At 35.7% G+C, this 72089-nt stretch overlaps 1 protein-coding gene across 2 annotated transcripts; it reads left to right on the forward strand.

Moving 5' to 3' along the window:
- Window positions 1-17718: 17718 nt before the first annotated feature.
- Ptgfr (prostaglandin F receptor) lies at window positions 17719-52422 on the forward strand. 2 transcript variants are annotated; one of them, XM_026410179.2, is made up of 2 exons: window positions 17719-18516; window positions 52123-52422. In XM_026410179.2, the coding sequence occupies exons 1-2, from the start codon at window positions 17719-17721 to the stop codon at window positions 52420-52422; spliced, it is 1098 nt and encodes a 365-aa protein (XP_026265964.1). The 2 variants fall into 2 exon arrangements, with proteins under 2 accessions (XP_026265964.1, XP_026265971.1); XM_026410186.1 differs by lacking the exon at window positions 52123-52422 and adding an exon at window positions 22160-22195.
- The last annotated feature ends 19667 nt before the right edge of the window (window positions 52423-72089 follow it).

A 72089-nucleotide genomic window follows, 5' to 3' on the forward strand; every position in this document is an offset into this window, starting at 1 on the left:
GTTGGGCTGTTAGCCATCCCTTGAGGGAGTACTTTCCATTCATATCTCTGATCAGGACCTTCATGATTCAGTGCAGGGATAGTAAATGCAAAACGTGGACTATCCTCAGGATGAATTGGAATTGAAAAAAAAACAATCTTTAATATCTATAACTAAAACATACCAGGTTTTTGGCAAAGCAGACAATTGAGGAATCCCCGATTGAGCAGGTCCCATAATAACCATCTCATTATTAATGGCTCTTAAATCTTGCAGTAATCTCCACTTACCAGATTTCTTTTTGATGACAAAAATGGGAGTATTATGGGGAGATACAGAAGGTTGTATATGTTCTTCTGCTAATTGTTGTTTGACCAGGTCATGGGCTCCTTGTATCTTTTCTTTAGTCAGGGGCCATTGAGGAACCCACACTGGTCTTTCTGATTTCCATGTAATTTTTATTGTCTCAGTGGCCCTTTCTGAAAATCCAACCCATGTCTGTCTGTTCCTTGATCTATTTGTATTGGTGCTGCTATACCTTGTTCTTGTTTTTCTAATCTTTTTCCTTTCCTAAAACCTTGTCTAGCCATAATAGTGGGTGCATTTTGATTGATGTTATTTGTTAATGTCAAACCTAATTGATCTAGGACATCTCGTCCCCATAAATTTACGGGAAGATGATCCAATACATATGGATGTATAGTTCCCTCACATCCTTCAGGATCCTTCCAATCTAACACCATTGCACTTCTATGGGGATTAGTTGCCACTCATAGGCCTCGAAGCATTTGAGTGGCTTGTTGTAATGGCCAATGTTTTGGCCATTCTTGACAAGAGATGATGCTAAGGTCTGCACCTGTATCCAGTAGCCCATTAAATTCATGTCCTTGAATATTTAGTTTTAGCATGGGGTGAGAATCTAAATTTAAAGAAAGCATAGCCTAATCTACACCTGTGGAGCCTAATCCCTTGGAACGTCTTTCTACAGCACGACTGGAAAATTTATCATGTAGGCTTGGTATTATTAGTAACTGTGCTATTCTATTTCCTGGTGAAATTACTGATATACCCTTTGGAGAACTGGCTATAATTTTTATTTCACCTTCATAATCATGATCAATTACCCCAGGACTTATCATAAGTCCTTTTAGAGTAGAAGAGGTTCGTCCCAATAATAAGCCTATTGTTCCTTTGGGAAGAGGTCCTTTTACCCCTGTGGGAATGATTTGAACTCCCATCTCTGGAGTTAGTACTGCTCTGGCGGAGGCGTAGATGTTCAACCCTGCGCTCCCTCTGGTTTGTCTGATGAGGGATCTGATGGACAATGTGTCCTGGGCACTACCCTGATGGGGTTGCTGGGTTCCTCCAGTGCTCCGTATATTTGTGGTTTTGGGCCCTGGAGCATTGGGCTCCCCTGTCCATTTTTTGGCAATGGAGCCCGATGCCTTTCTCCACGATATCGTGGATAAACACCTGGTCCTTGTTTGTTTTTTGATAATGGAGTACCCTCTATGGTGGTTTGAGAACAGCATTCATTAGCCCAATGTCTCCCTCTACAGCATCGTGGGCAAATACCCGGTATTCTACTCCTTTGATACCTAGTTTTGTTAAACCCTCCTCCTATGGGGCAATTCCTTTTAAAATTCCTGTTTGTTCACAATTGTAGCATGTTCTTGGCCTGGCATCTAAAGCCTGTTTTACTGCAGCTGCCACGACTTGCTCTTGTTCATTAATGTCTCTACATAATTTAATATATGTGTTTAAATCTTCATGTTTCCATGGTCTAATGACTTCTCTGCACCAACGATTCACTTGCTCATAAGCCAGTTGTTTTATTAATGGCATTGCTTGTTCTGCATTCCCAAAAACTCTGGTAGCTGTTTGAATAAGCCTATCTACAAATTCAGCATAAGGTTCATTAGCTCCTTGTATTACCTTAGATAATTGACCTTGTAAACCTCCATGTCCTTGTAAAGTCTTCCATGCCTTAACTGCATCTACAGCAATTTGTGCGTATACACCAGGATCATATGCAATTTGTTGTTGCTGATCCTCATAAGGTCCCTTTCCTAACAACATATCTAGATTTCTCTGAGGATAACCAGCTGCTGCATTTCGCCTAGCTGTCTCCTTGCAAAATTCCTCATTGGCAACCTTCCATAACAGGTATTGTCCTCCATTTAGCATAGCTTTACACATATTAGCCCAATCTGCTGGCGTCATGTTCAAGTTGTTAATGGATTCGACCAAGCTTACAGTGAAGGGTGCTTGAGGACCATAGGTTGTTACAGCCTCTTTTAGCTGCTTCACTGTTTTGAAATTTAAATATGGTGAACTCGCTGCCCTCCTGCCTCAAATACAGGGCATGTTAATATTTGAGATCTTGTCTCAGGATCCCAACTATCAACTGCAGGGGTTGGGGGCCTCCCAGCATATGGAGGTGGCCTTGTTAGTTGGACACTTATGTCCTCTGGTGATAAAAAGGTGTTAGTAGCAGTCTCCTGTAGAGGTGGTGCTGTTGGTTGGACACTTACACCCTCTGGTGATAGAAAGGTGTTAGTAGCAGTGTTGTAACTTTCCCCCTGATGGCTTTTTCTGCTTTACACTTTCTTTCTCTGTCTGACTAGCTTGAGAGGTCTTCTCTTTTAATTGAATTTTTTCCTCTGACTAGTTCCAGAGGCCTTCTCTTTTAATTGAATTTTTTCCTCTGTCTGACTAGCTCAAGAGACCTTCTCTTTTACTTGAATATTTCTACTATAACTATAATACAACCCAACAAGATAACGCCAAACAAAACTGAAACAGAGTGAAACAAAATTGGAACAACAGAAAATCATTATAGCCTTTCTGTCCTCCTGAAATGTCCATCCGTCCTTTCTCTCTCTCTGTTCCTCAGACGTGAGCGGTTTTTCTTCCATCTTACACATCTCCAGGGACAGGCAACTTAAAACCAAAGTGAAGCAAAACAAAAGAGGAATCTTAAAATGGCTACCCATCCTCTTGCCCTGCCCTCAGGGGTGAGCAGTTTACCTTATCACTTACCCTCAGTTGCTCCTCGTGCAGCCCACCAAATGCCGCAGTCTGGCTGGGCGTAATTCAGGAGCCACTTGTCAAAAGAAACGAACTTTATTTTTATTTTTAGAACCACACACGCCAAACAAAACAGCTCCTCTCATATGGTTTCTTATTCGTTGTGTGACTGGTGCTCTGTGTGAAATGCTATTCCATTTAGCTGGTTCCCTGACCACCTTCATGGTATAGAAGGATGAATTTAATTTAGCAGGCTAAGTAATAGGGTTGGGGGTTTCTTCTTAAGGTTCTCTGGAGAAATATATTCCCCACCCAAACATGTACATGCACTCACATAGAGGTAAGATTTATTATTTTTCAGTATTTATGTATTTATTTTGTTGAGACATGGTATTTATACATTTATATGTAGTACAGGCCATAATTTGATACGGGTATACAAATCACAATGATCCAATGAGGATAATAGACATTTTCATCTTCTCAAACATCAAGCATTTTTTTGTGTGTGTTGTAATTTTTTTTTTTTGTATTAGGGATGGAACCCAAGATACTTCAGCATTGAGCTATATCCTCAACCCTTTTAGCTTTTTATATTGAGATGGGGTCTCAATAAATTGTTTAGGGACTAAATTTATGAGGCTGACCTTGAACTTGTCATCCTCCTGCTTCAAAAAAATTAGTCACTGAGGCTACAGGCATGCACTGTCATGCCCAACTGTGTTGAAAACTTTTGTACTCTTCTAGTTATTTTAAAATGTATCATCCTACTGTGCTATAGAAAACCAGAACCAATTCTTCCTTTCTATGTTTTGATGTCCCTTGTCTAACTTATTTATCTCCCCTACTCTTCTCAGTCTCTATTGACACTGTTCTAGTTTGTTCTTTTATGATATTGCCTTTTTTGTTTCCACATGTTATCTTTCTGTGTCTGACTTATTACACTTAATAAATGAGGTTTCCATTCTATCCATGTGACTGCAAATGATGAATTTTATTCTTCTTTATGACTGAATAATATTTTGTTGTATATATATATACAATTTTTCATTATCCACTCATCCACTAATAGACTCCTTGGTTGATCCTATATCTTGGTTATTGTGAATAATGCCACCATAACATGAGAGCGCAGGTAACTCTTTGATGTGATTATTTTATTTTATTTAGATATATACCTTGTAGTGGGATTGTCAGATCACATGATAGTTCTACTTTTAGTTTTTAAAGGAATTGTTTATGTTACTATGAAGGTTGGCAGTTCTAAAATTTTCCACCCAGGGCCAACAGATAAAGATGCAGGGAAAAACAGATGTAGTTCAAGTTCAAAGACCACCTACTGGCACAATGGATCTCTTATTAATTTTATGTACCATTTCACTTCTGTATTGCATTATGTAGAAATTATCATTGCAATAGAAATACTTGGGTTTAACATTCTACTGAATTTGTTTGATTTTCAAAAATTCCATTGCATATCTACTTACAAAGATGCATGTATGCATTCATTAAGACATTTGATTGATATTCACACCGTCAAGTAATTAATAATAAATAGGGATAATGGGATAAGAACACATACATCATAATGCATGATAGAGTAATAATTCAGAAGAAAAAAATTATTTGTTTTAGACTTCAGAGAAAGAAAATTTCAGCTTGAAACAAGGGACATCTATGGATGGATGGTCTGATGGAGGACATAATGGTTGAATGGGGTTTTTAAAATATGGGCAGGATTTACATGAATCTAATTGAGGTAAGGACATTTTGGGAAGAAAAAATAGTTGGAGCATGGGTTCTAAGGTTAGAAAGTGTGGGGTGTATTTGGAAAATGAGTTAAAGTACAGGTCAAGTGAAGGGAATCAATATAAGACAGGATAAAACCGAAGAGATCTTGGTTGTTTGAATACAGAGACTGAATTTTTTACTTGATGACTAATTGGAAATTACTGAAGGATTTTAAGCCCTTCTATTTTAGGAGGATTTTGTATTGCTTAAAACAATAATGTTATTATTATACATAACTAATAGTCAGTCATTCTTTCTACCATGTAAATTCGTTCAAACTAAGTTCCCAAAGTCCAACTGATTCTATAAATGTTAGTTAGGTTTCCATTAGTATAAAAAATACCTAAAATAATCAACTTAAAAAGAGGAAAGGTTTATTTTGGTTTCCACCAGCAAGAAGGAATTCTCCAGAAGATATTTTCCTCAGATAGAAAGTGGAACATTGCCTTGGTCTCTACTTGCTGGCCATTGGACTAGCATTGCACTGTTGGCTCTTCTAGGACTCCAGCCTACTGGACTTGCCATCCTCCATAGATATGTGAGGCAATTCTTTATACTACGTCTCCCAGTTGCCCCCCACCCTCCCGCCATCCTGTTGATTCTGTTTCTTTGAAGAGCCCTGATTAATAGAGGAGCTTAAAGACCATTCTAGCCTATCCATTTATCCTCTTTTTCTCTATTTTCCCTGTTGATCTCTAGGGCATAGGTGAGACATGTAAAACTCACAGTGGTCAAGTTACTTGTCTAAGATAATCATCTAATTATTGACATAATTTTCATATTGAGGTATTGGTGGGTCGGGGAGAAAAGGGCTGTCAATGATGACAAATACATTGATCTGCTGGATCACTAACCTTGTTTAAAGGAAGAGAGATTGTCAGGAAAATCTACATATTTTAAGATAAAGTTTTATCCTCACTTAATTGTGTTTAAGGCATCAACTGTGACAGATATGCAGACTGTATCAGATGTGCAGGGGAGGCATTCTAGAAGTGGAGACATTTCTGTCTAATGATTATCCTATTGAGAATAAAGATTTAACTATATGAAAGAACAAACTTCTCCATGTGTCTGACAAAGGAAACTTTGTTTGGACAGCAGTTTTGCCCCCTCTGGTTAGTAATGACTGGCCCTGAATGACATTTTCACAAGGTAATGTCTTCTTATGGTCAAAGAAAGCACAGTCAGAAACTGAAGATTTTTCTTTTTGACATTTAAAACACTAATAATAATGCAGTACTTTTTTGGTTTTCAATTTGATTTTTTTAAAAAAAATTTCACAATAGAAAAAATAATAGCATTCATATTAGAATAAGTAATCACTGACTTTTAGAAAATAAAGTGTGATGCTCCAATTATACTTAGATATGAAGCAAGGGGAGGGGGGATGCAAGTAATTAGTTGCAAAATTCAAGCTTGAAATGACTTTTCGTTCAATTTTTAAATTTCTGCCTCCTGCTTTGGATAATTCAAAAGTAACTTTCTTTGGTTTTTATTTATTCTGTCCATGCTATAGTTTGGATCTTCAATGTCACCTATGTGTTGAAGGCTTGGTCCCCAGCCTGTGGTGAGACCTTTAGGAGGGAGGCTTGGTGAAAGGAAACCGGTTCATCAGGAGTGTGCCCTTCAAGTGGACACTGGAAGCCTGCCTCTCTTTGCCATCTAACTACCACGAGGTGAGCCATCTCCTCTGCCATGCTACCGGAGGCTTTCCATCATGGCGACAAATACCTACAATAATCAACTTACATGGAGGAAAGATTTGTTTTGGTTCATGGTTTTTGAAGTCTCAATCCATAGGTAGAACAAAGGTGCACACTTCATGGCAGGTGGGAAGCAAAGAAAGAAAAAGGAACTGTCTGGGGTTCCAGTATTCCCTTTGAGAGTACATTCCTGGTGACCTAACTTCCTTCCACTAGGCTCTGCACCTACTAATGGTACCACCACCTTCCAATAGCACCGCAGGCTAGATACCCAGCCTTTAACACATCAGCCTTTTGGGGACATTTCAGACATAAATTATAGCCCATGCACTCTAACCATGTTGTTCTGCCTCATCACAGGCCCTAAAACAACAGAACCAACTGACCATGGACCAAGCCTCTGAAACCATGAGCCCAAATAAACTTTTCCTCCTTATAAGTTGTTTATCTCAGGTATATTTTCACAGTGATGGAAAGATGACTAACACAGTATATAATTTTTATGCTCCACTTCATATTGTTTAGAGAGATACAATCACTGACATAAGGAAGAAGCACAATGATAAATAGTTATTTAACACACATTAATGAGCACCAACAAAAGAATTGTGCTAATTAATGGGAGACCAGATATATAGAGGATACAACCTCTTGATTATTGATCATATGTGATAGCCCACACACAATGATAAGGGATATGTAAATGTTGAAGACCCACTTGCTTGCTGCATTCAGTGTGTAAAAGGTGAAAGACAAATGCAAAAAAAACCAACAACAACAACAACAAAAAAAAACAGGATAAAGTGCTGTCAAGGGTACTAAAATATTTTTAGTGGTCTCTCTCTTGACTAGTTATGGTGATTTTTTTTATTTGCTCTTTACTTACATTCTAAGAAAATGAAATTAAAGTGTTAAATTATTATCATGGCTTTTATTATTCATCTTTATGTTGTGCAATGCCAATGTAAATGCAAATAGAACATTTCATTTGGTTGCAGAATCACCAAAATTATGCAATTTGCATTCTGTGGCTTGTCCTCTGAGGGTTCCTCTAACTAGTCAGAAGAGAACATTCTCAGGACAGAATCAGGAGGGTGAGAAGGAAGAATAGAGGACCCCTCTAGGCATAGAGCTGGCTGAGGGAGCACTTGGGTCTAGGATACTCCTGGGCCAGTGCAGATCCTCCAGATAGCCAGGGATCCTGCTCAGTGATTTGGGGTGCATTGTGCTTTGTTGGGCCTGATAGTTGCTGAGTTTCTCTCCTCAACATCCAGGGGACCTGTGTGCTGTATTGAGGCATGGAGCTGGATGTAGGCAAGGGATGGGTCAAGCCAGGTGTTTCCCAGTTCCATGCATTCAATACTCTAACCCATGGTAGATGGGTGTATCCTAAATATCTTTAAAACTCTGTGTCAGTACTCATGTGAAGGAGGATGAGAGCTTTTCCCCAAAACTCCATGTCTCATCTAGAGTGGGAATGGCAACTGGCATGCTTATCTTGAGATGCTACAGTGTCTGTGCCTGAGCCCAACACTATACAAGCCTGAGGGCAAGCTCCTTTCCTGGTGAAGGGTGGAAGCAATCTCCAGGTGTGGTAGAAATGGGAGCCTGAGAGGTGGTGTTTGGGATGGGGAATGGGTGGCTGAGAACCTGCTCTAGGGAGGCAATGCTATACACGAGATGGAGGTTGCAAGCCCCTGGTTCATTCTAAGGCACCATTGGACTTCCCTTATGAAACACAAATTCAGAGATGAAGTTATTAAGAATGTCAAGATGGTGGCTGCAGAGCACTTACCCTACATGTGGAGTCTTTCTGATCTGAAGACCCAGTGGGTCAATATCCAAGAAGCCAATTCTATTGTCAAGTTCAGCTCTTTTGATTTCATTGCTCCCATGGCTGTGATGGATCCATCTTTCAGAGAAATCAGTTTTTTTCTCCTTGCTGTGCTAGAGGAACAGTAACCGGATCATTATTTCCCTCTTCAAGTTTTCTTTACTTGAATTGCAATCCAAGACCATTTTTTAAATCTTTTTTAAAGGGGTGATTTTCTGTGCTTTTTCAGGGATGGGCTTGTCATTTTTCATGCTAGTTTCAGATTTGCTTTAGATTTAGATGCTGGCATCTTGAAGTTTTACTAAAGTGAAATTCACGTGAAAATTGCAGTCAAGTCTTGATTGCATGCAGCCAGGGAGTCAAGATGACCCCTGATAATCACTCAGCCACAAAAGGGCATGCCCTGAGAGCTGCTTGTACTTGAACAACCCTCTGTGTCCAGATAGAATGTGCAGGGGAGCCTTGGCTGCTTCTTATCTTCAGTGACATGGGCCAGCATGGGTCAAGGTTTAAGGTCAGAGGCTCGGGAACTGAGCAGACCTAGGACTGAGTTCCTTCTCCATGATTCTGTGACTTAGCCCAGAGAATTTTCTGTTTCTCACTTGCCCCATGTGCACAATAAGGATTATGGTTTTTCCTTTTCTCATCAAGTTCTTGTGAGAGCTAATTGAATAATACATGCAAGTATTTATCATGGTACTTGACAAATATTCAGTGTTCAATAGATGTAAACTTTATATCTTTTAATATGTAAACATGAACACAAAGAGTAAAAGAGGCAGTCTGTTCCCTAGCACTGTTCCATTTTTGGCACACTGCTTTTGGGGTATCTGTGCCTGCAGGCATTTCTGTGATGCTACATCTGATCCACTCCTTTCCATATAACAAACTCTTGTTACTTTCACCTTTGCCAAACACTCTCCTATGTCTCACCTCCTGAAGACCATTAAAAAAAAAAAAAGCTAACTGGGTCGATTCAATTTGTGATTTGTGTCTTAGTTGGATCTAGGTATCTCTGCCAAATATTGAAGTGAGATAAAATTCTAAAGGAGCAAACAGAAGTATGGTCAAGGATGAAGGTAAAATAAAAAAGAAGTAAGAAGTGGAAAGGGTTAAGGACAACTGGCAAAAAGTGGGACTTAATCATCTCTGCGTCTTCAATATCTTTTGCATAACGCCTTGTTCCCCTTATGAGTTAAATCAATTTGTAGAATGGAAATAGGGTATCTAGGGCTATGGAAGGGGTGAAGAAGGGGAGACAGGAATAGGTAAGAGGTTGAAGAGGGTCAGCACTGTCCTCTTGTCCCCAGAATGAATCAGAAAGAGCCGAGAACGTCACAGTTTGTGCCCTATCACTCTTTCCCCATAGCTGTGTGATCTTGGGCAAATCAAATATGCTTTCTGAGCTTCAATTTTCTCACTTCTTTTCTCTATAATGAGCATAAACATAATTACGTGGTGCCATTCATGTGCACATTAAAAGAGCCTGTCACAGTGTTGGGCACAGAATAGGAGAACACTAAGTATGTTCTTTCTATTGAGCTGCCTCCCAACCTTTCTTTTCTTTCTTCCAGAAGAAAGAAGAGTTAACAAAAAAAAAGTGCCACTGCTGGTCTGGAATATTGTGAAACAGTGTTGATGGGTTATTGCAAAACCTTCTGCACTGAAAGCAAAACAATATGGACATCTGTCCTTCTGGTGGTAGAGTTAGCAGCAACAACCTTGTACCTAAAGGACAGTACTTCATGTTTAATTAAACCCAGAGGCAGTGTAAAGACTTGGTAAGAGTGGGGGTTTTGTGGTCAGACAGACTTGGCTTTGTCACATGTGCTTGCCATTCTACCTAGCTGAGTTACTTCTTTGTGCTTGTGGTTCCACACTGGTAATACATGTACTTCCTTTATTTATTCATTAATTGTTGAACATCTACCATAGTATGTGAAAGTGTTGGAAATACAATGATAACAGCAGACATGTAGTTCAGCAAAGGGTACTTGTGGGTGCTAACTTGTGGGTGCTGAGCCCTGTAGACTAAACAGGAGTTAGTGGATGCCTGCTGGGTTGTAGGAAGATTGCTGAAGACAGAGGGCACCATGTGTATGAAGACATGCATATTTCAGGAGCTGAGGATGTCAGCTAAGACTGAGTCTAAGGGTAAGGGATGAAGGTTAAGCCTTGGAAGGAAGTAGCTGGGACAGATTAGGAAGGACCCTGAGGCCACATTAAATGGTTCAGAGTTTATCCTAAGAATGGCAAAAGAGCTTCCCAAAAGATATTTTCCTAGGGACTACAGTTCAGGGAGACCCAATGAACATCTTCTCCTTTCCAGAAGATTCATAGTGTACATTAGTATCTGCTAATTTCCTACAGTAAATTGTGTTTAAAAATTTGTTTACCAGCATCCACCAAATTTAACTAATGTTAAATATCTATATCTGCATCTATATGTATTATGAACTGAAGCTCCTAAGAATCTACCTGGGGGAAATAATGAGAAACAGGAAGCCATTTCAGAGCAGTAATTTGAGGGCCAATGTAATCACACTTGCATTTTAAAAATATACGATATTATCTGCCACATATGGAGCTCTGAATAATCTTCAAACTATTTAATTCAATGAATTCTCATAACTAGTTTATGTAGTGGATATTACCATTATTATTATTATTATTATTATTACTATTTTTGTATTGATAAAATCAGGAAATCAAGGCATAAAGAGGCTTGGTATAATTTTCTAAGGTCACAGAACTGGTTATAAGCGGAAGAGCTTGAGTATGAATGGGTTCAATCTACTTTAGTGCCTGCTAAAGTAAAGAATGATTGAACTGCATAAGAACATCAAATTGGAGTCAAGTAGATTGGACACTTTTGGGGGGAGGGGTTGTTGCTACAATTTGAGTAAGGGATGATGTCCACTTGGACTTCATACAATTTTATAGAGGATTAAATATTTAAAGCATATAGTGTAGTTTTATTGTTGGGTATACAGTCAACAAATGGTGATTTTCCATGTACATATGGGAATTTCATACATGAAAGTTATGTGTTCTAGATTAGTGGGGAAGGCAGGGTATGTAGGTTTGCCAGGGCTGTAATAATAAAGTGTCCCAGAAGGGTGGATTCAACAACAGAAATTTATAGTCTTACAGTCCAGATTCTAGAAGTCTGAAATTAAGGGGTTGGCAGTTTAGTGCCTTCTGTGGACTGTGAGAGAAGGATGTGTTCCAGATCTCTCTTGGTTTCTAGATGGCCACATTCTTGTTCACTTTTTGTTTTCCCTTTTTGCATAATCTGCCTCCAAATATCTTCTTTTTGTAAGGATACCAATTTTGGATTAGGACCCACATAACAACCTCATTTTAACTTGATTACCTCTAAGGATTCTGTCTTTGCTACTGAGGTACTGGGTATTAGCAGTTTGACATATACATGTTTGAGGACAAAATTAGAACCATAATAGAGAGATTATTTTATAATAGCACCACAAAAATTAGTTATCCATTTGGAGGAAAAAAACCTCACAGCATATTCAAAAAACATTTTTTGAAAGTTTAAGGATTAAATATAAACGGAAAAAAATGATAAAATATTTTGAAAACATGTAGTAGAACATCTTTATACTTTAGGGTATGGAAGCATTTTCAAAATGCAGCACTAAAAAGGCTAAAATACAAGAGGTGTTATTTAAAATATCTAAATTGGTTGCATTAAAATTGACTTGTTATAAAAAGCAAAACTGATTTAGACAAAGACATTTGCAAAACATGTAACTTTTAGAAGGTTAGTATATAGAACAAAGAATAATCAATAATAATAAAACCCAATAAAAATTAGACAAAAGAGATGAACAGACATCTCATAGGAGAAGAAACATGAATACAAAGGGAAATGTAGTTTAAGTCCACAATGGGATGTTATTTTGCAACCATCTGGTTAAAATTAAAAGCTAGACAAAAGCAAAGCTTTTCATGAATGTGGATGAAGGCGAACTCAAACAGACATTCTCATGCCTCATGACTCAGTAATTTCACGTTAGGTACATATCCAAGAGAAAGTCCTATTCAAGGTGATGTGTGCAAGACTATTCATAGTAGGATATTTCATAAAATTGGAGAAAATAAACCCAATGGCTATGGAAAGATAATATTTCAAAAATTTGAATATCCAAATGTTGAGGTGTTACATAACTTTATATAAGGATAATTTGTTACTGCATATATCAATATGCATAACTTTAAAAAAGTCTTGCCTGAAAAAGCAAGTTGCAGAAGGTTACATTACAAAACAAGGAAAATTAAATAATACATTTGCTCATCTCTTTATGTGATTAAACTACATAAAACCACAAGAGAAGGATGACAAAAATTTGGGACAGTGGTTAGCTAGGGGAGGGACACAGAGAAGTGGAAAAGAGGGAGAATCATATAGATAGATATAACATTATCAATATTCTATCATAGTCTTTGTTATGGGTTAAACTGTCTTCTTCAAAAAAGATACGTTGAAGTTCTAACCCCCAGTATCTCAGAATGTTGCCTTCTGTGTAAATAGGATCATTGCAGATGTAATTAGTTAAGATCAGGCAATATTGGAGTAGGATGGGCTCCTAATCCAAACGGACTGAGGTCTTTACAAAGAACATGGACATATGAAAATGGTTCTACAGAGAGAATAGCACGTGAAAATGAAGGTTGAAATTGGGGTGATGCATCTAGAAGCAAGGAAGACCCAGGTTGCCAGTTAATCACCAGAAATAAGCAAATGGCCTAAAGCAGATTCTCCCCCATGGCTCTCAGAAGGAACCAACCTTGCTGACATCTTGTTTTTGGACTTCTAACTTCCAAATTTGTAAGACAATAAGTTTCTTTTGTTTCAGCTACCAGTTTGTGGTACTTTTCTACAGCAGCTCTAGGAAACAATATAGCTCTTACTTAATTGAGTATTAGGGTCATAGGTTCATTTTATTTTTTATAATTAACTACTTGCAAATGTTGTACACACATTTTTATGTATCAAATAGTTACAAACAAAAATAAAAAGACAAAAGTTGTTATTTTCATTACTACTAAACTGGGCATGTTTCCACTATTAATCTTGATGACAAATTCCAATAAAGCTTTTCTAGACAGTTTTATTAAAACTACAAAAACCAATTTCCAGCACTCCCCTTGCTTTTTATGGAGTTTTATTTCAACTTCAATGTCACAGAATCTCTATTCTCTGACTTATAGCATGCACAACTTCTGAGCAAAGTGTCCTACATTTAACCATGAACCACGATTGCCAAGCACACACCTGTCATAAATTATCGCCTTGTACAAAGACTGGCATCAGCTTTGCCTCCATTTAGTGCAAAGGTAATCCTGGATACCTAAAATTATATCAAGGTTTTAAGCATGCACGCCACAAAAGTAAATATGTTCTCTTAGCCTAGAAGCCAGGTCAGGGGCTGTGGTCTCTGTTCACACAAAAGTTATCTCTGCTGCCTAGGAAATAGTTCTGACACAAAGCTAAGTTCTCAGTGAACTTGTTGAATGGATACAGAAATGATTAGTTTTAATAGAGTGCCACTTCTCAGAAATAGTAATAAAACTATACTGCTTTTCAGGAGCCTCTCCTCCCATGGATTTTTGGTTTGTTATTTGTCCTCATGTGATGATGATTCACCAGTTCTTAAGGTCCCATCTTTGGGGACAATGACTAGAGGATCAGATTTGGGTGGCATAAGCCCAGACACACACACACACACCTCTGTCTGTCTGTCTGTCTCTCTCTCTCTCTCTGTATTTCTTTGAAGGTAGTTAATTGTTTATTCTTCCTTACAGATTAGGAACTTGCCTTCTGTCTTAAGGAGAAGACATGTAGGTGCTTAGGATCTTTTGTTAATACTCAGATGAAATATGTCTTGATTAGAGAGTGGATTCTAAAATAGGAATTCCAATAACATATGCAAAGTAGATTTTAAAATATAATGTGATTTATGCAGTACTTTGAAAAAGAAAGTAATATTATTTTAAATATATAATTCATGTTATGATTTTTTTTTTGTAATAAGGATTGAACTCAGGGGCACTCAACCACTGAGCCTATTTTCCCTTCCCTATTTTCTATTTTATTTAGAGTCAAGGTCTTCCTGAGTTGCTTATTGCCTTGCTATGCTGAGGTTGGCTTTGAACTCATGATCTTCCTGCCTCAGCCTCCTGAGCCACTGGGATTATAGGTGTGCACCACTGCACCTAGCTTAATGTTAATTTGTCATTGAGTTAATAAGATTGGTTTTTTTTTTCTTTTTTAATGCAGTAGCTAAAGCAGTGTTGTTGGGTGCTCCAGTGAAAGCTTGAGAGTTTCAAGATGCAGGACTACAATCCCAGAAATGCTTACTGGTAGGATTTATTAATTTAAACAACATTTGTTGAGTGATCACACCTTATCCTAAGTGAGGATAGACAGATGAATGAGACCCCTGTAGGAATTCATTTCAGTGGAAGAGACGTAAGCAAAACAATAATTGCAATGAAATGTGATGAAATGTTATTAAAGGAAAGAGCTGTGTTCTGTGTCGCTCACATTTTCAGTGTGGCTTATTACCCAGTTGTTCTTTGGGTGCTGGCCATCTGGGTATAATATTTCTCTACTAACCAGAATATTTAATTAACCAAAACATTCACTTCTTTGGCCATGTCTAAGTAACAGTTTATTTTACAAGTTATGATCATATCAATTTAAAAAATCTCAATATCTACCACAGGGGAAAACTGCAGCCATTTTTTTCCTACAGTTAATGGCTAACTTATTTGACCTCACTTTTGCATTTTATGATCCTTTCCAATTTCCAGGAATTCAGAGGCTCCTTCTGATTCCAGAATAGAGCCATGGCATTTATTCCCATGTGGCACCGGTTTTTCACATAGGTGGTGGCGACATTTTACTAAAGTAAAAAGAACAAAAGTCTCATAGATTCACCTAAGCATTGAGCTGGAAAAAAACGAGACAGTTAATAGATATAGACAATGTAATATAATCAAAAGAAATAATCATTGTTAATGAAGTATGAATATTTATTATAAACTGACCTCCACAAAATTTGTTAGATGCACATCTTTTTTTTGGGGGGGGGGTATACGTATCACTAGGAATTCTCTCACCAGTGGGTTTTAATAATCACTGAAGGTCACTCACCCATTTCCCTTCTCATTCCTTAGACAGCAGGAAAAACGTCCAGTACTCTGACTGGGGTACACTCTAGGGCTGTGTCTTCATTTACAACACGTGACTGGAATACCTGTTTTTCACTGCCCCGGGGAGATCTAATACAATATTCTCCCGCAAACACGCAGTCTCTTTCTAACCGCTCTCTTTAACCTTTTCGGGCTGGATTTGGAAGGAGTTCCTCTGCAAGCTGCATCTGACAGCCCGACAGACCTCTAGACTTCCCTCAGCTCTCCAGATTCTTCTCTTGAATCCTCAAAAATGACCCCTTTATTTTGAAAATGAGTTTAAAATAAAACTTTCTGTAGCTCGTCCAGCGGCTGACAGGGCAGCTCTCCTGCTGATGGGGTGGCCTTAGCATCTGAGCGCGCTGCCCTAGTCTCTCCCTGTCCCTCTTCGGAGGAAAAGGGGGCGGAGAAGAGAGAGAAGAAGGGGCGGAGGTCACCCTCGCCTTCCATCCTGCCCTGGCTTCGAGCGTCGCTAGGTGCTGCGGGATCAGAGGGGCTGAGCGCAGCCCAGCAAATCTCCGGTGAGAGGATTGACCGCGCAGAGGGTACAAGCGGCGGGACTCAAGCGGGTGCTGGAGCAGGAGCGCCGCGCTGTGCTCCTGGAACCTGCGGCGGCGGCTGAGAGAGGCTGAACTCACCATGGCGCACCGAGCTAAGCGCTCTGGGGCTCCCGCGATAGCCCTGCTGGCCGCCCAGAATACCGAGGTAACCCCATCTTTCCCACGCATCTGCCTCTGGATGTTCAATCCGCCCTGGGTTTAACCCAGCCTCTCCCTAAGACGCCGGGAGATGGATGCAGCCGGCTGCGCTGGAAGGCGCCTTAGACTGCTCTTGGCAACAAGTTTGCATCAGATTCCCCAAACTGCGGAGACTAAGAAAGAAGGGTATTTGGACTGACCGGTCCCGATTGTGAGCTGGGCGGATGGGGACCAGGTAGAAAGGGTCTCAGAGGAGGGAAATAGGGAAAGGGGAAGATCCCCTTCTCTCCCTGTGGTTCTTTGCGGGCGACAGTTCTTACCCTCACCAGGGCTGGCTCAGAAGTTTGGTAAGCCTTTGGCGCCCCCCAGGGTAGAAGGGAAAACAATCTTCCGGTGTTTGAGCAACTGCAGAAAGTTTCAGCAACTTGGTAGGTTTAGGGAAGATGTTGCAAGCAAAAGCCTGGGGGCTGCGGGGTTGGAGACCGGGGAAAGTAGAACTGTGAGTAAGATCTAGAGGAGGCAGCCGCCCTCTGGGCAGCCCAACCGGCTCCACTGGGGCTGTTTCGGTCCCAGGAAAGGCTGGCCTCCTAATTCCCAGCCTCCCGGAAAGCAACTTGGGAAACGCCGATGGAATCAACTCCAGGCAGGGTGGTTGTGGTAGTGTGTATCTAGTGTCTGTGACTCAGGACTCAACCCCTTGGGGGAAGAGCAACAAAGAAATAATTCGCATTGGATGTTGCTCCTCTGAAGCTGTAACTTAACAGCAGTTAGGCAGCTGTGCCTAGAGCAAACACGGACCTTCCCTTTCATCATCAGGAACCAGGATTTCTGCACAGGTGGTAACTAGATCAGAAAAACCTTCCCAGAGATTCACCGCTCAGACTTCCAAGAGTCAGTGTGTGTGTAGTTTGGTGTTATGTGCTCCATTTAACATGAGCTTGTTGGTCCCCCTCCCAAACTTTAGAGAAGATTGATATGTCTGCCTGACAAACAAGGTGGTTCACCTGGGTGATAATCTGCAGTTTGGGGACAAAGTCCTTCAGAGAAAGGAGCAGGAATTTAAAAATGATTTAAATAGATTGTTATGCTTTAAAAAATTATTGGCTTTAAATCTACTCTTGTTAGTATTTTGCACACCTTTAAAATTTTAAGGTGTTAGTGAAGCCTCAGGAGGATATTTAACCAAGAGCTCTCAATTTTGGCTTTTTTTTTTTTTTATCTTGAAAAGAAAAAAGAAACAGATGGATGCTACTTTCAGTATGATGCAATCTTGCTTATGATAGGCCAGACAAATCCAATCCCACCACAGGGTGCTGGGGTACTTTGGTTTTAAGGGTCAGATGATCAGCAATTAGGTATTTATAATCTCTCTCTCTCTCTTATGCTACAGATGTCTGGACTGCAAACCAGCACAGTTTTGAGAGAGAGATGACTTGAGGAGCTAGCTGTTATCTCCACAACAATGTCCATGAACAATTCCAAACAACTAGTGTCTCCTGCAGCTGGGCTCCTTTCAAATACAACCTGCCAGACAGAAAACCGGCTTTCAGTGTTTTTTTCAATAATCTTCATGACAGTGGGAATCTTGTCAAACAGCCTTGCCATTGCCATTCTCATGAAGGCATATCAGAGGTTTAGACAGAAGTCCAAGGCATCATTTCTGCTTTTGGCCAGTGGCCTGGTAATCACAGACTTCTTTGGTCATCTCATCAATGGAACTATAGCAGTATTTGTGTATGCATCTGATAAAGACTGGATCCGCTTTGATCAATCGAATGTTCTTTGCAGTGTTTTTGGTATCTCCATGGTATTCTCTGGTTTGTGCCCACTTTTTCTAGGCAGTGTGATGGCGATTGAGAGGTGTATCGGAGTCACCAAACCAATATTTCATTCTACAAAAATTACATCCAAACATGTGAAAATGATGTTGAGCGGCGTGTGCTTGTTCGCTGTTTTTATAGCTTTGCTGCCTATTCTTGGGCATCGAGACTATAAAATTCAAGCATCAAGGACTTGGTGTTTCTACAATACTGAACACATCGAAGACTGGGAAGATAGATTTTATCTTCTACTTTTTTCTTTTCTGGGGCTCTTAGCCCTTGGTGTTTCCTTCTTGTGCAATGCCATTACAGGAATTACACTTTTAAGAGTTAAATTTAAAAGTCAACAGCACAGACAAGGCAGGTCTCATCATTTTGAAATGGTCATCCAGCTCCTGGCTATAATGTGTGTCTCCTGCATTTGCTGGAGTCCATTTCTGGTAAGACCCTCAAGTTTTGAAAGTTTGTGTTTTCCATGTTTGATATAAAGTTTGTTGTCTTTATTAAAGTTGCTAGTGTGGAACTTCAGTCTTTTAAATGCCAGCATTTCCTCGTACTCAAAACTGATTTCAGCACTCAAGCTCTGGCTTAGAATTAAGCTATGCATTACCTACTTGGTTCTATTTTCACAGGCTTTGACTTGAAAGAAATGGGTTGCTAAACAATTCTAACCACGGTGTTACCTGTTTAAATGCAGTATAGTAAAAGTAAAGTAGTTTTACAGAAGTAATGCATTTTTTTTAGTACTTATTTTTTAGTTTTTGGTGGACACAATATCTTTATTTTACATTTATGTGGTGCTGAGAATCAAACTCAGTGCTTCATGCATGCTAGGTGAGCACTCTACCACTGAACCACAACCCCATCCCCCATAAATAATGTATTTTTAATATACTAAAATATGATTACTTTCTAAAAAAATGGCCAACTATAATACAACATTGGATCAGAATCCAGTAAGTTTTGACAGAAAGTAATCCAGGCTTTTAGTTTGCACACAAAGCCTAGTAGCTACTGAATTCTTTTACACATGTAATGACTAGGTATCAACTTGTAAAATATGGTGATTTCAGATGGTTAATTATTCAGGTGAACTGTGTGGATAATTGAAGTGTAGAAATCATTAGTGCACTAATCCTGGGAACAATGTTAATAGCCTGGGAAAAGTATGATTGACAGGAGGACCAGAGACTCTTCCCTTTTTCTTTATTTTCTTTTTTTTTTTTTAAATAGCCAGCAGATATAAATTTATATCTGTGTTTGTATATATGAATGATAGCTTGGTATTTTAATTTGGAAATGAAGGTTAATGTTAGGGATTAGAAACAAACACAAATCATTCATGTGACATTCTAGATAGAAGAAAAAGAAAACCAAAACAACATTTATGAAAAATAATATAAATTTAACTCCTCCCATCATTTGACTTTATGATGGAAAGAGTGACAGCATGCCATGAAAGAAAAAAAAAATCTTTCTGTAGGGAGCAAGTGACAGCAAAGATTATTTTCATTACTTCCTCTGCAAAAATTAAGAAGTGGGCTGGCATCCAGAGACAATAATACAGGTTAGAAAAAGGTGTCAGTGAGGCAAAAGGAGAGGTGAGACTGAAGTTAGGGATTAGCAATCTATGCTTATGGTACAGTTGTTTGATTGATCCATGTTTATAGCATAGTTGTTTGAATTGAATAACAAAGATCAGTTTTAACAACATTTGGAACCACGTCAGTGGTCCTTTTGGGGATCTTAATTTATGCTGCTTGACTAACAGAATTTCATGAGGGGAATGATTCTTCTTCATTTTCTAAATTAAATCTTGAAATAAAGTATCTTTTAAAAATAATAAGGGAGTCTGAGTGAATTAAAATTGATTTTTGGGTTGTGAAGAGAATATGAAGACAGAAAGGAAGTGTTCAAAAATATTACAGAAACTTTCAAAACAGTCATAGCTTTGGAGGAAACCTTAAAGCAATGAGGTAGTGCATTAAATGAGACAATTCGGATAATGGAAGTTATCATTTGTTTTGTATTATTTGTTCTGAGCATCTTAAAAATTCTGTTTAGTTCTGGCTTTTGACTTTGAGAAATAGGAGTGATCGACTTAAGAAAGTAAAATTTTATTCTCTTGCCTTGAATATGTTGAATTTATTCTTTTCTCTAATTTCCTTTCCTGATATTTTGGTTTCCTTCATTGTTGGAATAGACATTATGATTTAATTTATATTTTGGGTGTATTTTCTAATGGAAACAATTTCATTTTTATGAAACAATTTTCTGAGCTCTGCTGTCTGTTTGAGTTATTGATACATCTATGACACCACTGTCAATACTTCTAAAATGCTTTTAAGTGTGAAATTATTTCTGTGGTAGATGTGTGATAGGTATACCATAGGTACTCCTTAATGGTTTGGTATTTTGAATTGTCTCAAGGATCCTTTGCATTCTTTGCTCCTTTCATGAAGACAGATCTTCATGGTAATTTCTGAATAAGAAATTTGTAAGTTTGGTGATCTGAACACAAGTGCCTTAGGGATTCAGTAAAGGTCATCATGCAGGTGTAAATGTGACCCTTGGGAGAAACTCAGGCTTGAAAACGCCAGATTACCCACCACTGATATCTCAGTTGAAGCATTTTTCTTTTTCCTCAAATGTCTAGGGGGATTTGCACAGGTGTTAATGATGGAGTCACCCATCATGCCCACTTTGTGTTTTAAATGCTTCTTACTATTTAAAGCACGTGTAAAAACCACGCTTTTAGATTCTCATAGATTACTCTAATAGGTGACAACTTTCCAGCCAATGAGCTACTTTGCAGCATGTGCCTTTTCTCTATGTTTGATCAGTTTGAGTGATTGGATTTGTGACTTGAATGAACATCTGAATGCATTATTTTACCTGTGTTCACTGTCATATTCAAGCCTCACTCTGAAATAAAGTTGCATATACTAAGAGGAGGAAGTGAGAAAGGTGCAGATATTTGTGTCTGTGCTTGACAGGATATAGTGTATCAAAAGTTAATAGTGGCATAATTTCTAAAATTGCTTAGACTTATCTTGAATATTAGTTTCACAGATTGAATTTTATGTAACCAATACAAGGGTAAAATGATTGTGATGTTTATTTGAATTCTTTTTATAATAGGCTTTAATATTTTTGAGTAGTTTTGGTTTGTAGAAAAATGAGTGGGTGCACTGTTAACCTATAACCCCCTCTCTGCATGCAGTGACCCTTATTGTTAACATTGTGCATTGGTGGGGCACACTTAATACAAACTGATAAGCTAATGCTGATACGTTATTATTACCTAAAGTCTGTTGTTTATCTTAAATTTCTCTGTGTTGTATACTCTGTTACAGTCCTAACTGAAAAATGCAAGAAACTACAATAGCCATTTAACTTATAGTGCCAGGTAGAAACAAGTTAACTTCAAACTTTTTGAGAGTCAAAAGCAATTTTAAAATTATCTTGTGTGGTTCACAGGCAAATTATTTTTTTCTTGGTAAATGATCTTAAAGATGTTCTTTTTTTTTAAAAGTATTTCTTTTAGCTGTAGATGGACACAATACCTTTATTTTATTTATTTATTTTTATGTGGTGCTGAGAATGGAACCCAATACCTCACATGTGCTAGGCAAGTGCTCTACCACTGAGCCACAACCGCATTTTAGACATTCTTTTGATGTTTCTGTTTTATGGGGGAATATTTACCAGCACCTTCAAGGAACATTTTCTTAATATTCTTTGTTTCTGTCTTTATACATGTAATGGTTCTTTTAAATACTATGTTTCTAGAACACATAACACTAAAACGATTTATTATTATTGCTATGTGTATTTCAACAATTTAGCAGAACATTAAATACTTGTTGACTGATTGACGTAACTTAAGTTGTATTAATGTCAAGAGATTGGAAATGATTGACCAGAATATGGATTCTGAGTTTTGTAGGTAGGAGTTAAGCAAATACTGAAACCGATGATAATTTTTAATGTTTCCTAAATCAGCAACTGTAGACCTGTGAACTGTTAAACTTCAGCTATCTTTTACTAGAAGGCCGGTTGTTTGTTTTATCATCTCTTAAGGGATACAGGATAATTTTGAATAGGGGAAAACTATAAAGTCTATAAAGAGCAAAATGATTTCTTTTGTAGTTCACTTTACCCAAATGTTCTCTTGCACATGTAGATTTTGACTTTGATTTTTGGAAGGTGGTTACTTTATGCTAATATTTTCTAGTCAGTGTAGTTAACCATCATTTGGTTGTGAGGGTGATTATCAAAAACAGATCAAAGAACTGAATTGTTAATTGAACTTTGACTGAAATTAACGTACTGGCATCATAATGACCTGTTCTTAGAGCCCTAATGGCAAATGATGGGAGCAATGTGACATTGTAGGACATTTGCCTGTTAAATGAAGATTGTTCTCTTTGAAAGATGACTCTTATCATTATATTTAAAAATAACATAATGGGAATCTGTGTGTGTGTGTTGTGCACTTAACACCAAAAAGGTTGTGAATGGATGTCCATCCCTATGTTTTAAGTGAAAAGAAAAGATGCAAAATGTATAAATATGTATGTGTATAAACGTGTATGTGTGTGTGTGTATATATATATAGTTATGTATATATAGTTATGTATATATATATATAACTAGTATACATATAACTAGTATGTATACATATTGTATGTACTTATGCATATACATAAAAGTGTACATTTTATATGTGTCTATACACAATTGTTAAATTATTTTCCAAGTTAAAAAATTATTTAGCTAATCAATATTGGATCTGATTTACACCACTTAAGAGGGTTTCTAATGTATTGTACCCCAATTAAAACAAAATGGGCTCTTTTATAAATGGGATCGTGTTGGTTTATTCTCACTTTGGGGTGGGCATGGAGTAAGGGGCATGAAGACAATGATAGTAGCTAGCAGAGGAGTGGTTCTAGGAGATGCGGGAGTCCCCCCACCCCAGTCTTGGTGGTCTCTTGCTTGAAACCTTCTCTTCCTGGCATTCCTGTGGCTTCTCTCTTTCTCTTTTCTGGTAACTCAGATATTTCCTCCTCTCCTTAGGCTATTTTAGAAAGGAAGTTTTCTCTTCTCCTCTCTCCCTTACCTTTGCTTTATTTCCCTCATAGCACTTGTCAGTCTCTCATCACATAGTACAGATCTCTTGGTTCATCTGGGGGTTTGTCTTTTTCCCTGGCACGCAAGCTCCTTGAAGGGGGAGACCTTGTTGATTGCTACATCTCTAGTTCCTAGAGCAATGCCACGCACATACATGGTATCCATAAATATTTGCTAAATGAATTTCATGGGAAGGAGGTTTCTGTCGGTGACGACACTTGTTTCTACTTTGAATTCACTTCATGGCTGAGATCAGGATTTGATTAGTAGGCCCCAGGAATATTTTTAATGCTTCTAATTTGTGACCAGGCTTGGGAAAGTCTCTGTTTGGACGTTCCCTAAGGGTGTCAACAGGAGGTAGAGTCCATCCAGGAGAATCTCCTGCACTAGGAAGTTTAAATCTGGAGCTAGAATTTAGGACTTTTATGAGCATCTAGAGAAATTTCACAAACTAGTGAATTAGTTTTGGTATTTTACTTTTATGACATTACTATAATTTGTTGATGTGTCATTTTCTCTCTTGGTCTCAGTGTTCTTGGTGGCAAGATTCTATGTTGTGTTTTAGTTTCTAAAGATAGTGAGACATTAATCAGTGTTTGTTGAATGAGTAAACTAATAAACCAAGTATTGAATGCAAAGTATTGAGGCAAAGGAAAATATTAGGCAATAGAAATTTAGATTAATTTTGCCCCATCGTCTTTAGCACTGACTTTTTCTCTACAGCTACACAATTTTTTTTTCATGATATATTTATTTTTTATTGGTGTTTCATCTTTGAGGGAGTCATGTCTTGGGACAAGAGGAGTAAATTATTTTGAATAAAGACTTCCAGATGTTGCATGTTCATTGTTATAAAATGAAATCTCTGCACTCAATGTTGAAATTGGTCTGAAAAATGGCCTTGCTAACGTCATGTCTTTAGCAGCTGATTGAATGATATATATAGCTCCATTTCTAATGTTAAGGAGACAAGAAGATGAGGTAGTTTTGATGTTCACTAATGATTAATTCCCAGAAAAATGTGGGAGATCTTTTTAGCGGATCTTGTGGTACCCCACCCAGATTCCCCTTTTAGGCGAGTGTTAGTTGGAAAAATTTCCTTCAGCTAATCGTGGCTGCCTTGCTCAAGGTTTTATTCCTGTCTCTGTGGTTATTCTGTGTGTGAATTGTGACAGGTGACTGTGAAGATATGAGGTGCCCCTCACCTCATTTGGAACATTTCTGAAGAGCTATTCATCTTCAGAGCTTGCTGAGGCATATGCAGAGGGTTTCTTGCACCTGCTGGGCACCTCTACTTCTGTTCAATTCTACTACCCTCACTGTCTCCCACCCTCCAGAAAGATTCCTGCATGCTGAGCTCTATCTCGGTCTATTTCCCAAAGAGTCCACCTTAGGACAATGATTTAGAAGTTCATTTGTCCATGCCTTATCTAGGTATAAGGTATATTACACATAGGCTTGAGGTTTGATTAGATAAATATATTGAGCTATGTATATTGAAACTGAACTCATTTGAAGAGAATATCATCTTCCTCCATGGAAATATGTGGTGTAAAATTGACCCATTGAAGGTCAATCAATTGGAAAAAGATGCGGCCAGGTTGAGAAATGACATGAAAATCTGTTGCTGAAAATGAGCATGGTGGTCTGAAATGCTTTGTTATTTTAAGGTCATTTATTCTTGGCAAAACAGGACTTCCTGTTTTTAAGGAGAAAGACTAATAAAAATGCCCAAAGATGTCATGAAGATGGAGATGGCACTTACAAAACATTAGTTGAATGATTTAAGAGTAAGCAAATCAGAAACATGTGGATTCGGTTTATACCCTCATGGGTATAAAATCTTCTAGAGTAATGTGAATGGGGCTTTATAGTAAGACCCAGCACATTTAAAAAACAATTTTAAGATGTTGGTGCTTTCCAAATCTCTGAGGGTTGCCAGTCTTCATCATATTTGTTCAGACTGATACTTGTAGGAAGTATATAAAATTTATTCAATTTATATATGTTGGGAGAGGTTCTTATAGCCACACCAATCAATTTGACCTGATACATCAATGATATTTATGTGTATTGAGGGGAGGACTTCATCCAATAGGAGAAATTTGTCTTTGGTCTTTGTAAATATACCTTTCAAAGTTTGTGTAAACTTGTCATTCTGTCTCCCGCTCCTGGGTGTAAGGGTGTTAACGCCACAGAGGAATGGATACAGTGCACAGAGGAATGGATACAGTTGTGGTTTATGCAGACAGGGATGTGGTTTTCCTCACTCCTCAGCTCTTGACTCCCCAAATAAAATTCAGACTGTGGAATGCTGACCCAGAGTGTGGTTGTGGTGGGATGGTGAAGGAGACAGAGACAATTGGTTTATATAAAAGCAATTATTTTAGCTTTTTGTGCACTGTCCCAAATCAAGCCTTCCCTTGAGAATAATGTTAGCTGAGTACAGGCTGAGAACTTGAATCTCACAGCTTTATTGCATCTTAGCGGTGACCCTGGGATTACTTTAAGCTAATTTTGGACATCTGTGAACTGAGTCTAACCATAGTACTTACACAGGGTACTATCGTATTAAATGGTTTGATCTCCCTAAAATCTCTTTACAAAACGATTGGCACATAGTAAATGCACAACAAAATCTAAAAATACTCAATCCAATTCTATTATTGCTGCCTTGATTAAAAATAATCTTGATTAAAAATAATCATTTGCTTTTAGTTCATTTGTTTTCTATTTTCTCCTCCATTAAGAAGGGCTGGTTGTAGTTAGGAAGAAAGCGAAGAAGCTCATAGCTTTAGACAACTTTCTTGGACCCTTCCACTTGATCATTACTCCTGATTTCATTATCTCATCAGCAGTAAAGATGTGGGCTGATAATCTTTTGAATCTTGTTCTATTAAAACATTTAAGTGATTTATAATTGTAATTCTATAACTTATAAGGTCTTAATTTTCAAGTGATTAGAATCAAACCAAAATTAGCAAAAATTGTTGAGACCATTAGTATTAAAGCACTATGCATGGAGTTGTGAGTGGTACCACACAGTGAAAGATAAAGCTCTGTTTTCAAAGAGCTCATAACTATGTGAAATAAAAGCGGAAGAACTAGCTCTTGAGAGACAACAGAGTGTAGTGGCTAGGAGTCCAGGCTCCATTGCTGTTTCTTTCACTTCATGGCCATATGAATGGAACTACAATGTGCTTATACTTCCTCATATGAAAAATAGGTACAGTAATAGCATCTACTGTATACATTTGGTGTAAGGATTAAATAGATTCATATATTAAAATAGTGTCTGACTTATACTAAGTACCATATTCTTCAGTTATTATACTATTATCATTATTGTTTCTCTTACACTTAAATGATAATGCTGCCAGTTAATAATTTTGCCAGTTTTAAAATTACTAGTGAATGAATAATGAGTGTTACAGAAGGAAGCTGTCACTTCTAAATTGGTCATTCACAAGTAATTATGAACTGAACTGACAAACATTGGGCACCTACTGTGCATCAGGCACTCTTCTAGATACTAGAATAACAATCACTGTGAGTTAACTGTTCATAATATTTATGGCCTTAAGCAACAATACTTATAAAAAGTTGAATTGTAAAATACATAGCAAACTGCCAATTAAATAAAAACAAATCCTCCAAACCCCACTATCTGGACCACTATTACCATTCTAATAAGGAAAATGTATTATTTTAATTCTTTGATGAAAGAGTGATTAAACATTTTTCTTTCATGTTAATTGAGCATTATCTCATTTCTTTTGTGAATGTGTGGGAATTTATATTTTCCTACGTGATTTACAAGAACACTAGACAGCAAAGAACAGATCTTTCTGATGTATTAAAATAATTATAAAATCACTTGTAAAAGCAATTGCCTTTCACTTTAGTGCTTTTGTTTATAAGTAGGAAATCATCCAATAATTTCTTTTGTGGGTACTGCCTTTTGTCTAAGGTTTAAGAAATGTTTTTTTTTTCCAGAATAAGATTATGTATCAGTATTCATTTCTTTTGTTCCTCTGGTACTTTGCCTTCATTTTTATTTATGGTTTATTGGTCATGGTTTAATTTGCAAGTATCTAATCTATTTATCATTTTGAATAGTTAGCCAGTTGCACTCAAATTATTTATTAAAGGATCTTCCTGCAACTGTTTTAAACTCCAGTGCTTATTACATATGGAATTCTTATACCTGCTTAGATCTTTATGGACTCTTTGTCCCATCCTATTTTTATATCTTTATATTTATATATCTTTTTGTACAATTCTCATCCTCTTCACATTTTATTAAGACTTGTGCTAAATTTATTATTCCTTTTATCAATCATGTTCTATCTTACCATCAAAGTCATGGGTTGAATAAAAATTGGTAAATTTCTTCATATTACTGCTTTGCATCAGTTATATTCTAAAATTTTAAAGATTTTGATTTTATTGTATATAAAATCTTATTGTTTTTATATATTATAAAAGTAAGAAAACACTAATCTTATTACATTTTTTATTGTGACAAAATTCACATAGCATAAATTTTGCCATTTTAACATATTTAGGTACAATTCAGTAACATTTAGGACACTCACAATGCTATGCAACCATCACTACTATCTGGTACAGAAGGTTTCTCTTACCAAAAAGGAACCCTGTATCTATGGAACAATCATTTCTCATTCTTCACTCCTTGAAATTCCTTGAAACTACTAACCTCTTCTCTATCTCGATTTGCCTATTCTGGATATTTCATATAGTTGGAATCTTTCATGTCTGGCTTCTTCACTTAGCTTAATATTTTCAAAGTTTATGTTGTATCATGTATCAGTACGTCATTCCTTTTTGTGATTAAATGATATTAATTTATCGCATTTTAAAAAACCATTTGTTAGTTCATGGACATTTAGGTTGTTTCCACCCTTTGACTATTGAGTACAAAGTTTTGTTTGAGCACCACTTTTCAGTTCTTTTGGGTATGTAGCTAGGAGTAGAATTTCTGGTTCATGTAATAATTCTATGTTTATTTACTTTTTAAAGGAACTGCTAAACTGTTTTCCACAGGGGCAACACCATATTACATTTCTAGCAGGAATGAATGAGAGTCCTGATTACTCCAGATTTTTGCCAACACTTGTTATTTTCATTTATTTTTTAATAACTGTTCTAGTGGATGTCAAATAGTAACTACTTGTAGCTTTGATTTACATATCCTTACTGACTAATGATGTTGAGTATCTTTTCATGCAGTTGTTAGCCATCTCTCTCTCTCTCTATATCTATCTATCTATCTATCTATATATATATATATATATATATATATTTGTAGATGGACACAATACCATTTTTATCATTTAAAAAAATTTTTTATGTGGTGCTGAGGATTGAACCCAGTACCTCACATGTGCCAGGTGAGTGCTCTACCACTGAGCCACAATCCCAGCTCCACACACACACATATATATATATATATATATATATATATATATATATATATATATACATATACCCCCCCCACACACATTTGTGGTTTTTTGAGAGTCATTTTTTGTGTTTAAAAGTATTATTCATTTCTAATTTTCTTTTTTAAATTTAATCTTCTACTTTCAACACTACATTTATACCCATTTTAAAAGTTAAAGGAAAAACTATTCTATTTTAAAACAATTAATTTATTTTAATTAGGTATATATGACAGCATAATGAATTTTGATTCATTGTACACAATTGCAGCACAACGTTTCATTTCTCTGGTTGTACGTGATGTAGCATTGCACCATATGTGCAGTCATACATGTACCTACGGTAATGATGTCCATCTCATTCCACCATCCTTCCTACCCATATGAACCCTCCCTTCCCTCTCTTTCCTTTGCCCAATCAAAGTTCCTCCATATTTCCCATGCTTCCCCTCTCCCCATTATTGATCAGCATCCACTTATCAGAGAGAACATTCAGGCTTTGTTTTTTGGGAGATTGGCTTACTTTGCTTAGCGTGATATTCTCCAACTCCATCCATTTACCTGTAAATGCCATGATTTTATTCTCTTATAATGCTGAGTAATATGCCATTGTGTATGTTTACCACAGTTTCCTTATCCATTCATTTATTGAAGGGCATCTAGGTTGCTTCCACAGTGTAGCTATAGTGAATTGAGCTACTATGAACATTGATGTGTCTGCGTTACCATAGTATGCTGATTTTAAGTCCTTTGAGTATAGACTGAGGAGTGGGTTGGCTGGGTCAAATGGTGGTTCCATTTAAAGCTTTCTAAGCAGTATGGAGATTCCTCAGAAAATTATTCTTTTTTATGTACTAGAAAAATTTAAGAAATGTAAACATAGCTGTCATATGATGATTTGCCATCACTTCAGCATGTTTTTCTTGATAAGAGTTTTAGGTTTATTTTTAGTCTGGATATTTTTTCATTTAAGTTTTAAATTTTATTTATAAAAAATCTTTTAATTATAGGTAAATTCTCAAAACAAAAATTTACCACTTAATTTATACGTCTGAAAAAATATGATTGTATTATAGTAATGTATAATAGCTTCTTTTACATTTCTTGGTAATTCTTTGTTATTTTTAAGTCAATCTCTGTTGATTCTATTTTCTTTTGAGAGTAACTGCTGTTTTCCTATTTCTTTGTTGAATATTATTGAATTATATCTCAGACATTGTAAGAATGACTGTATTCTGTTATATTTCTCTGAAGAGTATTTTCTGTTTAACAGGAAATTAATTTGACCAATCTTAAATTGTAAACTTTATTTTGGACAGCAGCTCAAGTTTCAGTTAAATTCTTTCATTTTTACATATGTTGCATGGGAGTCTGCCCTTTACATGTGTGGTTCAAGGATCAGCCCAAGATTTGGTGAGATTTTATATATAACATTGGGGTTTTCCCTTTGTTCTTCTCTTATTTCCAGAACTCTGTCATCTGGTTCTTCAGGCTGCAAATACTGTGGGTTTTGTATCAGGATTTTTAGTTACTTTGCATGGCACAGACAGGGGTGTGCTAGAAGCTGTAGAATGGGAAACATCTTTTTCCTATATATCATATCTCTTCCAGAACTTGACTGTTTTTTTTTGTTGCTCTCCAATGTCTTCATGTAATGATGGCATTTTTCTTTTTCATTTCCAGAACTTACAGTTGTTATTTGAATGGAGGTTGGTTCCAGAGGAACTTTTTTGGCAATACTATAAAGGAACATCCTACTTGTATTTAGATTCATATTGTTATTTTTTTCTATTTTCTACACATATTTCCAGCATTTTCAGAAGTTCCATGATGATATAGCTGTGTTCTTCTTGCTAATTTTTGCATATGCAGAGTAGTTTCTGTCACGTAATAAGAATTTAATAAAATTTGTTAAACATTGGATGGTTTCTTAACCATGCTATAAACATTGAATGATTCTGTGGAATTTGATTGACATTTTGTTCTACTGGCTTTGTTATTTCTGTAATTTCCTTTTGATTTTATTTCCCCCATTCTAATGTTTATGATTCTGGTTGATTTCTAGATCTGCTGGATATAAAGAGAGACTTTTAATGTGAAGAATAAGACTGGCTTTAAAAATTATGTTTGAAAATGTATTTCCCTTGGTTAATAGTTTTGCTGATTATTGAATTGTTACATCAAATAGTTTTTTATTAAAGACTGTCAACATTATTCTACTTTGTTTTGCTCATGTAGCTCTATAATGAAGCTTGAAATCATTCTAATTCTTTTCCTTTCTTAAAGGTTGCTGGTAGGATTATTCTTGAAATTTATTTTACTGTGGGAATATTCTTGAAACTTTTTGCTTATACTCAGGGTACTCTTTTAAACTGACTCAATTTTGATTTTTAACCTCAGAGCAATTTTCTTTCTTCATTTTTTTTCTGTTTGTGCTTCTGCCTACTTTATTATTTTCTTATGAAATGCTTATTACAGGAATATCAGAGTTCCTTGATTTGTTATTCATAAGACTTATCTTTCCATGCATCACATCTGTCTTTTTTATTCTTTTCTACAAAAGTTCTACAACATTTATCTAGAGAAATCTGGTATTGTTTTTATTGCAATTTTTGCATTTTGCAATTGAGCGAGAGTTGTTTTCCTCTTGTGTGTGGATGGAAAGTTCGTGGTTTTGCTGTAAGTGTTACTGCAGTCCAGAGTTACCTGGTGCATTGCCCTCCCTCTGATTCATCATGGCCCTCGCTCTGGTGGGGAGTAGCTATGTCTCCCTTTATTGCGCCAAGTGCAGCATGGAAATGAGTCACTGTCCCCCACAGAGTATGACAACTTCCACTCTACATTTCAGAGAACTTCATGGGTTCACATATTCCCCTATTCTCTATTTTTGATCCCTCCATAAATCTTTCCTTTCTTTGACAAAATTGGCAACATATATGGTGCTTCTTATTTGGTCATTGCAATGGGAATTTGGGCAGGAACCCTTAGCACAATGTGAAGTTCAATCATCTTCTTAAACCAAAAGGTCATTGTTACTTTAAAACATCTCTCTGATAATATTCAATCCAAACTATAGAAATTGACTTTAAAATTAATTTAGTATTTAATAATTTCCATTTCAGTCTGTAAGATACTGGAATGAATGATATCATCAATTCTTTTTATTGAGTTGACTTTCACATTTGTACTGGTAAGATGTTTTGGTATTTTCAGTAAAGATTAATTCTGTTCTTCCTAAATGAATTAAACAATCATCAGATCAGAACAGAACCAATAGAGATTTTCTTTCCTTTTCTCTTAGACTCTCAGTACCTCTTGGTTTCCTTCAGAATTCTGACAAAAAAGAAAGTGTAGTGTAATTTTTCTATTTGCGTTCTGTATCCTGACAGTTGCTTAAGTTTACTATTTAGAAAGTGTGAAGTTGAATAAAGAGGGTCAGTGGCTGAAAGAGCATGGATGAATTCCCACTTTAGAAAGCAGGTTGATTCTGCCTAGTCCCAGGAATTGGATGTTGACCACAGTGGTCCCAACCCCTATTACTGGTTTGTCCCTCTTCCAATCCTACCCTAGTTTTGGTTTGGAGTTGCTCAAGATCCGAGCACTAGGAAGAAATGTCTGAGAATTTCCCTCCAATCTAGCATATCTTCTGGGTCTGCTTAAATTAGAAATGGACTTTTTTGGAAAAGCTGGTTTAGAATTACACATAGAAAGAATGAACTATGTGAATGTCTTCTTACTCCTCATTTCCTACTGTCAAGCTTATTTCCAATCTGTAGCATAAGACAACAAATGACATCTCCATCATGCTTGGATTCATTTGCAGTGAACAGAATTAGATTTGAGTACATTTCAGTCTTTATATAATTCTATAATGATTATGTCATGACTGATAATTTCCATATTTTTCCCTTATGCTATATCTGAATCAGAACAGTAGATGACATCCCAAATAATTTTAAATTGTCTGCAGTCTTCCAGGTTTTGAAGCTATTAAAGAACATGTGGTGCTTCTTTCCTCCACTGAAAGTCCAAAGACAGCTAAGGCAGACTCTTTCTTATTTCATGAAAATATAAAGGATTGCTGCTGCCAGTCAAGAAAAAAATACTGAACAGTTCTAACTGCATGGTATTTAGAGGAAATCTCTGCCTTTTCTTGCTTCTCTCTAAACTCATATCAGACTGATGTATGGATGAAGGATGTCGAGGCCAGCTTGCTCAAAATATCCCTGGATGGTGTAAGTGACAGCAGTCTGTCTCAGAATAATTTCTACTGTGTGCCGTTGACCTTCTCCTAATTGCCAACTTCAAATTTGTCTGCATATGTCACATGATCATAATACAAAAGCCAGTCTGATTATTTAGGTAGTTTTAGACTGATGTGGATTTCCTCATGGTCAATTTAAGAAGCCATTGAATGTGTGGCTGTAAAGATACTGAATAACTTGTTTTACCTATATCAACACCCTTGTGTCAAATGCCTCTCTTGGATATGAATTGACATTCATATATAAACATACCTTAGTGTTAGTTAAATGTACCACCTTTCTCTTGACTTCTTGGTTTGTTTTACTTGCTTGCCAAAACTCAAGTTCAAATCAATCAGTTTCAACTGAGAGATTATTTATCTGCTCAACAGTACAAAGAGACAAGCAACAGTCCATTATAAATCATGCTTCATGGTGATTTCTGAATGGTGTTCTGTGCTTTCAGATCCTGACAAGGTCACAGAACCCAAGCAGTCCTGAGGAATTTCTTTGTTATCCTCTAACCCCCACCTGAAGGTCAAAGAACTCTCCCTATGTTTCAGCCAAAAGGGTGAAGTTTTCTCCTTCCTCTATCAGCATCACAAGAGAGTTCAAAAATAATACTATTTATTATCTTCACAAATCACAGTCAACTTGATGTTTTTGCAGTTTCTTCATGTCTGAAGAAACTTGGCTTACATATGAGGACATTTTAACTTTATCTAAAAGCTCAGATGTAATATATGGCTAATAATGCTGAGTAGCTGATTAGATACTAAATGCAAACAAGTGTTACATGACTATGTCCTTTGGGTGAACCCTCTGAACACACATAGTCAGAAATGGTTTCCATGTCTGAGGGCATACACAAGGAAAAACATCATGCAGATGCACTGGATTAGAATCTGTACAGCACACTGAGTCCTCCTGTTTGCCACTCAGTGGTAGACATATAGGTGGGTCTCTTAAATTAACTATTATTTCTAATTAATTAAGTTAATTAATCTAATTATTAAATAATTAATTAAATTAATTATTATTTCTAAGACTACAACACAAAACTAAGGAAGAACCTTAAATTTAAAATGATCATCATGATTACAGTTTTATGTTTATATTTAAAAAATTTTATACCTTTTTAAATCACACAATAAAATTTTAAGAATAAAATCCTTTTGTGGCATGAGCATTGAATAATCACAGCCATAAGACTTGCTGTTTTGTTCACTAATTTCATTTGTGACTAAAGGATTCTAAAGGATGAGCTGCATTTTCCTTGAGCCTTTCCAAGCAGCGTACCAGGCACCACAAGAAACAGAGTAGAAACACGTGACTCTGGCTCTGTCACTGAGGAGCTCCCTATTCACTCGCAAGATGAGACAGTCACAAAACAAACAACACAAACTCCACGAATAGACTTAGATGCTGTATTCCATCCACAGAAAGACAGAAAAATGCAAGATAAAATAATTAGAGCAGGTTTCATGGACAGTATTACAAATTTAAATAAAGACAAATCAATAATTTCAGAATTGTAATTCCTCTAATTGAAAAATATAGATTTACCAGTATGATGTGCTACAGGACATATTCATCCTGAAGAGGTAATTTTTAGCCATCAGCCGCATGTATGTTTGACCACACTTCATGTTAAGCCATGCAATTATGGCATTTTATTTATGAAAGACTGGATTTTCTTTAAGTCATTTTGGATGAAAAAAATGTTTAGTAACCTAACTTTTGCATATGAGTGCTCTGATTTTAACTATAAAGGCACTAGTTAGTAATAGGCAATCAATCACCTGTACTTCAAGTTGTGACCCCATGTTAATCTGCTCTTCATATAGGTTCATCTCCAGGCCTAAAGTCCACAAAGAAGGCTCCTGATTATTTTCCACAGACCCCAGTGCCCTTTAGTGGATTTCTTTTTTTCTTTCTTTCTTTTTTTTTGAGGAATCTCAATACTCCTTTCCAGAATGGTTGCACCAATTTGCAGTCCTGCCAAGAATGTATGAGTGTACCCTTTTCTCCACTTTTTTAAAAAAATCCTTTGAGAAGAAGAGTTTTTACTTTTCTTTTCTGTCACTGACAGGCTAAAACCCCATCTAGAGGAGAGAAATCATTGCTAAGTTGGCTTTTTTTTGTATCTTTATTTTTAAATTTTTTATTTAATTTTTATTTTTACGTGGTGCTGAGAAATAACCCAGTGCCTCACGAATGCTAGGCGAGCATGGCTACCACTTGAGCCACATCCCCAGCCCCATTGCTAAGTGTTTTGAGGGGATCAGTCAGGCCTTGATTAAAACCAGAGAGTGCCAAGAGTAGTCAGTTTCAAAATTTGGATTACAGAAGACTTTTCTTACTGAGCAGCTTTTTTATTATCCCAAGTGTCTTGCAAAATCTGATGTTCTTGCTATCAGAACACTACAGTTTGCAATTGTACCCAGGCATATTTGTGGCTGGAAGATATCAAAGTCCTTGATTTTTATAAAAGAGAGCCAAAGATAAGACCATAGTGAGAACTGAATTTAGAAAATGACTAAAACACACACATAAATGTAACATGTTTAGAAATAGCCATTTATTTGTTCAATAAAAAATTTCTTAGTGCGTTCCATGTGTCAGACAGTGTTCTAGGTACTGGGATTGTGGTGCTTCACAAGAAGGCAATATCCTGTCTCTCATAGGGGTTACATTCTTCTGCAGATGGGAGTGGTAGAGGGCTAGGGGCAGTTTGGAGAGGATAGATAATAAGTAACTGAATATAATAACAGGATTTTGAAGAGCTGTAAGTGTTGCTATTGAGGGTGGGGATGGGGCTCTTTCAGACTGGATGTTCAGGGACAGTCTCATGGTGAGCTTACCTCTGCATTGTCCAAAAAAAAAAAAAAAAGGCAGCCATGGGACAACCATGGGACAATATTGGAGCAAGGTGGTTGGGCAGAGGGAAGAGCCAGAACAAAAACCCAAGGGGAGGAGTGAACTTTTTGTAACAAGGGACAAAGCAAAGCTCATTAACTGGAGCAGGGAGAGCACAGGTGAAGGTGGGAGGATTTGAAGATACAGAGGAAGGTAGGGGTCAGACTGTGTAGGACCTTGCAAGTGATGGTGAATTTGGATTAAAATTTTGTTGGAAGCCTTTGGAGAGTTTCTTAATGAGGATGGATATGATCTGACTCATGATTTTAAAATATCACTTTATTGAGTAGAGAGTGAATTATAACAAAGCGGATAGGGCAGAAAGGTTTTGCTGGAAATTTCATTTAATGCATGAGTAATAAAGAAATTACTTTTCTAGCACTTCTATTGGGAAGTAAGGCAAGTAACATCACTATTAAATAAAGATTAGCTTGTGAATAAAAAGGGAACATTTTCAAAATAATTTCCCTTAAGGCTTAAAATACAATTAGACTTTGTGGCAAAATATGAAAGGAAACATATTATTTTACTTAGTTCATAATCTCAGCGTAGCTTCTCTTTTGGTTAGAAAAGGTCATGTTTATGAACATTCACTTGAGAGTATGTAGTTATTGATTTGTATTTTTCTTTTGTTTGAGAAGAAGTGATTTGGCTCTATTACTCTTTATTATTGTTATTTTGATTTTGTATAGTCTCAGTACACAAAACATTAGGTAACTCTATGTTTTAGTTTTGGACAGTACTCTGTTTTTTGACCTTAGAGAAATCAGCTTTAGATGGACCATGAACTGGGAGGTTAGATAACCCTTGTATGGGATTTGGTCAAAGCTGGACTGTGGAATGAAAAACATTGTGTGTGTCAGGGTCAGAGGGTCATATACAACTCAGTGGTAGAGCCCTTGTCTAGCATGTGTGAGGCCCTGGTTGGATCCCTGGCACCAGAAACAATAACAACAACAAACAAACAAAGCCCTCTGGGTTTTCACTTTAGATTTTAATGCCACAGTTCTGCCACTTAAACTGTGTAAACCACGAATAAGACACATTATTTATTTTGCAGAATTTTTCTACAAGGCCTTCCTTCAAATATTTTACAATTTAAGTCCCAGGCAGAAGTGAATCTTTCCACCGAGATAAAGAAAGATGGTTCCATCACAATTAACCTCAGAAAATTCTTATTTGAGAGGAAGTTGTGCTTTCTGAGCAAGGTACTTAACTATTCTCTAGCTTCTGTTACTAGGAAAAAAGAATCAGTATTCCTTCCTTGACTTGGAAATCTTTGGTTTTGCATTTACCTACCAAATATTTATGCAGCACCTAGTGTATACAAAGATATCTGATTTATGTTGTTCATGTTGCTGAACATCCTCATCAGTGGTGACTCCACAAGATGACTATACTAAAACCATCTCTATGAGAGTAGAAGGCCAATGTCTTTAGTCTATACTTTAATCACTGCTTCTAAGTAGGGGAGTTTCTATTGTATTATGCAAAAATTTCTCACCACCTGAGCCCGAACATACAAGCCACATGTCTTTGGGCAAATTATTAAAGATCTATGTGAACTTTACTCTTAACTTCTGTGAAATATATATAATAACTGATGATGACATTAACATATAACATATAATCAGGTAAAATGAGTTTTCACAAAAGATGTGGAAGGATCCAATAGAAGGTGCTGTAGATGATTATTATTGTTCTTACCATGATTCCATTTGTCCCTCTAATAAAACTCAGTTTTAACTTAAAAATATGCATTGAATAGCTGTGATGGGAATTTGCATATATGATACTTAGATATATTAATATGACTAAAATGGATCCTAGCCTCAATGGAATTTGTAATTTATCTGGGGAGGTATGGACAGAACTAGCTCTGTTACAAAAGAATCTGTGAATAAGTTCCCATGATCTTCCAAAGGGGCATCTTTGCTGTGAAACTTCATCTTATGTGGTCTATGCCAAGTTCTTGACCAAAGCTGTGAATCTGGGTTCATTGTGGTCTCTGGTGGTCTTTGAGTTTAGTGGAGTGAGTTCTTACCTACCAATTATGACACTGGATTCTCTTCAGAAATGCAATTCTTGTCTTTTGATTCAATTATTGACTTATAAGCTTTTTTTCTTTTCTTCCTTGTGTTCAATTACCTCATCTTTTCCTCACACTTATTTCTTTTCCATAAACTTGTAGTAAATACCAGAACAGGTTTATGCCACCTCCTTTCTTTTCATGATGTGCTTCTTAATATGACTGTGTTTAATAAGGTCAGTTCTTCTCTAAGAAGCCAAACAGACACCATCATTACCTTTTGCGATTCTGAATTTTTTCAGTTCACGGTTAGAGGGGTTTTGAATCTCATAGCTGTCACTGGTTAACCCAACCAGAGAAATTTAAAAGTTAGTTCAACCCTTTCTTATTAAATAATTTACCTGAATGTAAAACCTCACTTCTCTTGTTATTTCTGGGAAACCCTATTCTTTTAGGTGAGATCATTTTTGTGGTATTATTCAAGACCTCTCAAGAATGCAATTCTTCCATGTAACTACAGAGGAAGGGCTTGGCTTTCTGGTATTGCAAATAATACCATAAAACTTGATAGTTTTATGGAAAAAATAAGAGAATTAATATACTGGAAAGTATTGGAATTGGAGCTGTAGTTTTGCAATCATGCAAGCAAGAAATTTTGGGGCATTTGCTGACAAGCTCCTGAGGACAGTAAGACAGTTTTTGATGGTCATTTCAGACCTATTTCAGGGATTACTTAGACCTTTCCTACTGATATTAGTGAATGGTTAGTGAAATTTGGTGATGATTGCCTTCAATCTGGAATTAATTGATCATAAAGGATGTACAGATGTATCTACATTGGATGTATCTACATTGCCTATCTTGAATGTGTTCATAAAATAAAAAGATGTGTTGTGATAAGCTTTGCTCATGTTTATTTATGTACCACTCTGATGTGCTATCAATGTTATCTTTTCCTTAACTCTTGGGGTGTGAGAATCAAGTTCCATGAGGGATTTTTAGCCCTGTCTTTCCATACTTTGAAGGCAGGCAGTGACAAGATCTTCCAGCATTCACTTTCTTTGGACAACTCTGAGTTTATACGGGTAGAAGCAATCTGAGGTACACTTTTTACCCTGGGCCCTCAGGCAGGCAGGGTAGGATGGCCATCCTACTGTTCAGGTTCTGTCCATGTTGTCTAGTCGCCCTCTCTTTATTTCCATTCTCCAGCTTTGTAGACACAGTTGTCTCCCTTCTATGCCAGCTGTCTTTTCTGTCTGCAATCTCTTAAGTGAGTACCTTCATGATGTAACTGTGCTCTTCTCTTCCCTGAGTGTAGGAGAAATAATTTATTGAGAGAAACCATCCATAGAGAAAATGGAAGGCTAATGTTTGTCCTTCTGAGCTATTTCAAGGAGAGAAATATAATAATCAACTTACAACTATGAGATTCAAGCCTCTTGTATATCTCTGTTTGACCAAACTGATGGCCTGCCTGTGCCATTCTGATTGATTGGTGCCAATGTTCCATATTATTTAAATATGACCATGGATATGATATATTATTTTAATATATGTCCACTATATAAAATTTAAAAAATACATAAGTTAAAATCTAATTTCTTTAAAAATTTTAAGTATTATGTTAATTTCTTGATTAAATAAACTTCTAGAAAATTTGTGTATGATATATGTTTCTTAATTTTTATTTTTTAGTTGTACTTGGATACAATACCTTTGCTTTTTATTTATTTATTTTTATGTGGTGTTGAGGATTGAACCCAGGGCCTTGCATGTGCAAGGTGAGTGCTCTACCGTTGAGCCATAACCCCAGCCACTTGTGTATGATATATTTTTTTGCCATCAAATAAGATTTATTATCTACAACTTATAAGTCATGAAATTGAGAATCAAAATTGTAAATTAATTAGTCTGAGATAGAACATATAGCAAACTCCAGAGATGGCACATCAATGTCTGCAATTTGGTTCAGATTTTATGCTTCTAAACCATTCTTCTAGAAGGCTGTTATGACATATGTCATCTACTTCAGAGAGAGAAACAACCCCAGTCAAAGCAAACTTACCTTACCAAGCAAGTGCATAAACCCTCAGGTTGAGATCCATTGTGTATGATATTTTGAATGGTATTTTTATATTCTATTGTTATATAGGTGACAATATACATAGATAAATATCTATGTATAATTGTATATTCTTTATGCTACAGAGGAAAATTAAATATCTTATATATACATAAAGATATATATATATATATCCTATAGATATATATCCTATAGATATACAAATATTCCTATAGAGGAATATAAATATCTCTATAAAGTGGTATATTGTTGGCATTTTGGGGATAGAGAAGTGTTTTTGATTTTTTAAATTGGATATCGTGGTTTTGATGTTGAGTGCCCTCTAATCCTTTGGAAGCTGGATTTTCAGGATGGTGCTGTTGGGAGGTGATGGGACCTTTTGATGGGAAGTTAATAGGAGTCTTAGGTCATTGGGGGTAACCCCTTGGAAGGTAGTTCTCTTAGGACTCCTTGGCTTCCTTAAGAGGATTATTATAAAAGTCTGGTTTTGGCCCCACCCTCTCTCTGCTTCTGGTTGGAGATGTACTCACTTGTTTGCTCCCACATGTGCAGTTGCTATTGCCAGCTACCATGTGTCTGAGGTAATGAGAGAAGGGGTAGCTGCTAAGTCTGCACTATGCTGTTTGGATTTTCACTCTTCAAATCTGTGAACTTTATAAACCTTTCCATTTAATAAAGTCGCTTCCTCAGGTATTTTATCGTAGTGACATAAAGCTGACTATTATAGTCAGACTATTCAGCAACTTGCCAAACTTTCATTGATTGTAAATATTTAATGACTCATCATTTTTCTAAGTAACTCAAGTTCTTTGTTTCCCTAATTTTTATGTCTCATCTTTTTTCCTCTATAGCATTGGCAGGAAACTATAGCACTATGTTAAATAGTGGTAGTAGTTGTGGCATACTTGTCATGTTCCAGGTTTTAAAATTCATCTATTAAGTGCAACAACTGTTGTAGATTTTTGATATATAAATTTCACTAAGTTCCCTCATTTTAAGCCCCTCATAAGTACTATATTGATACTTAACTGCTTTGCAACAAATTTCCACAAATTCAGCAGCATGAAGCAGCACCCAGTTTGTTCTCTCACAGTTCTGTAGGCCAGCTGTCTGGATTGACAAGGGCCTCACAATTAAGGTAAGAGCTGAATTGGGCTCTTACATTAAGGTCTTGGGGGGGGGGGAATCCTTTTGAAAGCTCATTCAGGCCTTTGGCAAAACCCAGTGCCTTATCTTGTGGCTGCGAGTCTGAGGTCCCCATTTCCTGACTTGCGGTCAGCTGGGGGCTACAGTCTGCTCCCGGGCAGTCTGCATTCCTTCCCACGTGGCTCCTCTGTGGATCAACCAGAAAGTATGCACTGAATCCTTGTCATACCAGGAATCTCTTTAGTATGGTGTGACCAGCTGGAGAAAGTTCTCTGCTTTTAATTGTGCTCACATGATTAGACTTAGCCCACCTTGATAATGTCACTCTCTACTGTGCCAGGTAGCAAAACAATCATGGGAGTCTTTTCCTATTCACAGGTTCAGAGGATTAGGTTGGGATATTTTGGAAATTCTCTCTACTACAAGTGCATTCCCAACCTCTATTAAGTACTGTTTGTTTTTTCTCTATATTCTATTACACTTTTCTCAAAGTATATGCTATGGTCGGAATCTTAATGCCCCCTAAAGGCCCATGTGTTGCAGTTTGGTCACCAGGGTGTGGTGCTATTGGGAGGTGCTGGCACCTTTGACAGGTGGAATTAGTGGAAGGAAGATAGGTCAGGAAGCTGGAAGGGGATGTGGGGACCCCAGCCCCTCCTTTCTCTCTTTGCTTCCCGGCTATCACTAGGTGAGCAGTTTCCCCTTCTGTGCACTTCCATGATGTTCAGTGCCATCAGAGGTCCAAGAGCTATGGGCCAATGACCCTGGACTGAAACCTCTGCAACCATGAACCAAAATAAACCTTTCTTTCTTATAACTTGACTATTTCAGGTATATTGTCACAATGATTAAAAGTTAACACACACATAGACATTTATTAGAAGAACTGTTTTGACATTGGGAGCCAGATTATCGTTGCTAACTCATTGACCTTGGGCAAGTTAATTATCTTCCTTTTGTCTCTTTTTCCTTATCATTAAAATAGGAATATTAGTGGTACTTAGTTGCAGAAAATAGGTAGTAATTATGAAATACATTTTAGCTATTATAATAATTACTAAAATATCTTTGTCTTATAATCTTTGTTGTCTTAACTACATTGTAAAATTTTTAATCTTAATCATCTTGACATGTTAATGGCTACATACTATTCTATTATGTAGATAGGTATACTTTATTTTTGGGGGGGAGTATGGATTGAACTCAGGAGCACTAGACCACTGAGCCACATCCCCAGCCCTATTTTGTATTTTATTTAGAGACCGGGGCTCACTGAGTTGCTTAGCACTTTGCTTTTGCAGAGGCTGGCTTTGAACTCATGATCCTTCTGCCTCACCCTCCCAAGCTGCTGGGATCATTGGCATGCATCACTGTTTTTACAAATTTCTGATAGTTGGAAGTTGCTTCTATTTCTCATTTTGTAAACAACACTAAAATAAACATTCTTTGAAGTTTTGCACACTATTTAATCTGTAAATAAATTCATGGACATGGAACTGATAGCTCAAAGGGAATTAACCTTTAAACCGTGTGATGTATTTTGTTAAACTGCCTTACAGAAAGATTAAATTAATTTGCACATCCTCTTCCCTTTCCCCTGGAAATGTTACTTATTTCTTAAAACACTTTTTATAAATTATAGAGAAATATCTTCAGAGAATGAGTCCCAGGTAGTCAGCATCTGAAGACAATGAGACAATGAGAACAAATGGTCTAATTCAAATTTCCTGGGAAAGTGGTCAGAAATCAAAAATCTAAGTTGGAGACTTAGGGTTTTGGGGGAAAGGAGAATGTAAAAAATATGTATGATACCTTTGGACTAACCATACTTTTCCACAAATCACAGACTTCAGGCAAGGCAGCAGGAGATCTTATCCATGTTAGGAACTATGAAATTTTAGGTAAGACAAAATGCTTCATAAAAGATGGTTAGACAGAAATTTGGCCTACAATATTTATTATCCGGAGAGAACACCAATCTAATAACTGTATAGTGTTTTGTGAAATTCCTATTTATTTAAAAATTGGACTCGTAATTTTAAAAAAGTCATGGGAGCTTCATTTAAAAGCTTACATGGCATTAATACAGCAAGTTTCACATAGTAGTAAAATTGATTTTTTTAGACAATGATTGATGACTTTGTCTTAACTATAACTTCAGCTAACAAAAAGATTTACTGTAATTTTTTATTATCATCATTATGCAAATACATTAGTAAGTGACAGCCTTCCTGAGTTCTCAGTGAAGTAATGATCATTGAGATATAAAAATGTCACTGTGATTGTATCCATAAAATCATACTAAAAAGTGATGTGCTTATGCTAAGTTTTTAAGGTGCCAACTTACCATTTCTATAACATAGCCTGTTATTAAAAAAAAAAAGGGAAAAAAGACCCCTTAGGAAAAAAAAATCCTATAATTCCTTAGATTTATCTCTTCTTGTATTTTAACATGATAACATCAGGAACTTGGTGAATGTTGGTTACTATTTTTTTGTAATAATGATGAACCATTGAATCAAGGTGGAACAGTTTTGTGTGTTTCAGAGGTTTATGCCAATTAATGTCTAGATACCCACTACATGCCCAGAACAGTGTCAAAAGTCATGGATGGGGATGCAAGCAGCACAGGTGGCTGGAACAGCTGTCAGGACGCAGGGAGCATGGCTCTGACACTGCCGCTGTGCATGGGCAGGTGGAGGCAGTGGACTGCACCAGGTCATTTTATATGTCCAGATCCTTCCCAGTGGACAGATGAGGAATTAGGTATCCCTCCTGATAATGAAGACTGAAAGTGCAGACTCAACTCTTTAAAGAGCAAGGTGAGAATTTTAAGAAATTACGAACTTCATAGAGTACATTAAAAGTTGTAAATTAAAGTGATTTGGAAAAATGAAACAAAACACAAAAATAAATAAGTGATTTGGCCAAGAACAAAACAAAACAAAACAAAACAAAACAAAACAGAGTCATGATTTGTGGCTTCCATAGACCTAAAATGTCTTCCCATTCATTCATTTGTTCCTTTGGCATTTTTTCTTTCTTTTTTTGGTATTTATACAGTGCCAATTATAAATCAAATATAGAGTATGTGCACTTTGTTTCCAGTATCCACAAGACAAAATATTTTTCTTGTTGGAATTAATGATATAATGAAACCATAGGATATGAATCTCAAACAGCTGAAGAATGAATAATAATAAGGCAATGAGAGGAGAATCATGTGGTCTTTAGTTATTGCAATAAATTGTTTCAAATAGGAAGTGGATTTGGAGTTGGCCATGAGATAGGATGTGTCTTCAAAATGCTGAAAATTACATGGGAGAGGGACAATCTGATCAAGGATTTAAGTATGTAGGTTGTTATTCTAGAGAGAAGTAGGATATATATTAATTTATAACTAAGGGAAATGAATTTCAGTTTGCTACTTAGGTAGCCTGAGTAAAAGTTTAAAATGTTACTGATAGCTCCAGAAAAAATTAATCTGAAAAATAAAAAACAAATGCAAAAATAAAAACTTACAAATGAAAACAAAACTCAGATTGTTTTATCTTGTGACCAAACAGATTGACTTAAGTACCATGATAAAATGGAATTATTTGTAATTAATTGCCTAAATAATTAGTATGGCTATTTTTTTAATTGACCAGAAATTCATATTATTTTCACTTTGAACAATACCTGTATCATCCTTTAAATAGGCATTGGATATAATCCTGGCCCAGCCCTTCCTAGCGCCACATTCTGTTATCTTATTCATCTATAAAGATACTATGACTCAGCCATGAAGTTTCTGGAATCCTTTGCATTTGGTCTGTAGCCTTAGGTTACCTGTTTTCTTTCTTTCTTTCTCCCTTTTTTTTTTTTCCCCCCTGAGGTAGAGGCTTACTGTAATACCCAGACTAGTCTTGAATTCCTGAGCTCAGGTGATCCTCCTGCCTTGCCTCCCCAGTGCCTGGATTCCATCTGCTGTGCCACTGAGCAGGTTTAGGTTGGCTTTTTTTAAAAGGATGATTTTCTCTAAAATTTATGGATATCTTTTATTTTTAAAGGAACACCCATTTCATTAAAAGTTCCCATTAAATAATGAATTATTGTAGTACAGCTTAGAAAATGCTTTGGGAAATCTTTCCAAACTATTGTAATAATAAACCAACTGGGCCAGTTGGAAATTTCTCTTTGGAAAAACATGTGTTTCAGGATAGAAGTCTTACTGAAATGCTTACTGGTTTAATCTACTTTTACTGTAAAGAGAATGTTGCAAATAGTCACATAAAGTAGTCTTTTGCTCCTGAAACCATGCACTTTCGATACTATGACTTCCAATTAATTGTTTTCTCTTCAATTCACAGGTGAGATGCTAATAATTATTTTGGTTTTGATATTTTAGACAAACATTTCTTGATTAAAAGGAAGGCATCTATCATTGCCAATATTTAGAATATAAACAATATTGTTTTATTACAACTGTAGGTTTAATTAAGACAATCATAGCTGAAAAGAGACAGAATTTATAACATTATTAAAATCATAAAATAAAATGCTTCAAATCCCTTTTTTAACAAGTCAGGTTATACCTACAAACATAAATATTTTCATGTACATGTTTTCTTCTTGTGGACTTAAACTTTTTCTTATTGATTTTAAAAAATTCATCATTACTAAAGAAGAGAAATAATGAAATAAGGATAAATTAGAATACTGCATAAATTTGGATTAAAAATAATTAAAAAACAATCTATTTAGATCCAAATAGACATCTAAAGACCAGTCTAAAGGATGAAAGGCAGGAGACTACTAAAGTGAAAATCATGCCATTCATCATGGAGTAAATATGAAGAAGAAGAAAAAAAGATGCAGAATGTTGTTGTATTTTATCAATTTAAACCTGTTAGTTCATATTTTTTAAAATTACCTTTTCATTTTAGGACAGCTAGCTCTTGTCTGCCCTTTCATCGTTTGGGCATCTATGCTTCTGATTGACACCTCAGTTATATGGTACTCAACTCATCTGATTTACTTGTCAATTATGTCTGTTGTTATGGCAACAAGAGATCTGGAACAAAATATTTATTAGAATTGATTCTTGATTAAAAAAGATACTAGTGAATGTGTATTAATGGAAACACTGAGTAAGATAATGATAGAATCAGCTAGAAATACAACTAGACATAGAAAGAAATAGAAATGTAGAGTTCAAAATGAGATCTACTAGTGCCAAGGAGGCCAATACATGAATCTATATCCACCCACTTCCACTATTCAAATCCTGACTCTACCACATTTCAGTTGGATGACCTTCATGAGTTAACCTCTTCATGTATTGGCTGAAATAGCTTCAAGTAGGGATATTACTTCTCTCATAGTTAGTAGCAGGATTAAATGAGGGAATACGTCTAAATATAGTAAGCACTATGCAACATAGGTCAGTTAATGTTAGTTGTTATTTTTTAAAATCATTTCTTGTTCATTAAATATAACATATAATATATATATAATATATATTAAATATAACATATAATATATATAAATATAATATTACCACTGGTCTCATTAATGGGAATGATGTAGCAGAAGATAAGAGGCTTTGAAGCCAGACGGACTTGGGTTTGAATTTTACCTCTGCCATTTTCCAGCAGTGTAAATTTGTTCAAATTTCCAGCTCTGCAATTTGTTTTTTTATGGACCATATCAGAGAAATAGTAACAACCCTGGGGATTTTGTGAGGATGAAATGGGTTAAAATATATAAAGTACTTATATGAATTTTTCTTTACTTTTTCCTCTTCCTTGAAGATGCACTTGGGTAAAATTTTTCCTGCTGTTCAGTCTACACATAATTTCCTCAGCTTATGTGAAGGAGGGAAGGTATCATAAAGTGCTATGATTTTGGATTATCTCATTGCAAGGGGAGTAGTTTCACTACAATGTGTCCTGTTTTCCCATTTCTTAGCAACTCTGAAAGGCTTTAGATGGAAATGTAGTATTATTTGAACCATCATTTAATTCTCTATAAGTCAAACAGAAAAAATGAATTTTTATAAATGTGTGAATTTTTCAGTACTGATGTGTACTTTGGGGATGGACAAAATTTCACAGCTATTCTAGATTTTTGACACAAGAAATATTATACAACTTTGTCCTTTTTTCCTCTTGAAATATTTCTCTCTGATTTATTTCTGAATCATTCACCATTTGCAAACTATTGTCTTAATATAATGGATATTCAATAAGTGGGAAAGGACTAAAATATTATATCTTCTTGTTATGGTTTGGATATGAAGTGTCCCCCAAAAGCTCACATGTGAGACAATGCAAGAAGTTCCATAGGAGAGATGATTGGATTATGAGAGTCTTAGCCCAATCAGTGAATTAATCCCAATTGGATTAACTGAGTGGTAACTAGAGGCTGGTGGGGTGTGACTGGAGGAACTGGTTAATTGGGGGCTTGGCTATGGGGTAAATATTTTGTATCTGGAGCTGGAGTCTCACTCTCTCTCTGCTTCCTGATGTGAGCTGCTTCCCTCTGCATACTGTCCTGCCATGAGGTTCAGTTTCACCTCAATCCTCAAGGAATGGAGCCAGCCTCCTATGAATTAAGACCTCTGAAATTGTGAGCCCTCAAAAAAACTATTCCTCCTCTACAAGTGTGCTGGTTGGGTCTTTAAGTCAAAGCACTCAAAAAGCTAAAACACTTCTATAATCAGCAATGTAGAAATTCATGTAATTTAGGCATGGTTAAAGTTGGTATATGGAACTCATAAGAGTAGTGGGTTTTTTGTTTGTTTATTTTGTTGTTGTTTTTGAAGGCTTTTGTAGCTGCTGCTTTCTTGTTGGTGTCTTCTCAGAGACTTCATTCATTCAATTCATTTAGTAGATATTGACTGTCCTACTGTATGCCAGATGCTAGGAATCAGCAAAGAGTTGGTCAGTCTAAAAGGCATGCTTTTAACAAGATTATATTTTAGTGTTAGGTAAAACAAATAAAAACTATATAACTAGCAAAATATATAATTTGTTAGGTAGAACTTATCTAAGTATTAGTCTCTACATCACTAGCATCTTGCAAAAGATCTGGACATAGCAGACACTCAAAAACTACCTGCTTCTAGATTGATACACTTTTATGAATACTCAAAGGAACAGAAGCACCATTATTGAATTTACCATGGCTTTCCTGAATCTAGTCCACAGACCCAGATGTGAAATAGCTTCCAGAGTAAAATTTTAGTTTACATGGGCTCTGTTATCTGAGTAAAGTGGTCTGTCTGATTGATTAATTTTGAACTTAACAGATGATATAATTGTATTATGTGGCCCAAGTAGATAGATATTTGATTTTATTATGTTTTATTCCTTGAAACTTGACAATGCACCTAAACTCTCCTTCCTATACATTTTTCACTTCATTGTTTCTCTCTTGTCTTAGTATTGAGTGTGTTAGAGGTATCAGATGAATTAGTTGTTTTCTTATAGACTATGCAAACACTTGGTCCTGTCCATTTTCTCAGTTAGAATTGTAATCATTGATAAAGATGAATAATTGTAACTTTCCAAAATCCATAGAAGATATTTTTAAAAATAATACATATTCCTCTAGTTCTATGTCCTCTCGTTCTCTTGGGAACTAGATGAAAGGCGAAGTATTGATGAGAGTCTGGATACGCTGTCTGGAATGCAAGATTGGGTGGGCCAGTCAGAGAAGAATGCTTCCCAGGCATGTGAAGTAACTGTCATCCAGGTCCAGGGAAAATGACTATGTTGGCTCAGCGCGCAGACATTCCTCAGCCTGACCTGACCTCTCACATCTCTCCTGCCAGTTTTACCAGAGTTACGTTTTCCAGGCGATTCTTTGGCGCCTTCAGTACCACATCACTCATATGTGCATGAATATGCATATATAGTCCATACAATTTCTGGTAAAATAGTGTATTTCCACAAATTACTTGGGGGAAAAAAAGCACAACTTGTAAAAACAATGTATGGTCTATCCAAAATATTAGTAAACTAAACACAAACCAAAGGAGAAAATAAAAATCCTCTGTGTTTCTACTGCCTAGGGTTAACCAATGAAAACATTAATGTAGATACTCCAATCTATTTCCCATGCAAAAAACAACAGTTGTTTTTTTTTTTTTCAAAATTGAGATGATACAATTAATGCAACTGGGTGATTTTTCTTTTTAAAAGAGTTAAAGCTGAGGGGCTGGGGTTGTGGCTCAGCAGTAGAGCACTCGCCTAGCATGTGTGGGGCTCTGGGTTTGATCCTCAGCACCACATAAAAATAAAATAAAGATATTGTGTCCAACTAAATTAAAATAAAATATTAAAAATATTTTAAAAGTTAAAACTGAATCACGAACAGAAGTACCTACATAAATTTTCATAATGTAAAATTATCATAGTTTATCTGTTTTTTTCAGACTTAGGTTATCCAGAATTACCAATGATGCTATTATAAATAAAATACTAATGACATCTATTTTACAGAAATATTTCACCTACAGCTTTGTGGGTAGCTAAACAATAATTCCTTCTCCCAAGGCTTTGGGGCAACCCTTCTTCATGACTGGGGCTGGTAGTCAAGGAGGGACAGAGTGATTATGAGTGCTTGGGCACTGTGCTGGTATTCTGGAAAAAAGACTAGGCTCTGGTTTCCTTCAGAAATTCAGTGTCTTTTCATAGTTGGTGAACATAGGAGTATTTTCAGAGAAGAAAGGAAAAATCAGAAAAGTGCATGCCATATAACTGAGATGCTTTAAATTTGCGCATCTCTAAAGCAACGTCAACTGTTCCACACAATTGTTCTGAGTATATTTGCTCCCATATACACAGAGTAGATACCCAGGAACATACCTATTCATTAATAGAAAATGCATACATTTAATACTTGTGAGTCAAGAGAAATATTTATTCATTCATCCTTATACTCTCCCCACCCAATTTTAACAAACAGATTATAAATTCTACAGTTTCTGCTTTGTTTACCATTTTTATCTTCAATTATTTGCACACAGTCTGGCATATAGCAGATAATCAATAAGTATTTGTTGAGTGAACAAAACAATATAAAGTGAAAATATTTGAGTCCAAATGCCAGTCAAGTCTTGGTGTTATTTTCTTCTTAGAGTAATTGATCCCATATAGGTAGGTATACTTTTAAAATCCTAAGGCATAATTTAAGGGAACAATGATACAACAATGATAGGAGAGTCTATATTTGACCCAGGTACTGTTGTGCAGAAAATACTCTTTTAATTTTATTTAGCTACTGAATATTTAGGTCTGCATTTTGATGCATTATTTCCTGGGAAAAGACTATTGCCCAAGTGATCTGCATGGACAGCAATATCTTGCTTCTTTTAAGTGCCAACAAACCACACTGGAATCCTTCAGTAGTACATTAAAACTTTTAGAAACACTTAATGCTTCAAAATATTAGACCCTTGTGACAGATGGTCAGAGGTTTCTCTGATGATGAGTCATTATGCTTCAAAAATAAATGCAAAGGATAAAAAATAACATAAGTAAATTTGACCAATATTTACTGGGTACATTTTAGATATCAGCCTTGTACTGAATATTAGAAATATGAAGAAAAACAAAAGATGATCATAGATATACAGGTAAATGCATAATTATTATGCATTGTTTTAAAGTGTATAACTGGACAAATTGCAGTGGGAGTACAGAGGAGGGAGCAACTGCTCATTCATCTTGGTGAAGATTGGGAAAAATGCATGAGTTTTATATGGGGTTTAGAGACAGGAGTTTGTCAGAGAAAGTTTGGCAGAGAAAGGGGGATAGGAGTTCAAAATAAAGAGTGTTACATAAGCCGTTGCTCAAAGAACATGGTGCATCTCTGAAAGCGAGATATTGGCCAGTGGTTGGAACATAGGATATTTGCAGGGGAGATAAGATTACAGAGGTAAACTTACAGATGTACCATCACAGCGTCAGCTGAAGAGTTTGCACTATGTCATACAGGCCATGGAAGTTTTGATAAGTGATATTTATTCTTTAAGCATTGATCTCAGCCTTGCAAATAAAGATGCTTCTTTTTGACATTGGTCTTGATTTTCTTTTCATTTGGGATTTTTAGGTTTTTTTGATATCATGTTTGAGTCTTTGTGGCATGATGACCCAGTATCATTTAATTTCAGTTTTATCTCCTGTTTATTTTTTATTATTTTTATAGCTGAGTTGTTTTTGAAGTCCTCTTATTTGTTTGTTCTGCAACTGTTTGGCTGTCAAAGCTGGACTCAGTGATTTGCTTCATTCTAATAGTAGCTGGGACCATTTATAGAACCGTTTCTACAAAATGCTCTCTTTATAATCACAGTGATCAGGAAATGGACATAGGAGACCAAAATATGAATTGTTATAATTAAGTCACAATATAGTAGTATAGAGATAAGCTCATTTCTACAAAGTCCTTAGAAAATTCCATTGTTTACTTTTGAGAATGTTTTAGCCTAGTTATGGTAGGGATGAGAGATTCAGAAAAGAGAAGATGCTATTATCATTGTAGTTACCAAGCTGAAAACTCTAAAAGTAGTACAGAATAATATTATACTATGTACAAACTAATATCAAATGTTCTGCGTGCATTTTTAAAAAATCTGTTAGCTTATCTATGATTTATGTACTTAAATATAATTTAGTTTTTATTGAAATGCAAAATGTGTGCTGGCTTTGATATTATTATCTGCAGAAGTCTAAGAAGGGTGGTTTCTGATGTCAACATCTGTTCTCCCTGAGTCATTCTAGTCATGCACATCTGACTTACTTTAGAAGTTACTGTTTTGTAGTTCTGATGTCAATTTGAATTCAATTTGAATTCAAAGGATTCAAATGTCTGTATCAGTGATTCTATCGTTTATTTTTGTCCGTATTTTGCAGCATAGTATCACTCTATGGAAGTGGAATGAAGGTCATGTAGCACAGCTAGTTAAGTTAAAAATAACAGGACTGAAAAAAAAATGCCTGCAATCAATCGATTTCTCTGTTTTTCTTGTATTCTAGGTAACAATGGCCAACATTGGCATAAATGGAAATAATTCTCAGGAGACCTGTGAAACAACGCTCTTTGCTCTCCGAATGGCAACATGGAATCAAATCTTAGATCCCTGGGTATATATTCTTCTCCGGAAGGCTGTCCTTAAGAATCTCTTCAAGCTTGCCAGACGCTGCTGTGGAGTGCATGTCATCAGCTTACATATTTGGGAGCTTAGCTCTATTAAAAATTCCTTAAAGGTTGCTGCTATTTCTGAGTCACCAGTTGCAGAAAAAAATCAGCAAGCACCGAGTTTAGTAGGACAGTAAGTCAGTGTAGGACTAGAACGCGATTAAGAAAATTTTGGGCAATATATCAGTTAATTAGATAAATATACATAGCCTAACTGGAAAGTTCAGACCTCAGCAGGTAGTTGGTGATAACTTTCTTTGGATTCAGCTTTTGAAATTTGTCAAAGTAGTATATGATTGCATATTTTCACTTGTTTTTGTCAACTGGAGTTAGAATGAAATAATGCTTATGGGAGTCAAATAGAAAAAAAATTGAGCTTATCTGTGTGATTGATGCTTTTATAATAAATGAATGTGTTGAGGCCTAATGTATTTTTACTTGGCCTATTTACTAGGGAACACCTTAACACTACCTGCACGGTGGATTGGCTATTTTAGGATCACTATTTGTAGCTATTCTTCATAGACAAAGCTCATTGATCTACAAGGCCCCTGTATTTTTGTCTGGTCTGTTTTAGTAGTCATTATGTAGCCTCAGTCAATATATGCATGACCATGGCATCTGGGATTCAACTGTGGCTTATAACAAAAACCTACTGTATAGGTCAGTTCTGGCTCATAGGTTGTCTGATCGAGTTTATTTATAATGGGCCCATTCATATCTTATTTGACAGATATGATTACTTTCATCTATTATTATGAAGGTCAATTGTTTGAAGGCTTTTTGGCAAGTATAGATTTAAAATTTTTAAATAATCGTTTCCTTTGAAAAATTTAGTATGTTTATACATGTTCATATTTAGAGATACAGAGGCTTTAACTTAGCACAGATATAGGCAACTTGCATGATAGCAGTTCCTAAAAAGCTCTACCTTGAATAATGCAAACAGCCTATACCCCAATGATGTGAGCAAAGAACATGGGCAAAAGGTGCTTTGCTGTGTGCCATTATTTCTGTTTCAGAGAATAAAAGAAACACAGTCAACAAATAATATTCAAAGATTATCTACATCTAGTGTTTTTCTGCCTTACATGCATGTATGTACACAAAAATACTCACCACAGACAATGGAAAATCCTCTTTTGACAACAGGTTCATTGAATGTGTAAGATAGCATCTTCTAAAGCCTGTGCTACAGTGTTGAAGGTGAAGATTGGAAATCAGCCAAGCATTTTGGCATCATTTTAATAGCCAACCAGAAATCAAAGGTAATAATCTCCCCCAAATTTCCAGTAATAAATCAGACATTTTCCCCCTTGTTTTTGTAATTCATTCCAAAGAATTTAGTACCCATTCAGAATGTCTTAGGTCCATCAGAGAATAGGATGTAGTTTTGCTTTATAGTAGGGAAATGTATTTCTAAAAAAATTCTTTCTTTCATTAAATTGGGTCCATTTAAAAATTAATTTTCTATGTGAAACTCTTTTCAGACTCTAGGTAATTCTTTTAATTCAGCTAGACTTAAATGATTATGTTCATAAATTTCTGGTTTTCATTGTTAATTTCCATTGGAAGTCATTGTTAACTTTGTGGATTTTGGCAAATTGTCCTGCGTAAATTAAAAGAAATTAAGAAAGTATCCTCATTGAAGATTTGAAGGCAATATTTTTTTTCTGCAAATCTAAAGCAGATCACAACACACTGGCACATGATATTCTTATTTTAAGACCAGTAAATGATTAATCTTGCAAATTTATTCTCATATGTAGAGCACATAATATATGCTAGATTAATACTTGTCAAGTTGAATTACAGACAAAAATTTCTTAATGCAAATTGGACATGGAATTGCAAAGTTTTTGCACATTTTAGTTTAAAATGACAGTTACATATTGGTCATTATGGTATATGTATATATACATTATGTATGTGTGTGTGTATGTTTGTATATACAACACGTTTAAAAAGAAGCTATTTGTGATTGCTATTAGATTGCATAAATGTGTTTCAAGAGCACTTTAAGCCAAGACAAACTTTCAAAGCAGATATTTATTTTCTATAACTACTTAAGAATATTGGTGTCCTGTGAACTGAGGCACAAGGGACCAGATCTCTACCTACCTTCCCTTGTCATCTTGGATAAAAAACCTGCAGCAAATATTTGCATGTATTTAAACTGGGATAAGGCACTGAGAAGAAACACGTTCAGAATCTCCAGGCCTCTTCTCCCAGAGTCTTTAAAATGTAATGGAAAAATTGTTGCTGTATTGCCACAATGTGGTCCTAGCCATATGCATCTGAACTGAGATCTGTGATATGACCATGTGGGATGCAGTGGTTTGGGGAGTGACAATGGAGTCACTCTGCATATCTGGAAAGATTACTTGTATCATGTGAGCATCGTTTTAGGGCAATATAATTGATTTTGAGATGATGTTAAACACATGATACAGACACCAAAACTGGAAAAAAAATAAATAAAAGAATATGTGTTTGCATGATTTAGGCTTTTCTTCCAAGGAAAGCATAATTAAAGAAACCAAACAAACACAAGAGTGGGCAGAGCTGATTTCAGAATTTGTTTCTTTTGATATATATTTTGCACATAGTTTGGAAATTTGCTGTATAATAAATAATAGAGGGTAGCATTCACCAATAACTTTTGTTCATGTTCCAAGTGAAAGTATATTTGTTCTGATTTCCAGAAATAAATAGTACAAATAGTTTCAACAGGTTCATTAATTTGAATGTTGTAAGCTCTGTTTTAAAGTTTGTAATGAGACCTTCAGGGTAACTGAAATAATTTCCCTTTGCATTAGGTAAAGTAGTAATCATGCAACTTCACATACTGTTTGAGCTTATGATTTCTGAAAAATTGTATTATTCTAGGCAAAAGCTAAACTTGTCAGACTTTTTTAGAGTCTTTGTGAATTTGTTTAAATTAGTGCCCTTCTAGAAAGAGTCATGAGAGAGATTTCCCTCAACCACAAGGAGAGCTCTCAAGAGAACCCAGCCATATCCTAATATTGGATGTCCGCCTCTGGAACTGTAAGAAATAAATTTTTGTGGTTTAAGCCAAAAAAATGCATATGGGTTTTTATGATTATAAATACTAAGAGAATGCTGACCCCTGGTATCCAAAACATCAAATGTTTTACTGAAGGTTTCAATTAAGTGATTAAAAACATGCCCTTTGAAAAAAATTTTTTTCCTAGAGATGGAAAGTTGCTTATAATGATTTGTATAACTAAAGTGGAAAATTCCTAAATGTACACACACACACACACACACACACACACACACACACACACAGACATACCCATATATATGGGGAGGGATAAATCTGTGGTATATAATAGTATCGTATGCTCATTTTAAGACTTAGGAAAAGACAAATTCACTTTAGTTTTATGCATAATTTGAATTTACAACCCTAATAAGAACATTTATTAAATACAGAGTGAGCCCTTTGTGAAAACTGCTTTAGCTTTTCCTGTGCACCAACATTGCTCCAATTAATTAACTGTCTAGGGTCAGAATATCAAGGTTGGGCATGTATATTTTCTTGCTCCCTCATCTGGGTATCAGAAGACTTTGCCACCCAGTAAATAATGTTGAACTTCCACTCATTACTGACGTGTTTTTATAGTAGATGAAATGTGTTTTTCTTTGTTATGTGAATAAGTGTATTTTGTGCTCTTCATATTTGCTGGTTTGCACAAGAGATTAAATCGTGATGTGTATGTGTTGTTGCTTGCATTGGTATATAACCCATGTAATTTTAGTGCTTTGACTGGCTTGAAACTTAAATGACTTTATAATAAATGTGGAGAACCTATATCCAGAGTGGTTATTTTGAAGATGGTCGTATACAACTTTCAACTTTTGAGCCTGAATGCCCATTTTTACCTGCTATTAGATGGGAAGAATTTTGACTTGGTTTCCAGTGTTACTGTCTGTTATTCCTTCTCTGTCCACTCCTCTGCAACATCTAAGTTTCTTTCACCTGAGTCTTACCATAGTTTCATAATTTAGATGGGATTGTTTCTAAAATCTGGTGGCCTAGGTATAGATAGGTCTAGGATAAGCCTACATAGGTCTAGGATAGCAAGCGACCCCCAAATCTTAGTGATGCAAACTCAGAAATGTTTGTAGGTTATCTGTGCTTCCTGTCCACTCTAAAGGGGGGTTCCTGTCACTATAATCACTTCAAAGAACTCAAGTGACTGAATATCTACCATGATATGTTGCTGTTTATGCTAGAGGGGAAACAACAGAACATGATGAATCATACACAGTCTGTTAGAGCTTCCCCTGAAAGAAATACACATTTACTCACTCGTTTCTGGCCAAAACAAGACTTCAGCTGGGTTGATACACCAGGAGGAAGACTGAAAATAGTTGATAGACAACATTAATTATTTAAACATTCAATAAAAAATGTTTTAGTTCTTGCCTTCCTATGATATTTAAACATGAACCATATTTTTTAAATTACTTTTTTATTTAGGAACATAATGTAATAAAACATTTAGTGTTCCCTCTTTATAAATACTGAGAAGTATGCTGTTGTAATCTATAAAGATAGGGTTGAATACGTGCTACTTACAATGAATCATTTTTTTTTATTTCAGATACACAGAATAGTAAGGGAAAAACTCACTTTTTAAAATAATGCAGACAACGAGACAAACACTGCCCAGTTGCAGCTATGTCTGAAATGATTGCTTTTCTAATAAGTGAGAATGAAGTAAATGTAATTTTGCCTTTTGCACTTTTAATTTCTCCGTGATAGAATATGTTTGTCTTGACATAACTCAGGAGACTGAACTCTGTAAAACTTTCAGAATATTCAAAGTAGTGTAATAGCACTGAAACAAGATCAAAGTACATTTCTCCTTTTTTTTTCTCCAAAGGGAAGAATCCCTTCATTTTGAACTCAAACCTAGCAGTACATGAAGTAAATAAGAAACTTGGCTAAAATTAAATCTTAGCAATCTTGAGATGTAAGTTCATATATAACAAATGTTTTGTTCTAAGCTACTTACAGGGATTTATTGCACAAAATTTCTGGCAGAGCTATATTTTTGCCCTGAAGAAGTATTAACTGAACATGATAAGATAAAGATGTGATTTGTAATTATGAGAAAGTAATTTGGAAGTCATTATGTTTTTATTAAAAGTCTCAAATTTGCAGGCAGATATCTTCAGTTAACAATCTAGATAGGTTTTAAAATATAATGAAAATTTCACTTTTGGTTAGTGATCTATTTATAATAGAGCAGAGGCAAAATTCTTGAAATCTAAAGAAATTATTTCTTGGATTTGAGGTGTATTTTAAATTTGCACTTTGAAAAACCCTTAGTGTTTCATGTTTAATTTCACTTGAATTATTCTCAGTGTTTGACTTATAAAACCCCAAACTGAAATTCATCCTACTGTTGAAGTGTTAACTTTTCCATTTTAAATAAAGCAGTTCTATACCAGTAGACACTTAACATAATTTAACTTCTTAAAAAGTGAGATTATACTATATGTACTGTTTTTTGGCAATGTTTTTGTTTTGATAGTCCATGTACATACAGAAAATTCTTTTTAATATCTAGATAGTATTATGTAATATGAATTTGCCACAAGTTAAATAATGATTTTTCTTATTGATGGAGACTTGCTTTTATTTCCATTTATTTCCCTTTTACCTAATGCTATTTCAATGTGTATTTCTTTATATCCTGTTATTGTGGTTTGTGAACTTACTGGATTAAGACAGACTTGTTTGCAGTAGGAATACACACTGCTAAAACGGGCAATGTGAATCACCATACTCTTTTTGAAAAAAATGCTTAATTTCTGAGATTACTAGTATGTATTAAGGCAGCCTTTTACATTCACAAATCTAATCAGCAAAAAGAAATAATATTCAAACCATATTTTATGTTACTTTTATTTCCCTTTGCAATAATGAAGTTAAACATATTCTTACATTTGTTAAGTCATTGCTTTTCTATGAATTTCCTGTTCCTGACCTTTGTCCATACTAATCTGTTAATATTTTTCTTATTGATTTGGCTCTGTATGTTAAGAATATTAACCCTTTTCATATATGTTACAAATACTTCTCTCCTAGGTTGCTATTTTATTTTTCATTTAGGGTGTCTTTCACCATAATAGACTTAGTGATCTTTTATGGATTATTGATTTATTTCTTATTTGGAAATATTTCCCGCCTCAAAGATTATAAACATACTCTCCTTTTTATTTTTTATCCTTAGATTTTCTAATTTTAATGGAATTTAATGTTTTTGTGTCAGGTAAGCTCGAGGTCTAAGCCCCCACCCCACCAAATGTGTAGCCAATAACTGCCTCCCCTGTTTTAGTTATATTCTTGAAGTCTTTTCTGGGGTGGATTTCCATCAGGTTTTTTGATATATTGACTTTCATGGCCTCTATTATTAACTTAGATTGGGAAACACTTGTTTAGACCATAAAATAATAAAATAACCCTTGTTTTAGTAATTTTACAATGACACTAAAGACCTATCACAAGTTTTTCTAGTAAAGAAGATAATTTCCTGTAACACTAGTTTCTCTTCTTACCAGATGTCTGTTGTGACCAACAGCATAGAGTCTGTAGATAGTTAAGTGGGTTAGTTAAAAATTTATTAATTTGTTAGTGATGCCATAACTAAGTGCCTCAGACTCTGTGATTTAAAACAATTTTTTTTTTTTTTACAATTACAGAGGCTAGAAATCTGGGGCTAGGGGTGATTTCTTCTGAGGCCTGTCTCCTTGTCTTGTAGATGGCCATTTTCTTCTTTGTTTTCATATGCTCTTTCCTCCATGTGTATCTATGCTTCAGTCAGCTCTCGTGAGGCAGCAGTCACATGGGACTAGGGATCATTCTAGTGAACTTATTTAACCTTACCTACGTCTGTGAAGACTCAGTAAGACAAATTTGTCAGTAGACAAATTCTGAGGAACTGAAGATTTTGACTTTAAGGTATGAATTTTGGAGGGACATAATTTAGTCTGTAACAAGTATAGACAATGATGTCGAGATAAATCTATAACAACTGGCCCACATATCTATCAATCCTATTAACTGAGTTCTCAAACATGAGTATGCATCCCATTCACATGTAGTATTTATTTCATCAAAGTGTTGAGCCTCACTTCAGTGACTGATTCAGTAGGTCTGGGATGTGACTAGAGAATCTTCATTTGCAATAGAGTCCCTAAAGGTCCCAAGCAATGCTAGTCTAAGGAACACACTCTGGAAACCACAGGTCTAATCAACGAGGCTAACCAGTTACTTGTTATGACATGAAACAAAGAGCCATGAAGAATTTTAATAATTCAAAATAGGACCATTATTTTAGTACTAGACATTTCATTCCTACCCTAATTTTTCCCCCGACTTCAAATAATTTAGATATGGAAAAATGTATGCAAAGAGGGGTTAGAACATGGAGTGATATGTATGGACAATTAAAACTTATGGAGAAACAAAGTCAACATAAATGAACCAAGATTTAGTTGGTCTCAAATCTCTTACCAGTTTCAAAAGGATTTTTCTCAAAATGTATTCAGGCAAAATCACCATACCAATCTCTGGGAATATCACTTACATTTTGTCACTCTAACCAAAGCTTTTCTTTTTTTTTTCAAGAAAGAATTGAAGGCCTATTTGGATCAATTTTACATTTTTCTCCCTACACTTCCAATGGTAATAATTTTCTTTGATCCTGCTATTTTCCTCTCTTGTCTGATTCCAGTTGGTGTTACAGTAATTTCCTACTCTATTAAAATGAATCTTTAATCAGTCTGGCTTCTCAGAGGGGTACTGGGTATTTCTTTTCCCAATAAAATACAATGTTCATTCTTTTCTTCTGGGACAAGTAAATTATTTGAATGGGTTTTAGTAGAAATAATTAAAATGACAGTTGAAAATAAATGGACCAAAATAAAATTAAAATACTTGGACACAAAATCCTATTCTAAAGGCACTAAAAATCAAGGTCTTTTATACAAGTCCAAATGAATGGTATTTATAACGTAAGATAAAAGAAAAGAAAGTTAAAAGAAAAAAGAAAGAGAATAAAAGCTATAGAAACTCAAGTCCAGGTTGTGCTTTTGCAAGGCACAGTCCCACCAGGAATGTTTCTGTCTTCTGGAGAATATGTCATTGGTCACCATGAGTCTTACACAGGATACCAAATGCAAACACAGATAAAATGTTCTATGTAGTCATTTCTTCAAATATGTTTTTCTGAAATCTCAGCATCAATATACTCATTTGTAAAACTTGAACTTTTAGAAGAGTTGAAACTATCAAACAGTTTTCTAAAAATTGAGACATTCGTCACCACTTTGAGTTTGATTTTATAAATTAGTGATTTTCCCACAGATATTCAGAATAGTGTGCAAAATAGAAAGCTCAAAATTATCCAGAGAATTATAGAAACTAAAGTTAGAAGTAATTTTTATCTATTTGCTTTCTTAATTTAGTTTAGGTAGATATTAAAATTGTCCTTTAGTAATGTTTTTGGTGAAGACTTATGAAATAATTACATTTCTCTTGATGTAGAATTCTCCAGAAGATCTAGCTATGGATTCTGAATCTTTCTGACTCGTGGCATACATCTCCCATCTCTTATTAATCCACTAATTAGAAACATAATGATCAGGAAGGGTTTTCCAAGAACCTCTTTTTACCAGAGTCCTGAGGCAAGGATTTATGTGGTGGCTGTACTTTTGTGCAATAATATATAGTCCAACTGTAGAATCAAATGGCTTTGGTCCCCGTGTCTTCTGAACTGCTGCCAGCCCCTTCTCTGTTCCTGTGGAGATGAGTGGTTTAGTCTTTTACTGATTTAAGCCCAGTGTGGCTTGCGTACAACTAAAATAGAAATATATTGTGGACCAGCTTGCCTTTACAAAAAGAACTCATGATGGGTTGTGATTCAATTCAGAATTAAGAGAGTGGTTCATTCTGACCAGTGAAGCCACACCAACCACTTAGTCTATTAGGTCTAGTGTTGCTATCATTCACTTTTACATGTATTTTAGGATCTTTTCAGATTCCTGAATTGTGGAGGTAGGGGAAGCAGAGCAGAGCAGGGAGAGGATTTTAATGACGGTAGTCACAGAAAAAAAGTTTCTCCAATTTTCAGAATGGAAGATAATCTGTCATCACATTACATTGCTTTTGGAGATCACTTATCTCTCATAAGCACTACCAGTAATTCTTTATGATAGATGATTACCATCTCCTGAAATTCAACATTCCTGTTTGGGTTATGAGTAAAATTTTGCAAGTAGGTAAGAATGACATTAACTTTTAAAATATTGACACCATCTGAGATATAGTCTGTGATTAGAACTCCACTGCCTAATGATCCAAAAAAAAAAAGACAGAAATCAGATTTATTCTGATGTTTAAGAGGTGGAAGATGGTTGTTGAGCCCCAACATCTAAGCTTCTAAAGTTTGCTCCTCATTACATTAGCTGCTGTAGCTCAAGTAGCCTTTGTGGGCTTTTTTCCTACTGCTTTGTTCTCCAAAGGGTACCACTTTGACCCTATACATTATTGGAAATTTTCTTTGTGGAAATTATGGCTATTTTAATTTCTTGATTTCAAATCATATTTATTATGCTGCCTCCAAGATCAGGTCCAAACTACTTAGCATGATGAGCAAAACTCTTTTTATTTTTTTTTTATCGTGTCTCTTGTAGATCCTTTCTGGAGATTCTAGGTAGCTTATAAACTGTATTCTGTGCTCTGATATTCCTGAGTCCCCTTTTATCATCAGAGGTGTTTACCAATAGCTATGCTTGTACCCTGAGACTAAATGGAATTGACCACATGCATTATCATCAATTTGTGACGAAGCTTATCAGTTGTCTAATTTGATCTCTACTGTGGTATGACAATTTCATTGTATTACCATGTCTTTTCAAATAGAAAAAAAATCTATAGTTGGAGAAGCTATTTGCTTAAATGTACAGGGAGAAGATTAAAAGACCAGCCTCCTAGAACTCAAGCTATATTGCTCTCCTGGAGAAAAATTAAATACAGTAAATAAAGTGCCTTTTGAATTCCCTAATTTATGGAGTTGAATGTTGGAATTATTATTAAAAATTCTATTTGTCTGATGTTACTTAAAAGTGATTAAGGATTCTATATTATATATATGTTATATATATTATTATATATATTATATATAATGTATGTCTCCAAAATACTCTGCCAATTTTTTGTTTTTTTTTCAGAAATATGCTTATCAACCTTTAATTGGCATTATAAGTATGTCTAATAAATGAACAATAAGAATGAATGTACTGTTTTATTCAGGTTTTTTTTTTTTTACATTTTTGACTAAAAGACCTGACAAGAACAATTTTAGAGGAGAAAAGTTTATTTTGCCTCATGGTTTCAGAGGTCTCAGTCCATAGACAGTCAACTCCATTGTTCCAGGCCTGAGGTGAGGCAGAACATCTTGATGGAAATGTGTGGAGGACAAAAGCAGCTGAGTACTTGGCACCAGGAGAGAGAGAGAGAGAGAGAGAGAGAGAGAGAGAGAGAGAGAGAGAGAGAGGCCCCAATGACCTACCTCCTCCAGTCATAACCTGCCTGACAATAGTCACCACCCAGTTAATGCTAATCAGTGAATTACACACTGATTAGGTTAAGGCTCTCATTCACCTTTAAAACATCTTGTGTTTTCTCACACATGAGCTTTTTGGAGGGTTCCTAATATCTAAACCATAACATGTACATTTAAAAATATTCATTTTTCACTTGATAATTGGCTTCAAGAAGGTTTTGAGCAATAATGTCATTTGGCATTAAATTGATGCTTGTGTACATTTATACCAACTCTAAGAGAGTAGCTGGGAAAGGAGAATATGTGTGTAAAGGGAAGAGGGTGGGAATTTATTTCTTGAGTATACTCTATTTATTGGTGCAAATTTCTAATTTTCCAAAGAAGATCCTGAGACTATTACTAATAGCACTGTTTTACAATAAAACTGAGGTACAGAAAAATATCTTGTAGGTTTCTAAAAGACTTTGTGCATACATCACCTCATAAATTTACTATTGAATAGTAATGTGGTAGAAAATTAGGTTAGCCTAACAAAATCAAACCAAAAAAATGTCCAAAGCAAAAGCAAACAAACCCAGAGCAAAACAAAATAAACAAAAATGTTTAGGTCAATTGCACTGATAAATTGTTAGTAGGCAAGACAAGAGAATCTAAGGCAGCCAAGTCTCTCCGGTGACATCTGAACTTCATTTGCTTCCTAGGAATGTTGAATGACTTTGGGAATTACTGGACTGTGTCATACACATGATGCTAAAAGTTTGCAAATTCAGTTTTACAAACTGCACTACTTTCTTATCTAGAGATAAATCATAAAGAATTGATTAGTTCGGCACTTGGGGAAGGAAGGAGAAGATTCATTTACAGGAATCACTCAGTTCTAAATCTTTGGAAACTTTTTTGTGCACTTGGAAGGGCTATGGGGCAGCATTATATTCTCTTTGATTTTAGTATTTTGTGCTTTCAGGATTCCTGTATTCATATGCTGACTTCCTTGAAACTGTAATACAGGAAAGGATAACTGTTAATTGATACTGTTTAAACAAAGTTTTCTTTGATGAATAACTGTTAACTGATACTGTTTACATGAAGTTTTCTATGGTCGAATACATTTGAGAAACTCATTCAAAATCTATTTGAGGGCATGTCAAAACCTACAACAGGATTAAAAAATAGAACTGTTTAATGTCTTAAAAGATATATTAGCTAGGACAAATTATTTTTGCTTGACATACTCCACTAGAATTCCTTAACAGCATTTTGTGAAACACTGTTGATGATAATAAGCAGAACAGAGTTTAATTCTGTTGGCTATAATTTATGACTTTTTTGGGAGTACTCCTACACCTTAGATTTCAATTAATAAGGAAAGTTCTATAGCAGAAAGCCATAAAATAATATAAATTCCAAATGTTATCAGTGTAACTATGCATTCTTTGTCTTTGCTACTGTAACTCTAGATAGCTTACTGATTTCTTAACATTCACATTGATCATAGAAGTCAATGAGAAGACTAGATGAAAAAAAAACATTTTTGCTTTGTTTTCCATATTTGCTTGCTTGTTCTTTAAGAGATATATATTTTTTAATTTTCATATTCCAAAAAAGTGCTTTACATGATTGGATTTTTGAGTGTCTGGGATAGTTATCAAGTGAGTGAGAAGGTGTTAAATGGAAACTGAGAAGGAAAATTTTACCATTTTATTACATAGATTTAGGAAATTTCTTCAGGACTACAGAAAATTTTAATCTAATATCAGATATGCACTGACCATAATCTTTGTTTGCTATCTGTAATTCTTTCAATTATTTTTGCCACGTCAAATCAAATCCAAACATTGGTCAATCGTGAACATATGTGTAGTAGCCCACAAAATAAAGAAACCAGGTTCCCAGGGAGAACATGAACTAGATTTGTGTCTAGTTAGCAGAATTCAGTAACAGCAGTTTTGCACTTTAATATTGATATTATGAATTTGCTTTGCAGGATAACCTAGGGTAACCAGTGGAAAGGCACAGCATAGTAAAAATGTCTTTTACCAATAAGGTAGAAAACAGCAAAGAAAAAGAAAAAACTAATAAGGGTGTAGTGTTTCTCTTAGGCTGACTACTTGCCTATTTGATTTCTTTTCATATTGTTTAAAGTTTATTTAAGATATGAATTCTTGGAAATAGCAAAGATTAAGTTTTATGGACTGTCAGATGTGTGTGAGAATAATCTAGCCCAGCCAAAACAAATATCTGTCACAATTATAATATCAATTATGGGGGTTGGGGTTGTGGCCTAGTGGTAGTGCACTTGCCTAGCATGAGTGAGGCACTGGGTTTGATCCTCAGCACCACATACAAATACATAAAATAAAGGTCCATCAACAATTAAAAAAATTAAAATAATACTATCAATTATGGTGCCTCAAGATTACTGTCAATGATTTGGAGAAGTAAAATGGCTAATTTCAGCCTTATACACAGTATGAGGTATTTGAAGGATCAAAGTACTGCAACATTTTCCAGAAAGGGCTGCTGCTCTTTTTGACTTCCATTGACTCTTCTTCAAGGGGCTAAATTAGAAAGAGAAAGAAATGATGGAAACAATGGTTGTCACATTCATAGATGAACCCCAGGACTAAAGTTTCAATTAGAAGTAGTTCATTTTTCTAGTGACTCTTGAAGCGGAAGAATCATGTTCACTGATAGGAAATCTCCATTAGCCATTAGAGTGGGTTTCCCTGAGACTTAATGGCATTTCTCTTTAGAGCTGATACATCCACCAAGAATTTCACATCTTATCTCAGATTGCTATTGCTTCATGCAAGAACCACACAGAAAAGCTTAAAAAATAGACTTAGCCTAAATTCTAAACAATGATTTAAACTAGATTCATATCTAATTAGCAGCATTTAATAACAGCAGTTTTGCACTTTGATATTGATATTGTGAATTTACAAGAATAAAATTGCTTTTGCTAAAACATAAGTTAGAGTTCCATGAAATAAAAGATTCCGAATCAAGATTTTAGGACTCTGCTCTTTATGTGATTCTGCATTATGTTGAGCTTATTACCTTAATATTACCATATGTTCCATAAAAGAAAATATAAAGTTAATGTTTGGAGAGATATCAGGATACCAGGTGTCTAGGCAAAGATGTTTACATAGGTTTAAAAGAAGATTAAAGAGCATCCAATAAACTAAGGGGTATTTTTTTTTTCCTAGAAAAGATACTGAAAAACTCATTTGTCAAACAAATGAGTTCACAGAAATCAAATATACCACATAAAACAATGTAATCAACTTTAAAAAAGATACTCATAGTTTTAAGAAAAGAAAACACTGACACTTATTGAAAATACTTGAAAAACCAGTGAAGTAAGAGGAGTTGATGAAATAGCAAAAATAAATAAAGAAAAAAATACCAGGGTTGGGAGGTTCCTGGAAAGCTAGGCTGACTGCCCCCAGTGGCTTGACCTTGAGCCCAGTTCCAGTGACCTTGTGTGCTCATTAGAAATTCCACCTATCTAATTTCACAGCTTTCCTCTTTGCTCTCTTCTAACTTAGAAGAGAAACAGAAATAGTTCCTTGTTCTTTCTCTGTTTTCTCTCTGCTTTCACTTTTTCTGAAATGGCTTTTTAAAATCAACGTTCAATTTTTGGAAAACATATGGCTAGAAGAAAAACAAATGAATTGTGTGGCTAAATACATAATTTCTTCTACTCTATGTCTTGCTTATTCTTCAAGTAGAATTCCAAGATTTACTTTGTTCTTAGAGCCTTACCATTACTTTGTACATCAATTGATTTTATTAAATCCTTAATTTATTAAATAGAGGATTTTTTTTTCTGTGTCCAGGAATTGGCTAACTGAAGCCCACGATGGAAGATCTATTTTTTTGAAGATCTTTTGTTAATGATTTTTAATCATTGATCTCTCATCTTTTAAATATTTTGATATGATATTCCTGGAATTAAAATGGTATTTTGGAGTTACCATGTTTATGAGGTGTTAAAGAAATTCTAAAAATACGATAGTCCCCAAAGGCCTACTTTTTATAATCAAGTACATTAATCACAAATAAAATGAACATAATCTTGTGCATCCCTCTTCAATATCAATTAATCATTATAGAACTCACCAGGTGAAGAATATTGTATAGGGTACTTTGAAATCAATGTGAAAAACTTGAAAGAAAAATGAAGAAACCAATGAGTAGACTCAGAGCCAAATCAACTTCAAATATGCTTTTTCTAAGTCCGAAGTGTTGTACACTAAGTGAGAATTAAAGAATTATATTTAAAAGGCAGAATAGGCTAGGCTAGGCATGCACTTGCAATTGGGTTAAACTTTAGCTTTCTTGATGAGCAGAAATGTTTGTGCAATTCTGTTTATGCATTGTGGTTCACAATCCTGAGCCTGCAAAGCCAGAACTGAAGTCATTTCTGATGTGAATGGAGGTCTACCAAATTAATGTACATGGTAGATTCCACAGGTCAGTCATATTAAGCACTTTGACTTATTTGCTCCTGAAAGGACAGTTTGGCCTCTCACAGAAGTGATCAGGATACATTCATCAGTGCCCCAAACCAAAGGTAGGAGAAGCAGGGTGCAAATCAGAAATGGAGGGCACATTGCTCCCAAACAGTTCTAGGTTTATGTTACTCCAAGAGTTTATGCCCAATTTTGTGATTCTTAAGACTCCATTGAAAGGCAGGAATGAGGAAAGTATAAACGGAGGCCAGGAGAGTTCTCCATTTCTAGAGGTATATATTCTTTGAAATTGGAGCACAAAAGAGACCTAGAAAACATCGAGATGTGATATTATGGTGACAGCTACACTAAGGAGAGACTTCTCAAGGGCCACTTAGTTTCTTACATGAACACATACAGCAGTGAGTGAGAATTATTCTGAAAAACTGTTATAGCATCTATGAAGCATATTATTTGAGGCTTGGTATGTACAACAATACAGATACATACACATCTATGTATATATATATATATATATATGTGTGTGTGTGTGTGTGTGTGTGTGTGTGTGTGTGTAAAATGAACAAAGAAATGTGTAAAATGTAATAAAGATGTGTTCCTACCAAAATTCATGTTGAAACTTAATCCCCACTTTGGTGGTTTTTAGAGGTGGGGAAGTGACATTAGCAAGATGGCTAAAGAGAATTGTCTGTCACTTATCTCCCTTACAAAAAGGGACCACAACAATGATTTTTTTAAAAAAATATTTCAACTGGAGTGACAGAGGAAGTACACTGGAGAGTAGCAGGAAAGTGGTAAGATTCCTTTGGAGCATGAAAACCCAACAAAGCACCATAAAGAAGAAAGTGAGTCTTCTTGCCTCTCTCATATAGTCTCCCCCTCCTGAATAAGTTCAAAGGCAAGATAGAATTCTCCCCACAGGGAAAGGGTAAGGTAGAGACCCCCAATGGTCCACATTGTTACTGTAGTTGACCTGAGAGGAGACTCTTGCAGCCCTCACTTGAGGGCTAAAATACCTATCAACAGTTTGAAGAGTTGCCTGGAGTTCAAGTGATTGTACCACCCCAGAGTGGGAGCCCATATACACCACCCACCCACCCTGATCTAAGCTGCTGTGGCTAATACCATCTTGAAACTGGACCCACAGCTAGAGTCCTGCAGTAATTGCCCTGGGATCTGGTAGCCACAATTTATCTCTGTTCTTGGGACTCCACATTCATTCCACCATACTCACATGGTTAAAAAAGTGCTACTCTGAATGCTCAGAGTATATGCCCAGAAGAAAGGCCAAAACCCTTGTTTCCAAACATCTTAGTGGCCTAGCTTCCAAGTAAAAATTAGGCTTTCTCAAAGGGAAGCCAAAATACAACTGGCTGTGCTGCAGCACCCACATGACCCCAGCCCAGCCTGGTGATGGCTCTGCTCCGTTCCCAGTGAACCCACTGCATGGCCAGCCAGCTTGTAGCATCTGCATGCCCCTAAGCCAGACCCAACATCAAAAAGAGGTGGGTGGGAGGAGGGGAGAGATAAACAAGGAGGAAGGGGAGAAGAAAGTGTGCAAGACCTATGGGACATCATTAAGTGAACAAATATAATGCATAATAATCACATTGTGGGAGTCCTGAGGGAGAAGAGGTGGAGAAAGACACAGAAAACATATTTAACAAAAGAATGGCTGAAAACTTCTCAAGTCTTGGGAAAGATGTTGGCTTTTGGACACATGAAGCTCAAAAATCCCCAAGGAGACGCCATCCAAAAGTCTTGCCATTATAATCAAGTCTTGCACAATATAATCAAGCTGTCAAAAGTTAAAAACAAAGAAAAAATTTAAAGCAGCTAGAGAAAAATTGTAAGTTACATGTAAGGGAACCACCATTAGACCAACACTAAATATTTTAGTAGAAACCTTGCACGCCAAGAGAGAATAGGGTAATGTAATGGTTTGTATATGAAGTGCTCCTTCAAAAGCAGGAATCTTGAGATGAAATGATTAGATTTTGAGAGATGTAACTGCATCAGTGGATTAATCCATCAATTGGTTAATCCTTGAATGTACTACTGGGTGTTAACTGTAGTCGGGTAGGATGTGGTTGAAGGTAGTAGGTCACTGGGGGAATACTCTTGGTGATGACCTTATCCCTGGCTCCTTGCTCTCTTTCTATCTCTACTTTCTGGATGCCTTGAGTTAAACCAAATTTCTCTGCCATGCCTTTCTGCCATGATGTTTGGTCTCACCTCAGACCCACAGAAATGGAATTGGCTGACCATAGGCTGAACTTCTGAAATCATGAGCCCCCAATAAACTTTTCCTCCTGTAGTTTCTCTTGTTAGGTATTTTGGTTACAGCAACAAAAAGCTGACTAACACAAGTGCTGTACTCAGAATGCTGAAAGAAAGAAAATAAAGAAAAATCTGCTGTCCAACAATACCATCTCCAGCAAACAAATTCTTCAAAAGCAGAAGAGAAATTGCTTGTGAGACAAGAAAAACCTGAGTTATTCATCTACACTAGACTGGCCTTACAACAAATGCACGAGGCAATCCTGTATCTACAAATGAAAGAATGATAATTGCTATGATAAAAATCACACAGAATTGTAAAACTTATTGAGTACACTAGATACACAGATGAGAAAGGGAAAGAAAGAAAATCATATTGCTATGGAAAAATGGCAAACTATAAAGCTCAACAATGAGAGAGGCAGGAAAGAACAAAGTTATACAACCAAACAAAACAAAAACTAAAAACCAAACCAAAACAAAATCTCAAGAGAAAAATGAACAAAATGACAAGAGTTGGTTGTTACCTATCAGTAATAACCTTGAATGCAAATGGAACAGATCTCCTAAACAAAAGATATAAATTGTTGAATGAATAAAAAAAGAAGACTCAACTACATACTACCTATATACTACCTTCACCTCACTGGTGAAGATATGCATAGACTGAAAGCTGAAGGAAAAAGATATTTTATGCAAATGGAAACCAGAAATGACCAGGAGTAGTGTTTTAAATCCCCTTTGCTTTGGTGTGACCAAAATACCTGACAAGAATAATTTAAGAGGGGGAAAGTTTATTTTGGCTCACAGTATTAGAGTTTCAGTTTATGGCAGGCCAACTTTACTCTGAAAAAGTGCATGTAGTTTTAAAATTTAAATATGATTTACATGGAATAATATATTCACAGATCTTAAGAGTTCAGTTTGATTGATTTTAACATATGTGTGTACCCACCCATTAAAACAAGATAGGATATTTCCTCTTCCCAGACAAAGGTTCTGTTATGCCCTTTTTCCAGTCAACCACCTTTCTTCCAAGAAGAAATTTCTTCTGATTTCTATTATGACACATTAATTTTGTCTGTTCTTGAAAGTCATATAAAGTAGAATCATACACATATATTAGAGTGTCTGATTTTTAACTCAGCAAAATGTTTTTGAGATTAATTCATGTATCAGCAATTTGTTCTTTTTAATTATTAGTACTCCATTATTTGAACATATAATTCACTTCTCTTTTTTCCTGTTGGTAGACATTTTGGTTATTATAATAAAGTTACCAAGAACATACAAGTATAAATCATTTTGTTTATATATGTTTAGATTTCTATTAGGTAAATAGGAATGGATTTGTGAGGTAATAGACACAAGGTTTTCAAAAAGCTTTGGTTACTTATTTATCACTTTAAAAATTTATTTTAACTGATACATAAAAATTATACATTTAATTATACATTTAAATGTATAAAAATTATACATTTAATGGGGTAGTATCTAATGTTTTGATACATGTATATATTGTGTAATGTTTAGACTATCCCTTTCCTCAGACTATACCCAAAGGACTTAAAAACAGCATACAGGGACACAGCCACATCAATGTTTACAGCAGCACAATTCACAATAGCTAAACTGTGGAGCCAACCTAGATGCCCTTCAGTGGAAGAATGGATTAAAAAATGTGGCATATATACAAAATAGAATTTTACTCTGAAATAAAAGAGAATAAAATCATGGCATTTGCAGGTAGATGGATGGCATTGGAGAAGATAATGCTAAGTGAAGTTAGTCAATCCCCCAAAAAACAAATGCTGAATGTTTTCTCTGATATAAGAGGCTGACTCATAGTGAGGTAGGGAGGGGGAACATGGAAGATGAATTCTAGATAGGGCAGAGGGGTGGGAGGGAAAGGGAGGGGGCAAGGATTAGCAAGGATGATGGACATCATTATCCAAAGTACATGTATGAAGACACGAATTGGGTGTCAAAATACTTTATATACAGATATGTGAAAAATTGTGGTATATATTAAGAATTGTATGCATTCCACTGTCATTTATTTTAGTTTTTAAATCAGTAATAAAAAAGAACAAGAATCATATGATCCTCTCAATAGATGCAGAAAAGGCCTTTGACAAAATCCAGCATCAATTTTATGTTGAGAACTTTTCAGAAGCTAGGGAAAGAGGGAACTTATCTTAATGGACTGAAGGAAAGAGATTGAAGGGAGAGAGAAAGGATGGAAAAAAGGGAGGAAATGCAGCTTGAAATTTAAAAAAATTATGCTATGCATGCATGTGAACGTACCACAGTGAATCCACCTCTATGTATATCTATGGAGCATCAATTTAAAATATCATAAATGGTAGATCATCACCCAAGAGGAAGGGCAATGGTAGGAGGGAGGAGGGGAGGAAGAGAGGAAGCAATGGGGAC

This window comes from Urocitellus parryii, chromosome 11, assembly GCF_045843805.1.
Source record: "Urocitellus parryii isolate mUroPar1 chromosome 11, mUroPar1.hap1, whole genome shotgun sequence".
Lineage (NCBI taxonomy): Eukaryota > Metazoa > Chordata > Mammalia > Rodentia > Sciuridae > Urocitellus > Urocitellus parryii.

Coding starts and splice junctions, on each gene's coding strand:
- Ptgfr (XM_026410179.2), top strand. CDS start 17,719: ATGTCCATGAACAATTCCAAACAACTAGTGTCTCCTGCAGCTGGGCTC. Junction 18,517..52,122: donor TTTGCTGGAGTCCATTTCTG/GTAAGACCCTCA, acceptor CTTGTATTCTAG/GTAACAATGGCCAACATTGG.